Consider the following 70,613-nt stretch of genomic DNA (forward strand, 5'->3'; position numbering starts at 1 on the left):
CATTGATGGGTATTTGGCTATTAGGAATCAGGCTGTTAGAGCCATTTGTGTGCAAGCGTTTCTGTGGATGTAGGCTTTTATTCTGTTGAGCGAATAGATAAGAATGGGATCGCCGGCTAATACAGTAATTCTGGGTTTAACACTGAGGAGCTGCCAAGCTGGGTCCAAAGTGGCTGCTCCATTTTACATTCCCACCAGCTCTGCGTGAGGGTTAAAAGCTTTACTCTTGCAACTTTTTGTCATGTGCTAGATATCTTGGTTCTTAAAAAGAGTGATATAAGTGTCATGTCCTATAACATACATAAGACTGTTTTAAAATAACAATTTGTTACCATTAACAAGGGTGCTAAATGAGGTTCAGTCTGTCTTTGTAGCCCATTTTATCCAAAGAATGCACAGTTAAATACCGCATGTTAAGTCAGTTGGTAAAATGATTGTCTGTTGTAGTTTTGTTTCCAATTGTATAAATAAATGTATCTGTTGACATTCATTTTCAATGTTAGGGATTGCCCTCCCTCCTCTTTTAGATCATGTGAAATATTTACGTCATTCAAAGTAGAAAGTGTGTAGCGTCATTCAGACAAGCGTCCATCCCTCCTGCTATGTCCCTTCCCGCCCCCGGAGGGAACCTTTTTACAGTTCCTAGTTCATCCTCTCAGTGATTCTTTTGGAAATACAAGCAAACACACACACACACATACCTGACCTGACTCAACGCTAAGCTTTGTCAGGAAGCCTTTCTTCTGCCTCTAGCCCTGTGTTTCCTAGAGTTCAGCATGCCTTGGATCCTAACATGTTTCTCTCAGTTTTACCCCTTGTATTTTGTTGTTATACTAGCTTCTGGAATGAGCACCCTCTGGACCCTCCCCCTTGACTGCCGAGTGCCTTTCTCTCTTCCCTTTTCTCTCCTTCCCCTCTCATTCTCAGAATCTCTTTTCTCTGGTCCCTCTCTTTGTCTGAATCTTTGTTTTCTCACTTCTTGTGCTGATCAATTTGGGCTCCATTTCCAGCAGCTTCCCCTCGCAGTGAAGACCCGTCCTTGTAGAAGGGGCGGTTTGCCCATTATTTCTTAGACCCTCGTGTTCCTAGGTGACCACAGTGCTGTTAGGTCACTTAGCGACTTTGGGAATGTCTTTTTTAGTCACCTGCAACTCTGAGCCTGAGAGGCTCAGATTCCCCTCAGGAGGTGCTCTCCTGTTGGGGGTGACTTTGGAGATCGGCAGCATGTGGCCCCCGGTCCCCCGTCCCAGTTCTGCAGTTAGGTCACATCTGCCTGGATCCTGGCTTTGTGAGGAACCCTGTCACCTGGGTCCTTTTGTCTGTCTGTGGACATCTCTGGGCTTCTTCTTTTGCTATTCTGGTAGGCCTCTTTTGTTTTTATTGGGAGATTAAAAGACTACACTGTTCCCCTGATCTCATCCTACTCTCAGTGTTTAACAACAAAAGTAAGACTCAGCGAGAGAGATGAAGTGAATTGTTCACGGACATCCAGATGTTGAGAGAAGAAGCTCTACTGAGACAGACTGTTTTGTCCACAGCCCATTTCTCGTGTACGTCGCCTCCAGCAGGGTCGTTCCCTCCTTACCATCTGGCGTCATGTTCTTCTTGAGTGTCTGCTCGGAGTTGTTTAAATCTCTGGGTGGTTACTGCACTTTCGGGAATCCTGGGGGCCTGTGCAGAGTCTGGGCGGGGCGGGGGGCTGTGGTTGTGTGCTGGGTTCCCCACTTCCGTTTCCTCTCACTTGTGCCCCCCAAGCCGCACTGACCACAGTCCGCAGAGCCCCCAGTCCAGCCTGGGTGAGCGCGTTCACCTGCAAAGGAGACCGAGGTCGGGGCCCAGAGGAAAGGTGCTCGCAAAAATGAGCTTGCTCTTGGGTCTGCAGGTCCCACCTCTCCAGGAGCAAGAGAGCACATGCGATGGCATCAGAAAGCTCCAGGGGGAGGAATCCATCCTGGGTCAAGAGACCCCTGACCAGAGGCCTCTCCCTGGAGGACCCCGGCAGAGGCACAAGAGTCCCGGGACAGAGCAAGTCCTAGAGTGGCTGTTTATTTCCCAGGAGCAGCCGAAAGCTAAGAAGACCTGGGTGAGTTACTGGTTTGTTCATTTCCACTTCTTTTCTTTATTTCTTTTTCATTTTTTTGGTGGGGAGAGGGATGGAGGTCCTCAGGTGGGAGGGCGTATAAGGTCCCTGAGGTCCCTGTTTCCTGGTTTCCCCAGACTCAATTTTCAGCTCCTTTTCCACGCCCCCCCATTTTTTTAAAAATTTTTTTAATTTTTTTTATTTTTCTTAAACATCTTTATTGTCCCCCCATTTTTTTAAATGGATATTGTTCTGTTTAAATGTGTTTACAAACTGTGTATTGTTTCTGGTGTGAATGCATTTTTAATTTATGTTGGTGGCGTGTGCGCATGTGTGTCCTGCTGTATTGCTTATGTTTTTCGTTAAGCACCGTCCTCTTGTATGGCCGTCAGCGGTGTCTTGGTGTCCACTTGCCTCACGTTTTCTGCCAGCTCTTAATTACTGTTGTTCTTTTTATTTGAGCCATTCAGGTATGGTGGTGTCTCTGTATGGGCTTACTTTGCATTTCCTGCTAGCATGCTTTTTGGACATTTTGTTACCTTTTGTGGGTGTTTTCTGTCTGTTTCTTATTGACTGAAAGGAGTTATTTATTTTCTGGAAGCTTACCAGAAATGCTGTTTCAGGCCACACCTCAGTCCTGTTATATCAAGACTTTTAATCTTAACAAGATTCAGTGATTCATGCACATTGAAGTTTAAAGCAAACTTGATACCAAATCCATGTTTACCTGGGGTGCTTCTCTCACCTCCAATATTTTGTTATGACAGTTTTCAAACGCAGGGCAAAATCGAAAGGATTTTGCAGTGAACATCTGTATACTCATCACCTTGAATTTCCCTTTAACATTTTACTGTACTTGCTTTATCACATAATCCATCTTTCCGTCCCTCTGCATCTCTTACCCCATCTTATTTTTGCTGTATTTCTTAATGTATGTTAGACATCAGCATGCGTCTCCCTAAATACTTCAGTGTGCACAGCATTAACTGTTGTTCAGTGTTTGTTTACAAGCTGGGTTTTTTCCCCGTCTTGCCTTTTCATTCTGTTAATTAATGCTGCCTTTTGATGAACAGCTACTTCTAATTTTTACTTAATTTAGTTTCTAAATTTTTTCTTTTATTACTGGTGTTTTTTGTGTCCAATCTAAGAACTTTTTTTGTTATCCAGAGCTCATGAAGACAGTTTTCTTTGTTCACATTTACCTTTCACATGTAGATTCACAATACATCTAGAATTAATATTTATGTTTAGTGTTAGTAGGAGTCAAGCTTTATTTTTTTCATCAAGTTGCCTAATTGCCCCAGTGCCACTGAAGTGATTGACCTCTACCTATGGCTCTGCGGTGCCACCTTGTCATATATCAGGGGTCCATAAATATAGTTTGGTTTCACAACTCTTTATTCTGTTCCATTGGCCTACTTTTCCATCCTTATGCCAGTTTCACACTGTCTTGATTTATAATAAGTCTTGATATCTGGATGCTTCCAGTTTTTGGTGATTATGAATGCTGTCAACACTCACATGTGGGTTTTTGTGTGGACATGAGTTTTCATATCAGTTGGGTAAATACCTAGGAGCATGATTGCTGGATTGTACGGCGATTCTATGTTTAGCTTTGTAAGAGACTGTCTTCCAGAGTGCCTTGCAGTTTTGCATTCCCACTTGCAGTGAATGAACGTCCCTGTTCCTCATCCTGACCAGTTGTTGGTATTGTCAAGTTATTAAAAATTTTGCCATTCTAATAGATGTGAGGTGATATTTCACTGTAGTTTTAAGTTGCATTTCCCTAATGACTAGCTAGTGGTATTGAGTATATTTCTATGTGTTTTATTCTTTCTATATCTTTGGTGAAGTATCTGTTTTCTTGTTATTGATTTTTTTAAAATTTAATATTAAACAAAAATTTTATTGGCGTATAGTTGATTTACAATGTTGTGTTAGTTTCAGGTGTACAGCAAAGTGAATCAGTTATACATATATCTACTCTTTTTAATTTAATTTTTTTTAAGATTTTTTTTTTAAGTCTGTTGAATTTGTTACAATATTGCTTCTGTTTTATGTTTTGGTTTTTTTTTGGCCCTAGGCATGTGGGATCTTAGCTCCCCAACCGGGGATTGAATCCGCACCCCCTGCATTAGAAGGTGAAGTCTTAACCACTGGACCCCCAGGGAAGTCCCTCCATTCTTTTTTAGATTCTTTTCACATATGGGCCACTACAGAGTATTAAGTAGAGTTCCCTGTGCAGTAGGTTCTTATTAGTTATCTACTTTATATATACTAGTGTGTATATGTCAATCCCAGTCTCCCAGTTTATCCTTCTTCCCATCCCCTGGTACCATAACTTTGTTTTCTACATCTGTGACTCTGTCTCTGTTTTGTAGGTAAGTTCATTAGTACCATTTTTTAGATTCCACATATAAGCAATATCATATGATATTTGTCTTTCTTACTTCACTGAGTATGACAATCTCTGGGTCCATCCATGTTGCTTCAAATGGCATTATTTTGTTCTTCTTTATGGCTGAGTAATATTCCATTGTATATATGTACCGTATCATTAAAAAATTTTTTTTAAATTCTTTACCTTATTTATTTTGTCTTGAGAGGGCAGAAGCCAAACTTACTGAGTTTGATGGGCATGACATTAAGATATTACATACGGCTCTTCAGGATTTGGGGCTACAAAATCATGCTTTCTTATTCTTTTTTTTTAAATATCATTATTGAAGTATAATTGCTTTACAGTGGTGTGTTAGTTTCTGCTTTATAACAAAGTGAATCAGTTATACATATACATATGTTCCCATATCTCTTCCCTCTTGCGTCTCCCTCCCTCCCACCCTCCCTATCCCACCCCTCTAGCTGGTCACAAAGCACCGAGCTGATCTCCCTGTGCTATGCGGCTGCTTCCCACTAGCTCTCTGTTTTACTCTTGGTAGTGTATATATGTCCATGTCACTCTCTGACTTTGTCACAGCTTACCCTTCCCCCTCCCCATACCCTCAAGACCATTCTCTAGTAGGTCTGTGTCTTTATTCCTCTCTTACCCCTAGGTTCTTCATGACATTTTCTTTGTCTTAAATTCCATATATATATATATGTCAACATACAGTATCTGTCTTTCTGTTTCTGACTTACTTCACTCTGTATGACAGACTCTGGGTCCATCCACCTCATTACAAATCACTCAATTCCATTTCTTCTTATGGCTGAGTAATATTCCATTGTATCCATGTGCCACGTCATCTTTATGCATACATCCGATAATGGACACTTAGGTCGTTTCCATCTGCTGGCTATTGTAAGTAGAGCTGCAATGAACATTTTTGTACATGACTCTTTTTGAGTTATGGTTTCCTCAGGGTATATGCCCAGTAGTGGGATTGGTGGGTCATATGGTAGTTCTATTTGTGGTTTTTTAAGGAACCTCCCTACTGTTCTCCATAGTGGCTGTACCAATTCCCATTCCCACCAGCAGTGCAAGAGTGTTCCCTTCTCTCCACACCCTCTCCACCATTTATTGATTTTAGAGTTTTTGGTGATGGCCATTCTGACTGGTGTGAGATGGTGTCTCATTCAAGTTTTGATTTGCATTTCTCTAATGATTAATGACATTGAGCATTCTTTGGTGTGTTTGTTGGCAGTCCGTATATCTTCTTTGGAGAAATGTCTATTTAGGTCTTCTGCCCATTTTTGGATTGGGTTGTTTCTTCTTGTTGTTATTGAGCTGCATGAGCAGCTTGTAGATTTTGGAGATGAATCCTTTGTCAGTTACTTCATTTGCAAATATTTTCTCCCATTCTGAGGGTTGTCTTTTCGTCTTGTTTATGTTTTCGTTTGCTGTGCAAAAGCTTTGCAGTTTCATTAGATCCCATTTTTCTATTTTTTGTTTTTATTTCCATTTCTCTAGGAGGTGGGTCAAAAAGGATCTTGCTGTGATTTATGTCATAGAGATACCACATCTTTATCCATTCCTCTGTTGATGGACACATAGGTTGCTTCCACGTCCTGGCTATTGTAAATAGTGCTGCAGTGAACATTAGGGTGCATGTATCTTTTCAAATTGTGCTTTTCTGTGGGTATATGCCTAGGAGTGGGATTGCTGGGTCATATGGTAGTTCTATTTTTAGTTTTTTAAGGAATCTCCATAGTGGTTGTACCAATTTCCATTCCCACCAACAGTGTAGGAGGGTTCCCTTTTCTCCACATCTTCAGCATTTATTGTTTATAGATTTTTTGATGATGGCCATTCTGTGACTGGTGGGAGGTGATACCTCATTGCAGTTTTGATTTGTATTCTCTAGTAATTAGTGATGTTGAGCATCTTTTCATGTGCTTTTTGGCCATCTGTTGTCATGGATTTTTAAGAGTTCTTTGTTATTCTAGATTTAAATCCTTTATAAGAAAAATGATTTGAAAATATTTTCTCCCAGTCTCTGGTTTGTGTTTTCATTTCCATGACACCAACTTTCACAGAGCAAAATGTTTTAATTTTGATAAAGTTTATTTTCTGAATTTTAATTTTTTAAAATGGGTTTTGCTTTTGGTGTCATATCTAAAATTTCATTGCCCAAACAAAAGTGCACAAATTAAAAAAATTTTTTCTCTGGAATTTGTAAAGTTTTAGCTTTGACATTTAAGTCTGTGATCCATTTTTAGTTAATTTTTGTATAGCGTGTGGGGTATGTGTTGAGGTTCATTTTTTATGTGTATAGATGTGCAAGGGTTCCAGCACCCTTTGTTGAAAAAGGTGATCCTTTCTCCATTGAATTGCTTTTGTGTCTTTATGAAAAAAAAATTTTTTTTTCAAGAGACAGTGTTTATATGGGTCTATTTCTAGGCTCTCCTTTCTGTTCCATTGATTTTTCTGTCTAATCTTTTACCAGTATCATGCTTTCTTGCTTTTATAGGAAGTCTTAAAGTGGGCTAGTGGGAGTGCTGCACCTTTGTTCAGAATTGTTTTGGCTGTTCTAGTTTTTTGCCTTTCTGTATTAATTATAGAAGAGCTTGTGGATAGCTACAAAAAAACTTGTTAGGACTTTGATTGGAATTACAGTGAATCTATGAGTCAAATTAGGGAAAACTTACATCTTAACAATACTGAGTTTTCCAATCCATGAACACACTATAGCTTTCCATGTTTTAGATCTTTGATTTTTTTTTTTGTTTTTTTTTTTTTTTGGGGATTTTTTTTTTATTTATTTTTTTATTTTTTTATTTTTTTGGGTGTGTTGGGTCTTCGTTTCTGTGCGAGGGCTTTCTCTAGTTGCGGCGAGCGGGGGCCACTCTTCATCGCGGTGCGCGGGCCTCTCACTATCGCGGTCTCTCTTGTTGCAGAGCACAGGCTCCGGACGCGCAGGCTCAGGAATTGTGGCTCACGGGCCCAGTTGCTCCGTGGCATGTGGGATCTTCCCAGACCAGGGCTCGAACCCGTGTCCCCTGCATTGGCAGGCAGATTCTCAACCACTGCGCCACCAGGGAAGCCCGATCTTTGATTTTTTAAACCACTGTTTGTATTTTGGAGCATACGTATTTCTGCGCACATATTTTCTTTTATCATCTTAACCATTTTAAGTGACAATTCAGTGGTATTAAATACATTCATAACATTGGCAGTCATAACCACCATATCCGTCTCCACAGCACTCTTCCTCTTGAAAAACTGAAGCTCTAATCCATTAAACAATAGCTCCCAATTCCCCCCTCCCCATAACCCCTGGCAAGTGCCACTCTACTTTCTGTCTCTGATTCTGGCTACGCTAGTTACCTCATATAAGTGGAATCATACAGTAATTGTCTTTTTGTGACTGGCTTATCTCCCTTGACATAATGTTCACAAGGTTCATCCTTGTTATAGCATACTGCAGAACTTTCTTCCTTTTTAAAGCTGAATAATAATTTGTTGTATGTATATACCTCATTTTGCTTCTCCATTCATCCATCCATGGACACTTGGATTGCTTTCATGTTTTAGCTACTGTGAATATTAACGTTGCTATGAACATGGATGTAGAAATATCTCTTTAAGACCCTGCTTTCACTTCCTTTGGGGATATACCCAGAGATGAAATTGCTGGACCATATGGTAATAATACTTTTTAATCTTTTGAGGAGCCACCAAACTGTTTTCCATAGCAGCTGCACCATGTTGTATCCCCAACCAGCAGTGTTCCCATTATTCCACATCCTCGCCAACCTTTGTTATTTTTATGGTTTTTGATAGCCATCCTAATGAGTGTGAGCAGAAACTCATTATAGTTTTTTTTTTTAATTAATTAATTTATTTGGCTGTGTTGGGTCTTCGCTGCTGCATGGGCTTTCTCTAGTTGTGATGAGCGGGGGCCACTCCTCGTTGCAGTGCACGGGCTTCTCACTGCAGTGGCCTCTCTCGTTCAGAGCGTGGGCTCTAGGTGCACGGGCTTCAGTAATTGTGGCACATGGGCTCAGTAGTTGTGGTTCCTGGGCTCTAGAGCACAGGCTCAGTAGTTGTGGTGCCCAGACTTAGTTGCTCCGTGCCATGTGGGGTCTTCCTGGCCCAGGGCTTGAACCTGTGTCCCCTGCATTGGCAGGCAGATTCTTAACCACTGCGCTGCCGGGGAAGTCCCTCATTGTAATTTTGATTTGCATTTTTATTATGATTAGTGATGTTCAGCATCTTCATACGCTTATTGGCCATTTGTATATCTTCTTTGGGGAAATGTCTATTCAAGTCCTTTGATTACTTCTGAATAGGTTGTTTTTTGTTGAGTTTTATTTCTTTATATATTCTAGATATTAATCCCTTATAAGGTATATGACTTCCAGATATTTTCTCCCATTTTGGGAGTTGCCTTTTTACTATGTTGATGTTGTGTTTTGATGCAAAAATTTTTTAAATTTTCATGAAGTTCAATTGGTTGGTTTTTCTTTTGTTGCTTGTACCTTTTGTGTCATTTTCAAGAAATCATTGCCAAATCTAACATTGTGAAGCTTTTGCCCTATGTTTTCTTCTTATATAGTTTTAGGTTTTACATTTAGGTCTTTGATCCATTCTAATTTTTATATAGTGTTAGATGAGGGTCCAACTTCATTTTTTTTCATGTGGATATCCAGTTTTCCCAGTAGTATTTGTTGAAAGACTTTCCCATAAATGGTCTTGGAACCATTGCCAAAAATCATTTGACCTTATATGCAGGGGGTTATTTCTGGGCTCTGTTCTATTCCATTGTCACCTTTATGTCAGTACCACATTGTTTTGATTACTGTAGCTTTGTAGTAAGTTTTTTTTAATGTTTATTTATTTATTTGACTGCATTGGATCTTAGTTGCGGCATGCAGGATCTTCATTGTGACATGCAGGATCTTTTTGTTGTGGCATGCAGTCTTCTCCAGTTGCGGTGTATAGGCTTCTCTCTAGTTGTGGTGCGCAAGCTCCATAGTGTGCGGGCTCAGTAGTTGTGGTGTGCTGGCCTTGTTGCCCCACAGCATGTTGGATCTTAGTTCCCTGACCAGGGATCGAACCCACATCCCCTGCATTGGAAGAAGGATTCTTAACCACTGCACCACCAGGGAAATCCTGTGTAGTAAGTTTTAAAATCAGGAATTATGAGTCCTCCAGCTTTGTTCTTTTTTAAGATTGTTTTGGCTATTCAGGGTCCCTTGAGCTTCCATATGCATTTTAGGGTGGGTTTTTCTATTTTTGCAAAAAACATCGTCGGAATTTTATTAGGGATTGCATTGAATATGTAGATCACTTTGGGTAGTGTTAACATTTTAATATTAAGGAACATAGGGTATGTTTCTGTTTATTTATGTGTTCTTTAATTTCTTTCAGTAAGGTTTTCAGTTTTCATTCTACAAGTCATTTACCTCCTAGGTTCAGTTATTACTTTTTGATGATGCTATAAATGGAATCATTTTCATAATTTGCTTTTCAGATTGGTCATTGTTAGTGTATAGAAATGCACCTGATTTTGGTGTGTGACTTTGTATCCTGTTATTTGCTGAATTCATTTGTTCTAACTAGGTTGTGTGTGTGTGTGTGTGTGTGTGTGTGTGTGTGTGTAATCTTTAAGATTTTCTATATATAGGAAGACATTGTCCATGAACAGAGATAATTTTACTCCTTTTCTAATTTAGATGCCTTTTATTTCTTTTTCTTGCCCAATAGCTCTGGCAAGAACTTGAAGCACTATGTTGAATAGAAGTGGAGAAAGAAGGCGTTCCTTTTTTTTTTTTTTTTTTTTTTTTTTGTTGTACGCGGGCCTCTCACTGTTGTGGCCTCTCCCATTGCAGAGCACAGGCTCCGGACGCGCAGGCTCAGCGGCCATAGCTCACGGGCCCAGCCGCTCCGCGGCATGTGGGATCCTCCTGAACCGGGGCACGATCCCGTGTCCCCTGCATCGGCAGGTGGACGCTCAACCACTGCGCCACAAGGGAAGCCCGGCGTTCCTTTTTAAAAAAAAAAATTATTTATTTATTTGGCTGCATTGGGTCTTAGTTGAAGCACATGGGATCTTTCATTGTGGCGTGCAGCCTTCTGTCTAGTTGTGGTGTGTGGACGCTAGAGTGTGTGGGCTTAGTTACCCTGTGGCATGCAGGATCTTAGTTCCCTGAACAGGGATTGAACCCACGTCCCCTTCATTGGAAGGCAGATTCTTAACCACTGGACCACGAGGGAAGTCTTGAAACCAGGCATTCTTGCCTCATTCCTGATCTTAGAAGAAAAGCTTTTAGTCTTTCATAATTGAGTATGATGTTCACTGTGTGGTTTTAAGATGTGGGTTTTATTATGTTGAAGTACTTTCCTTCTATTTCTACTTTGTTGAGTGTTTTTATCATGAAAGAGTGTTGAATCTTGTCAGATCCTTCAATTGAGGTAATCTGCATCGAGATAATCATTTTTTTAACTTCATTCTGTTAGTGTGATGTATTGCATTGAGCAATTTTCAAATGTTGAACCATCCTTGCATTCCGAAAATAAATCCCATTGGTCATGGTGTATGATCTTTTTAATAAGCTGTTGAATTTGATTTGCTATTATTATGAAGATTTTTACATCTATGTTCATGAGGAATATTAGTTTGTAGTTTTCTTGCAGTGGCTTTGTCTGGATTTGGTATCAGATCCTTAGGAAGTGTTCCCTCCTCTAGGTTTTTGGAAAAGCTTGAGAAAGATTGATGTTATTACTTCTTTAAATATTTGTTAAAATTCACCAGTGAAGCCTGGGCTTTTCTTCTTTGGGGGAAGATTTTTGATTACAGACCCAATCTCCTTACTAGTTATAGATTTATTCAGATTTCCTATTTCTTTGTGATTTGATCTTGATAGAAACACAAATGGAATTCATTCCTTTCAACTAAGTTACCCAATTTGTTGTCATACAGTTGTTCATAGTACTTTCCAATAATCATTTTTATTTTTGTAGAATCAGTACTAATTTCCTCACTTTCATTCTTGATTTTAGTAATTCTAGTCTTCTCTCTTTTTTTTTTTTCCTCAGTCTAGCTACCTGAAGGTTTATCAAAATTTATCTTTTCAAAGAACTAAGCTCTGGTTTCATTGATTTTTTTTCCTATTGTTTTTCTAGTTTCTATTTTGTTTGTATTCTAATCTTATTTCCTTCTTTTTGCTACCTTTGTGTTTAATTTGTTCTTTTTCTGTTTCCTTAAGTTGTAAAGTTAGATTATTGATTTGAGATGTTTCTTGTTTTAAATGTGTTTGGTTTTTATTTTTTGAAGATGTTGGGGGTAGGAGTTTATTAATTTATTTATTTTTGCTGTGTTGGGTCTTCATTTCTGTGCGAGGGCTTTCTCTAGTTTGGCAAGCAGGGGCCACTCTTCATCGCGGTGCACGGGCCTCTCACTGTCACGGTCTCTCTTGTTGCAGAGCACAGGCTCCAGACGCGCAGGCTCAGTGGTTGTGGCTCACAGGCCTAGTTGCTCTGCGGCATGTGGGATCCTCCCAGATCAGGGCTCGAGCCCATGTTCCCTGCATTAGCAGGCAGATTCTCAACCACTGCACCACCAGGGAAGCCCCTAAATATGTGTTTTTAACTGTAAAATTTTCCCTTAACACTGCTTTTGCTGCATCCCAACAACCTTATGTTGTGTTTTGTTTTCATTCATGTCTAAATATTTACTAATTTCCCTTTTGGTTTGTTTGATCCATTGGTTGTTTAAGACCATGTTGTTTAATTCCCACAAATTTGTGAATTTTCCCTTTTTTTCTGCTGCTTTTAGTGATTTTTAACTTCATCCTATGTGGTCAGAGAAGATACTTTGTATGATATTTATCTTTTAAATCTATTGAGATTTAATTTGTGGTCTAACATATGGTCTGTCCTGGAAAATGTCTCATGTGTACTTGAGAAGAATGTATATTTTGTTCTTGGGTAGAATATTCTGTATATGTCTGTTAGAGGTAGTTTATTTAAATTCTGTTTCCTTATTTTCTTTCTGATTGTTCTATGCATTATCGGGAGTGGGATATTGAAGTTTCCGACTATTATTATAAAACTATTTCTCCCTTCAATTATGTCAGTTTTTGTTTCATGTATTTTGATGATTTGTTATTAGGTGTAACTGTTTATAATTGTCTATCTTCTAGCTGTACTGAAACTTTAATAATATGTAATTTCCTTCTTTGTCTCTTACAACCTTTTTGATTTGTCTGATGTTAGTATAGCCACCCCTGCTCTACTTCGGTTACTACTTGCATGGAATATCTTTACCCATCTTTTCACTTTTGGTCTGTTTGTGTCTTTGGATCTAAAGTGAGTTTCTTATAGACAGCATATTTGAGTCATGTTTCTTAATCCATTTTGCCAAACTTTGTCTTTTCACTGGAGAGTTTTACTGATTTACACTTATAGTAATTACTCATAAGGAGGGATTTATTTCTGTCATTTTGCTGTTTTCTTTATACCTTATAGCTTTTTGGTCCTTCAGTTCCTGCAATCACTGTCTTTTGTGATTAGTTGAATTTTTATAGTGAAATGTCTAAATTCCTTTCTCATTTGCTTTTTGTGTAAGTTTTATAACTATTTTCTTCGTGGTTGCCATGGGATTACATTTAACTTCCTAAAGTTATAGCATTCTGATTTGAATTTATACCAGCTTAACTTCAATAACATACAAACATTATGCTCTTTTACAGCTCTGTCCCACCCCTTTTGATTGCTGATGTCTCAGAGTTACATCTTTATACATTGTGTGCCCCGAAATGTAAACTAATAATCATTTCAAATGCATTTGTCTCTTATAATTATGTAGAGAATGAAATGTAGAGGCACAAATATACTACCATTATAATTACCCAGATATTTACCTTTATTCAGATCTTTATTTCTTCAAACAGCTTCAAAATATTGTCTAGTGTTCTTTTATTTCACATACATGACTCCCTTGAGCATCTCTTAACAAGCAGGTCTAGTGGTAGCAAACTACCTTTTGTTCTTCTGGGAATGTCTTCATTTCTACCTCACTTTTTACTTACTTAATTAATTAATTTTTGGCTGCGTTGGGTCTTCATTGATACATGTGGTCTTTCTCTAGTTCTGGCGAGTGGGGTCTACTCTTCATTGCAGTGCACATGCTTCTCATTACTGTGGCTTCTCTTGTTGCAGAGCATGGGTTCTAGAGTGCAGGCTCAGTAGTTGGGGCCCACGGGCTTAGTTGCTCCATGGCATGTGGGATCGTGGGATCTTCCTGGGCCAGGGCTCGATCCCGTGCCCCCTGCATTGGCAGGTGGATTCTTAACCACTGCGCCACCAGGGAAGCCCTCTACCTCACTTTTGAAGCACAGTTTTGTCAGATACAGGATTCTTGGCTGGTAGTTTATTTTTCTTTTAGCTCTTTGAATATATGGGTTTATTGCCTTTTGGTCTCCAAAGGTTCTGATGAGAAATCTATTTATAATCTTACTGAGGAGCCTTTGTAGGAAACAAGTCATTGCTTTCTTGATGCTTTCAGGGTTCTCTCTTTGTCTATTGAAAATTTGAGCATATGCGTTTCTTTGAGTTCATTGTTTTTGGAGTTTGTTTAGATTCTTGGATGTTTATATTCATGTCTTCATCAAATTTGGAATTTCATTTTCAAATTTGGTGTCCATTTTTGAAAATCTTAGCCATTCTAGATGTGTAATGGTGTCTCACTGTTTTAATTTGCAATTCCCTAATGATATATGATGTTTGAGCATCTTCTCATATGCTGATTTACCATCAGTGTATCTCATGTTCAGATTCTGTTGCCCCACACCATGGTTGCTACTTACAGCTGTTGCCTTTTTTATTTCACGAAATTTTAACGTCTTCTCTTCAGTGGTAGCTCCTGGTGCATTCCCCCTTTGTGCCCATGTTCTCTGCATGTTCTTTTGTCATAGCATCTTTGACTGCCTGTTACATTTTTATGGGTTTAATCTTTGCTGTTCTCTGCAATGCTGAACACTTCTGTCTTTCATCCATTTTATATTACTTGCACCTAGTTGAAAACCTGGCACATGGTATTCTTATATGTTGCATGAGAAGTTGACTGATTTAATGCATATTGATGGGATATTTTCAGTAAACGTTTGCTTTTCTCCCAAAGTAGAATGTAAATAATGGACACCCTTAGCAGCCTTTTGTTTACTACAAACTCAGTAAAATGATATGCAATTGAATGGGAATATTGCTGTTTCAGGGACCATTGTCATTCATGGATGTGTTTGTGGACTTTACCTGGGAGGAGTGGCAGCTGCTGGACCCAGCTCAGAAGCACCTGTACAGGAGTGTGATGTTAGAGAACTATAGTAACCTGGTGTCCCTGGGTAAGTACCACTTCCCTGAAAGGAGTGTGTGTCATCTCCAGGCTTCCCCTTCTTGGGTGCTGAAAGCTGGGGCACTTTCGTAAAATGCTTGGTGATTTGGGGCTTATATTTAGAGGCCACATTTTCTTATTCTCCCTTTGCCATCAGAATCTGCTGGTTGAATGATGTTCACTTTGCCAAAGTGCAAAAGGGCAGCTTGATCACGCCGCCTCTAAACCGAGTCTTCCCCATTCTGCTGAATCCCATGGTCCTAGGCAGTTTGGGGCCAGGTTGTCTGTAATTTTCTATTCACAGGGTATCAACACACCAAACCGAATATCATTTTCCAGTTGGAACAAGAAGAGCTGTGGATGATGCAAATTCCAAGTGAGAGCCATATGGGTGAGTCGTCAGGACATTTAGATCTTTTCCTCCTTAGAATTGGTGTGAGTTCTGACGTGATGTTCCCTTTGTGTTTGTACTTTCGGGTCATTTGTAACCATTGTCTCTTAGTTAATCTCCTCTGTGGCATTCTCAGCTTCCTTCTTACTTTCCCGTGGTGATAGATGCATTTCATTACGCATTTAAGCAAGCTTTTCCTCTTTACCTCTTTTCATGTGACTTTCACACCCCTTCTACTTTTTTTCTATTTTTCTAAAATTACTTACATTCATATTCAACACAGTTCCAATTTCCTTCCCCTTGAAACCTACGTGTTAGGAGATTCTACCCTTTCTGCTTCTCCTTCCTAATGGCTTTGTCATCACTGTTCTTTCTGAGTGTATTCCTGCATCATTTGATAATATCAGTTCTCTTGCCTGAAGCCTTTCCCCCACGCCTTACTCAAGTGAACCCCGTGGAACCCACTCTCACACTGCACGACGCAGTGCTTATTCTCCTCGTGCTTTTCTGCCCTCGCGTGCTCTTTCCTCTGAGTCCAAAGGGTCTTTCTTATATTCCCCACTTTCCTCGTATATTGTAAGTTTTAAAAGACTTCCACTCTGAAGATTTACGCTTTTTCTTTCTGTATTGGTGACTGACAGCTCCATCCTCTTTCATCTGCCCTTTGGTACTGGGTTTGATTGTTCCACAGGGCATCTTCCCTGCATGGGCCACTCCCTTGTCTCATTTTTCAGAAACTGGAATTGGAATGTCCCTTCTGCTGCCCCATAGCTGTATGATAATTTCTTCTCACCTTCCTGTTTGTTAGTTCTGCTATGCTCCTGGTTTTCTTCCTGGCACTGGGCGTGAGCCTAAATATTCTTTTTATGCAGTTATCTTCACTAGTCTTGCTATAATCTGTTAGTATCTTGGTCCTTCAAAATAAGTCTTTTTGGGCTTCCCTGGTGGCGCTGTGGTTGGGAGTCCGCCTGCCGATGCGGGGGACACGGGTTCGTGCCCCGGTCTGGGAGGATCCCACGTGCCGTGGGGCGGCTGGGCCCGTGGGCCATGGCCGCTGAGCCTGCGTGTCCGGAGCCGGTGCTCCGCAGCGGGAGAGGCCGCAGCTGTGAGAGGCCCGCATACCGCAAAAAAAAAAAAAAGTCTTTTAAGGCCTCCATCTTCTCAATTCCCACCTCCTTCTCATTGGGAATGAGATAATTCCCAATATTATCTTTTTTTCCTTTTCTTTTTTTTTTTTGGCTACACCACACAGCTTATGGAATCTTAGTTCCTGACCAGAGATTGAACCCGGGCCCTTGGCAGTAAAAGCATGGAGTCCTAACTACTGAACCTCCAGGGAATTCCATTATTTCATTTCTTGCTTATTCTACTTATTAGCCAAATTTATACCTTTTAGTCTTTTTATACTGTGAGTTCATCCTGATGTACTGTCAGATATATTTCCCTAAGCAACTACGTATTCTGTCATAAGTGTGGCAGGATAAACCAACAGATAATCTTTGTAGTATTAGGATTGTTTCAGCTGCAATTTTTGATTAGTCCTAAATCAAACTATTTAGGCAGAAGTGATTTATTACCACACATCACAAAATGTCCTGATGTGGGACTGCTTGACTTACTAAATCCCCAAACGTCTATCTCTGCCTCGCCATTCTAACTATGTCAGTATTTCTCAGATTTCCTCCCCTCATGGTCACCAGATGCCTCTTACAGTTCCAGCCAACACCTGCAGATATACCAGTGGGCGGTGGAATAAGAGAGACTGTTTCTTCCCACATGGCCCTTTTAATCAGGCATTAAAATCTATTTCAGGAAGCCCCAGCAGACTTACCATGTTGAGCAGGCTAGATTTTCATCACATATCCCTGTGTAAAGAAGACTCTGGTGAGGAAACGGGGCCATCACTGTCGGCTCAGCTATATCATGCTTCACTCTCGGCAGGGGTCTGGAAGTGGGTCCCATTTTCCTAACTGCAGCACACGGCCTTACAAATGGAAGTAGGAAATAAGATCAGGTTTCTGCCAGCCAGGAAAGGGCAGCAGAACGGCTGGGTAGGCAGCGCTGTCCACCTCCATCTACCTCTCTGGTTAGGTATCATCCAGTCACACCTCTCTTTCCATCCATTCATCTTCAAAAATATTCTATCACCCCCTTGTCATTCTTCTAGTATATTAATGCAAGTCTAGGATCCTTGTTTCTAATCAGACGTGGTGGTTCTTCGTGGTCCGGTGATCTATAATTAAAGATAAGTTATCCACGTACAACCAGCCAGACAGGTAGAGTGGCAGAGGGAAGTACAGGGTGGGTACAACAGGAACCTCGTTCTGGGAGAGCAGCAGGAGTGGCACAACAGAGAAGCATTGGAACCCGGGCTGGGCAGGCTGTGCCGGGGCTTCCTGCTGTGGCCGTGGCCTGGTGAGCCCGGGTTCTGCTGGCTTAGCATGATTTCCTCTTCCATTGTCTTCTGTGGCTAAACTCAAGATGGGCCACAGCCAGTAATCATGTTTAATACAGTCTTAAATCATGTTTAAATAATCTTTAATCTTGTGAATTCCTGTCTTCTACTCACTGGCTCTGGTATTCTGTTCTTATTTCTTGAATTCTTTGTGCTCTTCCTTGAGATACCAGCAATGATTAATTTCCCGCAATTATTGTTGTAAAGAAAATGCTCAACAGCAAATTCATTAGATTTCCTGGGAAATCAAATGAAGGAAACCAGAGATGTGGGAACCAAGGGAAAATAAGCAGGAGTGTGGTGCCAGCAACAGAAGGATTGGAAGGGTGAAGTACAGAAACTGACAGATTCAGTATCCACGAACTTTCAGAGTCTACAGGGACAACACTGACAGCCAAACATGAGCAAATATGATTTGAGGGCAAAGGTTAATTACTCACTGGCCTGTTTTCTTCTTGATGGAAACACTTCTGACTTTAAGACCATGTATTGGGTTGGCCAAAGGTTCATTCAGTTTTTTCCATAAGATGGCTCTGGTAGCACTTAGTTGTCTTTAACTTCATTCAAAACAGTTTTGTTAGATTGTATTGTGACAGCTGTCGTATCAGCATGCATTAAAAAAAACTTATCAAAATTGGTGAATTTTTGTGTAGCCATTTTAATATTGAAGATGGAAGAAAGCAACATTTTTGGCCTATTATACTGTATTATTTCAAGGAAGGCAAAACTGCAACTGAAATGCAGAAAGGGATTTGTGCAGTATATGGAGAAGGGGCTGTGACTGATCTAACATGTCAAAAGTGATTTGTGAAGTTTCATGCTGAAGATTTCTCTCTGGATGATGCTCCACGGTCAGGTAGACCAGTTGAAATTGATAGCAATCGAATTGAGACCTTAATTGAGGACAATTAACGTTATATCACAAGGGAGATAGCCGATATATGCAAAATCCAGATCCAAATTAAGGGTTGAAAATCATTTGCACAAGCTTGGTTATGTTAATTGCTTTGATGTTTGGGTTCCATGTAAGTTAAGCGAAGAAAACCTTCTTGATCATATTTTCAAATGCGATTCTCTACTTAAATGTAACGAAAACGTTCAGTTTTTAAGACGAATTGTGATGGGCGAATGAAAAGTGGATACTGTACAATAATGTGGAACGGAAGAGATCGTGGGGCAAGTGAAATGAACCACCACCAACCACACCAAAGGCTGGTCTTCATCCAAAGAAGATGATGTTGTATATATGGTGGGATTGGAAGGGAGTCCTCTATTATGAGCTTCTTCTGGAAAACCAAATGATTACTTCCAACAAGTACTGCTCCCAATTAGACCAACTCTAAGCAGCACTCGAGATAAAACATCCAGAATTACTCAACGGAAAACACATTATCTTCCATCAGGATAATGCAAGACCGTATGTTTTTTTGATGACGAGGCAAAAACCGTTACAGCTTGGCTGGGAAGTTCTGATTCATCTGCCATATTCACGAGACAATGCACCTTTGGATTTCCATTTATTTCAGTCTTTACAAAATTCTCTTAATGGAAAAAATTTTAATTCCCTGGAAGACTGTAAAAGGCACCTGGAAGAGTTCTTTGCTCAAAAAGATAAAACCTTTTGGTAAGATGGACTTATGAAGTTGCCTGAAATATGGCAGAAGGTAGTGGAACAAAATGGCGAGGGCTTCCCTGGTGTTGCAGTGGTTGAGAGTTCGCCTGCTGATGCAGGGGACATGGGTTCGTGCCCCGGTCCGGGAGGGTCCCACATGCCACGGAGCAGCTGGGCCCATGAGCCATGGCTGCTGGGCCTGCGCATCTGAGCCTGTGCTCCGTAATGGGAGAGGCCACAACAGTGAGAGGCCGCGTACCGCAAACAAAAAAACCCATAATGGCTAATATGTTGTTCAGTAAAGTTCTTGGTGAAAATGGAAAATGTATCTTTTATGTTTACTTAAAAACCAAAGGAACTTTTTGGCCAACCCAGTAATAGCCAGTAATGTTCCCTCCAAAGCCACTGTAATAGTCAAACATGCTCCTGTTCATTTCTCACTGCATGGGGGTGGGTACTGTCCCAGTTGGGAATTGATGTTTGGGAAAATATAATTTGGAGGTTGTGTACAAAATGAATAAGAGGGTTCAGGTTTAAGATGTAGGGAAACCTGAAATGGGGTGTTAAGATCCTGTGATATTGCTGTCTTCAAACCTGACCTGCTTCTGTGTTCTCTTAATACACTTTTTTGTCCATTGCCTTGGTCAGCAATAACTTTGGGACATCTAGGTCAACTCTACCCATTCTCTCTTCTGTTCAACCTCCAGGTATTTCTGATTATGACTGAGAACTTAGTCTTGTGTCTAGTTCCCTATCCACTTTGTATTTTTGGAATTTGGTTGGGGGGTGGGAGTTGGGTTGGGTTTATGTTTAAAAGCATTCTGGCCACCCTGCCCCGTCTGTTTTTCATTCCCCTCAGAGAAAACCAGTTTCATCTCTTTAGCTCTTTCTTATGGTATTTACGTCCGTGTTTTTCTAAATAACCAACTTATTCTCTTGCACCTTGATTTCCTCCTAATTACTTAGTGTGAAGGGTAAAGATTTAATTCTCTTTCATCCTCCTTCCCTCATATTCCCCATGATATACACACTGTCTCTTTCCATACCTCCATCATCCTAATCAAGCTGTTTCATACTTAGATCAGTCTTCAGTTTTTATATCTTTACGACCATGTAATTTCTGTTTACAGGTAAATCATGCAAGTTTACAATGGCTAGTTTTCGTTCATAAATCACTTTTTCTCTTGAGTTGTTTTACTTCCGTGCCCAGTTTTCTGTGTTATCATTAATGTATTTATAATTAATTTAACCCCAGACTCTTCTTCACATGTCTAAATATTCTTTTGGTACATTCAGCTAAATTAGTGATTCTGTCAATTTCATCTTCCTGGTGACATCACTCCCATGTCTTTTGACTTGCTCCAGTGTAAGCTGATTTTTCTCAAGACCTGGTTGTACAGTTTTTAACCTGGAATCTCCTTTCAGATTTTCTTTTCTATTTTTTTGTGTCATCTTTTTTCTTGGTTTGTTTTCATAGTAGTTTCCTGTGAAAGGAACACCTTTCATAGTAGCTTCCTGTGAAAGGGTGCATTTGATATAAAATTTGAGACATGTGCCACTGAAAATGTTTATACTTTACCCCTGAATGCTCTGTTTTTTCTCTCCTAGCGATGCTAATGAGTAGTCAGATCTACTCTAAATTTTGACCCATTATATGAAACTTTTTTGGTTTTTCTGGAAGCTTTATTAGCTGCTGCTTGTCAGCATTCTGAAACATCTTGATGATGTTTCTTGTGAGTTTATTTTCATCTATTTGGGTATTCAGTGGAACTTTATTCCCAAGAAGACTGTAAACCAATCTGCAGTGGTTCTGCTCTTTCTCCTGAGCTTGGCACAGTGTTTGGCACATAATAGATATTTAACGGTTATTCGTTGAATGAAGCTAATGCTCAGAGATCCTTTCCCACCTCTTTTTATATATATATATATATATATATATATATATATATTTAAAATAAATAAATAAATTTATTTATTTTTGGCTGCATTGCATCTTCATTTCTGCACACAGGCTTTCTCTAGTTGTGGCGAGCGGGGGCTACTCTTCCTTATGGTGCGCAGGCTTCTCATTGCAGTAGCTTCTCCTTTTGTGGAGCATGGGCTCTAGGTGCACGGGCTTCAGTAGTTGTGGCACATGGGCTTCAGTAGTTGTGGCTCACGGGCTCTAGACCGCAGGCTCAGTAGTTGTGGCACATGGGCTTAGTTGCTCTGCAGCATGTGGGATCTTCTTGGACTAGGGCTTGAACCCATGTCCCCTGCATTGGCAGGCGGATTCTTATCCACTGTGCCACCAGGGAAGGCCTCACCTCTTTCTGTTTTGCTCATTTCTCTTTTGCTTTCTAAAGAAGGCATTTTGCAAAATTTTGTAACTCAAGACTACCTTTATTTATTGTCAGTTCCCTTTGCCTCATACATATTTTGATTTGCTTTGTTTTCCTGAGTGCTCAGGAGTTTGGGTACATTTACACTTGAGATTTTAATTACATTCAGAACTGATATCTGAAACTAAGAAAAACCTCATGATATGGCATTTTTAAGGCAATTTTATGCTATACTAGGATCATGTTACTATTTATAACATGAGTATTTTCATTTCTAGACGAAGTCTGGGAAATTGATGGTCATATGGAATGGCATAAGGAAAATCAAGGCAAGCTAAGAAGTATGTCAAAAGGCTATCAGTGTACTGCATTTGGAAAACTCTGTCTTCTTAGTACAAATTATGTTTCTTCAAGACAAAAACTTCATAAATGTGTCACAAATGGAAAGAGTTTGAAATATAGTACAGATTTCGGTAATAATTATTCCAGAAAGAATCCTAATGGGTTTCATGCACATAGGGAATCGTCCTTCCATTCTAAACATGAGCAAGCTGTTATTGGGATAAAATACTGTGAAAGTAATAAATCTGGAAAAACTGCCAACAGAAAGTCACAGCTCATATGCAAGCAAATACGTATGGGAGGAAAGCCCTTTGAATGCAGTTACTGTGGGAAGGCCTTCAGCAGCAAGTCATACCTTGTGGTGCATCAGCAAACTCATGCAAAAGAAAAACCCTACAAATGTAATGGATGTGGGAAAGACTTCAGCAGCAAGTCCTACCTCATTGTTCATCAGAGAACTCACACAGGAGAGAAACTACATGAATGCAGTGTTTGTCAGAAAACTTTCAGTTTCAATTCACAACTTGTTATACATCAGAGAATTCACACGCGGGAGAATCCCTATGAATGCTGTGAATGTGGGAAAGTCTTCAGTAGGAAAGACCAGCTTGTTTCACACCAGAGAACTCATTCAGGACAGAAACCCTATGGGTGTCATGACTGTGGGAAAGCTTTTGGTTTGAAATCACAACTCATTATACATCAAAGAATTCACACAGGGGAGAAACCCTATGAATGCAGTGATTGTCGGAAAGCTTTTAATACAAAGTCTAACCTCATGGTACATCAGAGAACCCACACGGGGGAGAAACCCTATGGTTGTAGTGAATGTGGGAAAGCCTTTACTTTCAAGTCACAGCTCATTGTACATCAGGGAGCACACACTGGGGTAAAACCCTATGCATGTAATCAGTGTGGAAAAGCGTTCAGTTTGAAGTCACAACTCATTGTACATCAGAGAAGTCACACAGGAGTGAAACCCTATGGATGCATTGAATGTGGGAAAGCTTTTAGGAGCAAGTCCTACCTCATCATACATATGAGGACTCACACAGGAGAGAAACCACATGAGTGCAGTGAATGCGGGAAATCCTTCAGTTTCAATTCACAACTTATTGTACATCAGAGAATTCACACGGGGGAGAATCCCTATGAATGCAGTGAATGTGGGAAAGCCTTCAGTCGGAAATACCAGCTCATCTCACACCAGAGAACTCATGCAGGGGAGAAGCCCTATGAATGCAGTGACTGTGGGAAAACTTTTGGTTTGAAGTCACAGCTCGTGATACATCAGAGAACTCATACAGGAGAGAAACCCTTTGAATGCAGTGAATGTCAGAAAGCCTTTAACACAAAGTCGAATCTTATTGTTCATCAGAGAACCCACACAGGAGAGAAACCCTATGGTTGTAGTGAATGTGGGAAATCCTTTACTTTCAAGTCACAGCTTATTGTACATCAGGGAGCACACACTGGGGTGAAACCCTATGGGTGTAATCAGTGTGGAAAAGCCTTCAGTTTGAAGTCACAGCTCATTGTACATCAGAGAAGTCACACAGGGTTGAAACCCTATGGATGCATTGAATGTGGGAAAGCTTTTAGGAGCAAGTCCTACCTCATCATACATATGAGGACTCACACAGGAGAGAAACCACATGAATGCAGTGAATGCGGGAAATCCTTCAGTTTCAATTCACAACTTATTGTACATCAGAGAATTCACACGGGGGAGAATCCGTATGAATGCAGTGAATGTGGGAAAGCCTTCAATAGAAAAGATCAGCTCATCTCACATCAGCGAACTCATGCTGGGGAAAAACCTTATGGGTGCAGTGAGTGTGGGAAAGCCTTTAGTAGCAAGTCATACCTCATTATACACATGAGAACTCATTCTGGAGAGAAACCATATGAATGCCACAAATGCGGGAAAACCTTCATTTGGAAGTCGCTACTCATTGTACACGAGCGCACTCATGCAGGGGAAAACCCTTATAAATGCAGTCAATGTGAGAAGTCCTTCAGTGGAAAATTACGGCTCATTGTACATCAGAGAATGCACACAAGAGAGAAGCCCTATGAATGCAACGAATGTGAAAAAGCCTTCATTAGGAAGTCTCAGCTCATTGTACATCAGAGGACTCATTCAGGGGAGAAACCCTATGGATGCAGTGAATGTGGAAAAACCTTCTCTCAGAAATCAATTCTCAGTGCACATCAAAGAACTCATACAGGAGAGAAACCCTGTAAGTGCAGTGAATGTGGGAAGGCCTTTTGTTGGAAGTCACAGCTCATTATGCATCAGAGAACTCACACAGATGAGAAACATATTGGTGAAGTAAATGTAAGAAACTTTCTCTCAAAAGTGAAGTCACAGGAATTCCCAGAAAATTTGTACAGAAGAGAAACTCTGTAAATGGAATCATCTCATTGTACACCATGTATATGTGGCATGTGGAACTCTGTTTTTTATACACACAAAAAAATCAGTACATGTGCACAAGGGACTCTGAATTCAGTGAACCCTATGAAAGTTCTTAGCAGGAAGTCTTGTAAGTTTGTGCAGGTGAGGAACATTATGAATGAAATGAATGTCAGAAAGCCATTTTTTGATATGCTAACATCCACAAAGAGGAAATTCCATAATGCAAATGAATATAGAATACAGTCCTTTGAAATTCATAGTTTACTAAGAATTAGGATTTTAATGAGAGAAAACATAAATGAATGAATTGCAGGTATCATAAGCTCATACCTTGGAGAAACCATGCTATAAGTTAGGGAAATTCTTTGTCTAGAAGGACAAACTTCTAGTAAAAAAAAAAAAGAAAAAATTTGAATGAATGAAGATCTATGAATATTTCAGATGGGGTAAAGCCTCAGCAGGAAGGTTTATTTACTATTATTTTGATTCATTTGGAAAAAAATAATTTCCTTTACAAATTAAGGGAAATTATGTTCCAAATGTTCCAAACTTTTAGGAAACAATTGGAGAAAGTATTCAACTATCAATGATAGGTATGTTCATAGTACAACATAAAGATTTTTTAATCTGTGTAAATAAATGTAACAGGATAACAATAAGGATGACATCATAAGACCTGCAGGGATATTTAGGTGTTATCTTCGTTTCTGTACTATAAAATATGTTTTGTGTAGTTTTGCATATTCTTGTGAATGCCGCATTTGATAGATAAATTAGCTAGATAACAATACCATTTTCCAGGGGTTTCTACTCTGCATAGAGACATTCTTATTTAAAAATACAACTTCTTACTAGAATAATATGGCATTAAAATGCATTTCCATACTTTAAACCTTTTATTTTGTACCCTTTGTAAATGGTCCTGAAAGCTACCTCTTTAGTTATATAATCAATATAGTGCAATATAGTTTCATGTGATTGTGTATCTGCAATCTGTTCTACCTTCTCTGGTTAGAACACCTTGATTTCCTTTAAGAGAATTCACAGTGTATGCAGTCATGATGGGATCATCATTCAAGGTACCCTGCCAGGATTTGGCTGAGATAGTTCAGAATATAAATTTTTAATGGACTCCTTAGTACAGTAAATCAAACTTAGGTTTTGTTCTCAGGTAGCATCTTACTGCTAGTATTAATTAGTTCCTTCTATATAGATTACACAGAATAGCTTTAGTTATTGTCCCTTTTTAATCCGAGTTCACTTCTCTGTTAATTTGAACTATCTTGTATCCTCTCAGTACATTTAAGTGATACCTTTAAGTGATGCTGCTGAAATGTGTATGTATAGCTATAGATTCAGGACGGTGAAAAGTCATTCTACCAGTTGCTTACTTACAAAGTCAGTTTTTTTCACAGCCTCACCAATTACCTTATGTGAATGAGCATTAATCTGAAAATTAGGTTAGGCTATCTTGGAGGAATATGAGGATTCAAAACTGCAAATATTTCTGAAACACCCACTACTTTGTGCTCTTTACTTCAGTGGGGAATCCCATCTCTTACCCAAAGAAACTGCATCTTCCTTGAAGGACGTAGTCAATGATTTCTGAATCCCAAGTCCTTATGTGTTCAGTTCATTATTATTATCCAATGTTAATAGACCTGGGGTGAAGAATGATGATTTACAGAAGGGAAGAGAAGGCTTGCATAAGGAAAGAATTTCAGATATCTGCTACAGTCTGTCCCTTAAACCTGGAAAATCTGAATATGTATTTTGTCATTGATGTTCCAAGGAAGATATATGCACAAAATAAAGAATAAACACATATTCTGTTTCCTACCATCCAGGGTCAATTAGATTTTAAAGCTTCTGTATTGTGTGATGCAAATCCACATTCAGCCTCTCCCAGTAGAAGCCAGAGATGTCAGCATAATGTTGAAGGCATAAATCAAATACTGTGTGAAAGGATAATGATGGATTGGGTCTGATTTTAAATGAAATGGAAAATTTTCCAGATAAATGAAACTTAACAAAAATCAGTAGATCAGCAACCAGTAAAAAACAATAGGAAAGTTAAAAATTGAATTTCTGGCTTGAAAATCTACCTAGCTCCTCTAACTCTGCCCCAGCCCCAGAAAAGAAAGAGGTTCCAGAGACTTTCAGTAATAGTTGATAATTTTCAGGAAAGTTAAAGGAAAGATAATTCTAACATTTTACAATATTTCACAGGAAGTAGACATTTTGGGGGGAAATGACAAAGTCATTTGTGAACATAGATTTAAAAATTCTAAATGGAATTATAGCAAAAATGCATCTAGTAATGTAGAGTTTTTATTTTTTTAAGTCATGACATTATTAAGTGTAGTAGACTGTTAGTAGTGAATCCAATATTTCTTCATTACCAGCAGTATCATTGTATTTTTCATAATGGTGATGTGCTCAGCTAAAAAGCTGCATTTCTCCATTCTTTTTGTAGCTAAGTGTGATCCTGCTGCTAATTCTGAGTAATGAAATGGACATAGAAGTTACTGAGAGGGATAATGGGAAGGTTTTTCAAAAGGAAAACAAGTGGGGAAAGCCCCCTAGTGTGCTTTCATCTTTTCTTTTTAATATGCAACATGCTGGATGTTTGGAGACTCAGCAGCCATCTTAGAACCTGAATTCCTCTTGAGGGTGGAAGCTGTCTGCTTGAGTGCAGTAGAAAGATAAGAGTGATGTGGCTCTCTGGTAATGATGGAGCTGCTGTGCCAGCCCTTAGACCACCAAGTCTGGGCATATTTTTACACAAAAGAGAGATGAACTGTCTTGTTCATGGCATCTTTTCTTTTTTCGTTGGGAGGAGAGTTGGTTCTGTTATGTGCACCTGAACCTGATCCTAATTAAAACTCATTAGGGTGTTTGGAAGATTTAATATTAGAAATTCTTTTTGTAAAATTAACCACACTACCAGAAAGAAGCCATATGAATATCTCAGTATGTGTAGATAAATCATTTGATGGGCTATAATACCCATAGATTATTTTAAAATGTTATTAAATTAGAGATAGAAGTTAACTCCTTTAACTTTGCAAGGAGTATGTTCCAAAAACTGACAAATGTCATATTTAATGATAAAACAGTAAATGTATACCTTTAAATTAAGAAAAAGAATGCCCATCAATTTTATTGAGCAATATAATGACAGTTCTAGCCAATATGTGAGAACAGAAAGTTGTAAGGAATTGGGGTTTGGGGCAGAAACAAAAATCGTATTGTTTGCACATGTGATTGTCTATTTAGAAAAACCAAAATAAACTACAAGCAAATATTTAAACTACAGGCTGTAAGGCAAGGAGTTGTTTCGCACAGCTCTGAGAGCTGGCAGCTTGGCTGTGAGCACAAGCAAATCTCTACAACGTCTCCATGCTCAGATTCCAGGCCCTGCTGAGGGAAACATTCTGATTTGCCCTCAAAATATCTGAAGGCAGTTTTGCACTAACTCAACCAAAAGCTTCAACCAAGCTCGGTCAGTTGAAATACAGATCAGATTGATTCAGCCCCACCTTATCTCCCAGCCTAAGAGCTGTCATTAGAAAATATGTACCCTTTTCTGGAAGTAAATATATATTCAAAGAGCAAAGAAAATTATCAGGAATATATAGGTACCTTATATAATGAAAAGCATCATTTTGCCAAAAAGACAATCCTAAATGTGCATGCACTTAACAAGAAAGCTTCAAAATCATGCAAAAACAGGGTGAAATGAGAAATATACTCTACCATTTTAGTTGGACACTTCAACAGTTATTTCTCAGTAACATAAGTTGGAGACCAAAAATCAGCAAGGCTATAGAAGCACTGAATAATGCCATCAATAAAGTAGACCTGGTAGACATGTCTAGAATATCCAACAGCAGAGTATGTATTCTTTTCAACTACATGTGAAGCATTCATCAACACAGGTCATGTCCTAAGTCATTAATCTTAACATTTTTTAAATAATTGAAACCTTTCAAAATTTTTTCCATCTATAGTGCAGTTTAACAAGAAACCAATTGCAACAAGAACAGAAAAATCGACAAACACTTGGAAATTAAGCAGCACAATTCTAAGTAATTCATGGCTCCAAGAAATTTCAAGAAAAATATGGGAAATATTTTGAATTATTATATACAACATGTACAAATTAAAATACAACATATCAAATTTTTTGAGATGCAGAAAAAGCAGCGTGTAGAGGGAAATTAATGGCACTAAATACCTACATTAGAAAAGAATAAAGGTCTCACATCAATAATCTAAAGTCCTACCTTAAGGAACTAGGAAAAGAAGAGTAAAGCCCAGTGTAAATAGGAATGAAATAGTAAGGATAAGACCAGAAACCAGCGAAACTAAAACAGTGGAAGGGGTAAGCAACACAAAACAAATTTGACAACTTTGATGGACTAAATTCTTGAAAGACACAAACCACCAAAGCTTAATATGAAATGGGTAACCTGAATAGTGCTACATTTATTAAAGAAATTAAATTCATAGTTAAAATTCTCCCAAGAAAGAAAAATCCAAGCTCAGATCATTTCACTGGTGATTTCTATCAAACATTTAAGAAAGAAGTAATAGCCATTCTATACTAACTCTTCAAGAAAATAGATGACAAATACTTCTTAACCGATTTTATGAAATCAGTGTCACACTGATTAAAAGAAAAAACTACAATTTCTTAAAAAACTACAAATGTTCTTCATGAACATAGATGTAAAAAGCCTCAATATTAGTTAATTAAATCCAATAATATATAAAAGGGTAATACATGAAGGCAAATTTGAGTTTATCTTGGGAATACAAAGCTGAGGCTGACTCAATATTCAAAATCCAATCACTAATTCATACCTGACCAACTAAAAAATAAAAATCATATGGTCACATCAACAGGTGTAGTAAAAGCATTTGTTCAAATTCCACAGCACTCATGATAAAAAAAAAAAAAACCTGAGAAAACTGGGAATAGGAAGTAGCTTCCTCAAACTAATAAAGCACATCTGAAAAGTGTCTACAGCAGGGATCCCCAACCCCCAGGGGGCACCACAGTACTAGTACTGGTCTGCGGCATGTTAGGAACTGGGCCACACAACAAGAGGTGAGTAGTAGGCGAGTGAGCGTGGCTTCATCTGCTGCTCCCCATCACTCCCCATCAATTGCATTACCTCCTGAAGCATCCCCCCCGCCCCCTGGTCCATGGAACAGTTGTCATCCGTGGAACTGGTCCCTGTTGCCAAAAAGGTTGGGGACCGCTGGTCTACAATTAATGTCATAATGGTGAAAGAGTGAATAGCTTCCCTTAAGATTGAGGACAAGTCAATTATATCCACTCTCACCACTCTATTTCAGCATTGTACTGGAAGACTTAGCTGACTGCATAAGGCAAGAAAAAGAAATTAAAAAGATACAGATTGGAAAGGAAGAACGACAACTATTCAGAGACAGCATGACTGCCTTCACTCAAACTCCACTTAAAACTTTACACACACTAGAAAAGCCACCATAACAAGTCAATTTAGCAAGACAGCAAAATGTAAAATCAATATTCAAAAATCAGTTCTATTTTTACATACTTGCAATATAAAATGGAAAATTAGGGTTAAAATGCACAGCTAGTTATGATAGCACCAAAAACCATGGAATAGTTAAATGTGAGTGACATGAAATGTATGCTGAGAACAACAATGAAGAAGGGAATAATAATGACCTGGACAATGGGAGGAGATGCCCTGTTAATGGATTGGAAGATTCAATGTCGTTAAAGTGTCAGTGTTCTCCACACGGATTTTTAGACTCAATCCCATTCCAATAAAATTCCCAGGAAGATTTTCTGTGAAAACTGACAAACTGCTTCTAAAATTTATGTGGAATAGCAAAGGAACTAGAATACTCGCAATTTTGAAAAGGAAAAACAAAGTTGCAAGACATATACTCTTTGATTTCCAGGCCTGTCATTAAGCTACAACAGCTATGACAATGTGGTATTGTGAAAGGACAGACATACAGATTAGTGAAACAGAAGAGACTCCTGAATAAAACTACACACTACATAGTGAACCGATTTTTGTCAAAATTACAAAATCAATTCATTAGAAAGAGAATAGTCTTTACAAAGAAAAAGGTGCTGAAACACTTGCACATCTGTTTGAGAAAAATATGTGTCTTGGTCTATACTTACACCATATACAAAAATTAATTTTTTGAGGAATATACTAGAGGTTGAGCTTCCAGCTAAAGGGCTGATGGTGAGCATTTAATATATTTAATTTTACATCTAAGACTAAAATGAGGGTTGAGCAAAGATGGAAGAATACTATATAAAGATATTTTCTGGTAAAGTAAGAATATGAAGTGAGCATAAGAAGAAAGAGGGTTGGGGGAAGTAAGATACTGCCATTGATATTAGGAGGAAAGCAAAGGATACCACTTTAACTCTTAGGCTGATAATAACAGATGGAGAAAAGTGGGATTCAGGGCACTATAAGAAGATATAAAAGTAATAACTGGAACAATATGAAGCCTAAATTACAAAAGAAATTATTTGAAAGAACAAAGAACCACACAGAAGAAAAAAGTAAATATAAATAGGTTACACTGAAATGATGGAGGGGACGGAGAAAAACCATTTATGGTGGGTGAATTCCAACTGATAAATGTAGAAGAAATGATGAAATTAGAAAATTGTCATTAGGCAGCCACTATAGTAAAGATTGTTTCAGGCAGGAATTAGTACTAAAACTTGTAAGCAAAAGTATTATGAGGAACAAATATTAGTCTCAAAGTATTTTCCTTTCAGATACTTCTTAATTACAAAAATAGTAATGTTAGATTGAGAAATTTCAGAAATTAGGAAATATTTTTACATAAATGATGGTAAAATACAATGGTAAAAAGTGAAGGAAAATGTATAGCCTTAATGTAATAAGAAAAAGGTTGAAAACCAATTATCTAGTCTTCTATTTCAGGAAGCCACAAAAGAAAAGCAAATTAAACTCAGAGAAAGTAGCAGGAAGGCAATAATGAAGAGCAGAAATTGATTAAACAGGAACCAAATGTACAAAAGAGAAATTGCCACTGAAAGTTGATTCTTTGATTAATAAAATTCACTTCTGATCAAGACAAAGCAAGACAGGAAAGCAGCCGCATAGCACAGGGAGATCAGCTCGGTGTTTTGTGACCACCTAGAGGGGTGGGATAGGGAGGATGGGAGGGAGATGCAAGAGGGCGATATGGGGATATATATATATGTATAGCTGATGCACTTTGATATAAAGCAGAAACTAACACACCATTGTAAGGCAATTTTACTCCAATAAAGATGTTAAAATAAAATACTGGAAAGAAAAAGCAAGAAAGAGGAAAAAAAATACATTGCCAGTATCCAATATGAAATGGGATATCACAACAGATTTTACATGAAAGTAAATAAAGTAAACGTAAAAGAAGGTTATGCAATAGGCAAACACATTTGACAGTTTAGATAGTAAGGACAAATTCCTTAGAAATCACAACTTAAATTCGATATAAGAAGAAATAAAAAACAAATCAGTCCTAAATCTATTGAAGAAATTGAATCCAAAATTAAAAACCTTTCCACAAAGAAAGCTTGAAGTCTAGATGCCTTCCCCAGTGAATTGTTCCGAAATTTAAAGAAGAAATAATTCCAATTCTATAAAATTTTCCAGGGAATAGAAAAAGTGAGAGAATGCTTCCCAATACTTTTTTTGAGACCTGCATAACTTTGGTGCCAAAATTCAACAAACACACTAGAAAAAAAGAAAATGTAGACATTTATTTCTCATGAACAGAGATGCAAAAATCCTAAACAATGAATTAACAGATGGAATCTAGTGATATATACAAATTATTTCATGATCAAGTATGGTTTATTGTATCCATGCAAGGATGGTTTAATGTTACAAAAACAAACCCCAAAAACGGGATTTCCCTGGTGGTCCAGTGGTTAAGACTCCACACTTCCAGTGCAGGGGGCACGGGTTTGATCCCTGATCAGGGAACTAAGATCCCACATGCCCCATGGTGCAGCTAAAACAAACAAACAAACAACCCACACACACTGAGATCTATCACAGTTACAGAATAAGGGAGAAAAACCAACCCGAGACACAGAATAAAAGTAAGTGATGAAATTAAACAGGTATTTATAGCAAAAGCTCTTAAATCTAGTAATAGAGAGGAACTTCCTTAATCTGATAAAGCATATTTACAAAAGAAATCTATCACAGACACTTCATGTTGCAGACACATCATGATTTCATTTCAGGTGAAATAATGCTCTCTCCTTGCATATAAGAATAGAAAAAATGACACTATTACCTCTAATTCACCATTGGAAAGAAAGAAAGAAAACTTATCCATTCCTATACAATATGTTTATGTACTTAGAATACCAAAAAAAAAAAACCCCTGAAGATAAACTGTTAGAATTAAGTGAATTTAGCAGACTTGCTAGGTAGAATGTCAGTATACAAAAGTCAACTGTATTTCTGTATATTACAAAACAATTAGATAATTGAACTAAAAATACCATTGACAATAGCATCAAAAATATTGAATGATTAGAAATAAGTCTAAAGAAAGGTGTGAAAAGCCTCTGTACAGAAAACTGCAAAATATTGCTTGAAATTTTATAAATGAGATCTATTTTGTATTTGTGGATTGGGAGACTCAATATTGTTCTCAAACATTTCCCAGGGACTTCCCAGTGCAGTGGTTGAGAATCTGCCTGCCAATGCAGGGGACATGGGTTCGAGCCCTGATCTGGGGAGATCCCACATGCTGCAGAGCAACTAAGCCCATGCACCACAATTACTGAGCCTGCGCTCTACAGCCCACGAGCCACAACTACTGAGCACGTGTGCCACAACTACTGAAGCCCACGTGTCTAGAACCTGTGCTCCACAAGAGAAACACCACAATGAGAAGCCTGCAGAGCACAACGAAGAGTAGCTCACACTCGCTGCAACTAGAGAAAGCCCGCGCACAACGAAGAACCAAGGCAGCCAAAACTAACTAACTAACTAAATTTATATTAAAAAAATTCCCAAATTGATCTATAAATTCAGTGCAATCTCAAAGTCCTAGTATATGCATTTTTGTCAAAATTAACGAGCCAATTCTGAAATTCCTGTGAAGATGCAAAGGGTGAAGCATAGCAAAGACAAAGAGGAGGAAAATTGAAGGATACACACTGAATATCGACTTATCCCATGATTAAAATAGTATGGTTTTATGTAAAGCTAGACAAACAGAACAATGGAACAACAGATCAGAGAGCCCAGAGGCAGACCCACACATGTACCATCATCTGATTTAAGACAAAAAGTGCCACTGTAGTGCAATGGTGAAGACTCTTCAATAAATCAGGTGAATTGGATGTCCTACAGGGTGTGTGGGGGGTTGACACACTCATACCTCGTACCATAAGTTAAAATTATTTCCAGATTAATTGTACACCTAAATGTAAAGGGGGAAAAAATAGACCTTCTAGAAGGTTTCATGGGGGAAATTTTGTAGCATTTGAGAAGGCAGATCAAGTGCAAAAAAGGCAAAGCTAACATTTGGTGACTTAAGTCCAGCGTGGTCACCGTGGGGGGATAGTGACTGGAAACCAGCATGAGAGAGCCTTGAAGCATGCTGGAAACGGTGAGGACACAGTATCTGCATGTATGGGAAAATCAGAGGTAAACCCTAAAGATCTGTGCACTTTATGTAACAAGGAGAGAAAATCAAATTCATCAAGAACTTACACAACGTGCTTTCATTTTCTTGGACTTGTATGTTTGTTCAAGTTTTCACATGTAATATTATGTTAATTTAAAATGCTTTTGGTTAAGTATCTATTTAGGCTTGTTTCAATGACAAAATAGATCGATTTTTTCCAGCTCTTCACAGAGTAGGCAATCAACAGGTCCTGAGAAGATGGATTCCTCAAATGGAGGGACACTCACTCATCTGTGATGTCAGTGTGCAGCCTGGGCCTGGAGTGTAACAAGCATGGTTACTGAGTAACGATAATGTAGTGCGCAGCGAGACCTCCCTCCTCTCCCACCCTCCGAGTCAGTGTGCTGCTGGGTGACGTGAAAACCAACACTTGGGGGCCAGATGGGAGCGGGCTACCCTCAAACCCACCCTCTACCAGTTCTGTGACTAGACCAGTGACTTAACCTCTCTGATGGGCATCTTGTCATATGGGAATGATGGCAAAATACCCACTTCACAGAGTCCTGTATGCTCAGTAAATAGACCCTGGGCTCTGAGTCCCTGTCCCCCTCCCTGCACCTGACCTACCACCAGAGGCAACGAAGGTTTGTAGCAGGTGAAGTGGGTCTTCTTTGGGCCCAGCACCACTGCCCAGCCACCTTTGAGCCTGAAGCAGAAGGAAAAATCGGTAATACTCATCTCATCTTTAAAAATTTTTTTTTTAATATTTTCTGTAGAAAAAAAAAAAAAGCATTCCTAGTGCCTCTGGGTCAGTATGTTGGGAGGGTTTTCCTGTTCCCTGCCCCACCTGCATCTGCCATCTTCCAAGAAAGGAAGGACAGCTGAGTCACTCTTTCAAGCTCTTGTTTACGTTCCCTCTGTCCTTCTCATCACTGTACCCAAGACGTCACACATCCTCTCTCTTTTTCTGTCAGGCACCGGTTTCCCAAGGGTGTTCCCCAGACGGCCTGCTCCCCGTAGTTCTGTGAACCCACGAACGGCCCAAAGGACTGGTCTCCCATGGCTACAAGCACCCCAATATACAGACAGATTGGGCTTCGAGAAGGCTTCCTGGGGCAGTGCAGGTGGGCGAGCAACTCCCTCAGGGGGACCTCTGGGAACGAAGGTAATTCCCTGGAGGGAAGAGGGGTTCAGGGTGAAGCAGAGGTTCTTAGGAGGCTGTATCTAGATGGGCTTGCAGCCTTCCGTGGATCAGGGATTTTAAAAAATGTGTTCAGCTACTCATTATGGGGGAAAGTACATGAGTGGCCAGGACATTTCTGAAAAGGAGAAGTCCTAAGGCGGAAGTTCCCTTAGGACTAAGGCGGAAGTTCCCAAATTTGAATGTGTTAAAAGTGAACAATGCTGGTAAGAAACAAAATGGTAAAGAAGATAGCGCGTGCAGAGTACTGACTCATTTAATGATCTCAAACCAAAGAGGAAAGAGGGCCTGTTATTATTACAAATCATAAACTTTACCAAGAGGAGAGAAGGTACAGGATCAGTACCTTGTCCAAAGTCACACAGCTATTAAGCAATTAAACTGGGAGTCCGCCCCAGGTAGCCTGGGTCCAGAGAGAATAGAAAATCCGGAAACAGCAGGTAAGTATGCCTTAGGGTGCTTTATGTGGTAATGATTGCATTTCAGACTAGTGAGCATGGAAGAGAGAGGCAGCCTCTATTTACATTGGGTGTTGGATAATCACCTTTTGGCCTACCTTTTGTTGGAAGATCAGACCTCTATTAAAAATGAAGCTTATGGGGCTTACCTGGTGGTGCAGTGGTTGAGAGTCTAGTCTGCCTGCCGATTCAGGGGACACGGGTTCGTGCCCAGGTCTGGGAAGATCCCACATGCCGCGGAGCTTCTGGGCCCGTGGGCCATGGCTGCTGGGCCTGCGTGTTCGGAGCCTGTGCTCCACGACGGGAGGGGCTGTGGCGGTGAGAGGCCCGCATACTGAAAAAAAAAAAAAAAAAAAAAAATGAAGCTTATGAAGAATTTGCCCTGATTTAGAATATTTGGAATTATTATGTGCTTACATTAAGAATGTATGCTTTTGTGTCTGACAGTTAAAGGAGGCCACTTATTGGTTGGAAGTGTTTTAAATGCACTTGGACCTATTTCCTTTTTAGTAACAAGGGAACATAACTCGCTCAGAGGTGGCTTGGGAGGCTCAAATAAGACAATGTGTGTAAACAGTAACTTCTCACCTGGCAGCCAAAAAAAGTAACTGATTTTATAACAATGAACTAGAAACATAAAATTTGTTGAATTACATTTAAATTTAATAACGTAGGTACTTGGACATTTTGGTTTCCATTGAGGTTTTAACTTCATTGATGCTTCATGGGTGGAGTGCAACCAGGAATATTCTCACTGAGCACCAGCCGGTCCTGGAGAAAGGGCCTGTGATCACATTCCCACAACAGGAGGGTTTCCTGCAGCAAATCTCCAATTTCCTCTCTGTTCACCCATATCCGCCTTAGTATACTTGGACGGTGGGGATTGCTTCCCCCAACCCTGTTGTCAATGTTTTTTCTCTCACTTCTTGAAAAGAACCTTAAAACGAGAAAAACAGAAGATTATCTTTTTATAAAAATTGGGAAACATGGATAAGCAAAAGAAGAAAGTTTAAAAGCCAAATAAAAGTAATAAAACAATAATTTTGTCACCCGGTGGCAACCAGGGTTTAACGATGTGGCATACATCATTTTGTGTCTGTACTTTTCAAATGGGCTCGTCTCACCCACACTGCTTTGTAACAGCCGTTTTTATTGTACAATGTATCACTAGTCCGGTCAGGAAGCATTCTTTCTCCCGGCAACTACTAATTACCCTCCAGGAGCCCATCCTGTTTCTGAAGTGTGATGTGTTTAGCAATATTCCACCAGACTCTTGGGTCGTTTCCAGATTTTCAAGTGAACAAACGCTGAAATGTTTCTCTTTCTGCCTAAGTCTTTTGCATACGTTCAGGCATGAGCTTTGACGTCAGAGAATTTTTGCCCTGACCACCCTTTCAAAAGCAACTCGAAACCCTCCTGGTCTCCTCTCTAGAGCGCCTTCCGGTTCGCTGTGTGCAACATCTCTCCGACTAAAAACTGCACAGGGGAGAGGCCAGACCGTGTCCGAGCCAGGACGGTGGCACTTCAGAGGCTTCCCCTGCGTGGCTGACCGGGGTCACCGAGAACTCGGGTCCCCAGGCCTCCACCGTCGCGAAGGCCTCTCCGCGGCGCGCAGCTGCGCCCCAGGGTCAGGCGGGGGTGGGATCACCGGGGGCCTCCGGCTGGAGCTGCGGGGGCACGGGAAGGGCGGGGGTGTCTGCCCCCTGGGCTACGACCCCAGCCGGGCTTTGTCTCCGCAGAGCTCCAGGGCGGTGGCGTGGGGTTAATCCAGGGTCACAGCTTCCTCCTGCTTCAGGGGCGGGGGTCGTGGCGCCCTCTCCTCCACCCCAGCCCAGGACCCCCAGGACCCCAGCTCTGCTCCTTCTGGGGCCTGAGGACGCGCAGAACCAGGCTGCATGGCGCCTCCGACGCCCCGCCCTCGCCCCCCAACCTGTCGGCTCCCGTGCAGCCCCCCGAATGCCATGGACCCCCGAGAACCTCTCGGCTCCCCAAGAACCACCGGAATGCCCCGAACCCAGGTGGGCGGAACCGCAGGCCCCGGGACTTAGGGGGCGCAGGGCACGGCCGGGGGTCATCGGGCGGGGCCCTTGCAGGGATTGGCGGAGGCCTGGATACTCTGTATCAACCGCGCCTTCCCGCCACCTCCCCGGACGTGCGGGCGGAGCACGTGCGCGCCGAACGTGGAAGCGGCCCCGGGCGCCTGGCTGGGGTGTGTTGGTGGCGTGCGGATGAAGGTGAGTGAACGAGGGGGTCGTCCGGGCGACGGTGACTGAGTCCGGCGTCCGGGGCCGGCCGCCGGGGAGGCTTCTCGGGCCCCGCGGGGAGAAGGGCGCCGGGAGAGGTCCGGCGGCGCAGGGCCACGGCCAGACGGAGGTGTACGGGCAGGACGCAGGGCATAGCCGCCTGCCCCCCGCCCCCTCTGTCCCCGCCGGGCCGGGTCCCCTCAGTGTTCGGGGTGCCCCCCGAACCCACTTCCTTCCCGAACTCCAGGACCCTCTCCATGAGCTCGGCCCTTGGCCTCCTTCCCGCCCTTCCTGGAGCAGCGTGGGGCGGGGCTGTCGGCGCTGGGCACACCCGGGTCGCTCGAAGGGTGCGGGGTCGGGGGCCTCCTGCCAGTCGCGACGGGAAGAAACGTGGGGCCCCGAGGCAGGAGCCCGTGACAAGGCGCTGAGGCTCGGAAGCGGCGGCGAGAGCGCGTCCCCTGGCGGGCGCCCGGGAAGCCCTGCCGGGAGGAAAGAGCTAGAAGCAGGCCAGACCCTCCGCCGGGAGCGCGGCAGTTCTCCGCAGGTTGTCTCAACCTTTGCGGACAGCGGTTTGGCAGCATCGACTGAAAACGCGCCCTTACCCTCGCCTCCAGGAGCCTGTTCCACAGAAGTGAGGTAGTTGTGGACACAGGTCTGCACGTGCTGTTTGAAAAAGCGATCGCCAGCCGCCTCGGCGGCCGCGGCTGGCAAGCTGCCGGCGCCCGTTATGGCCGCGCCTCGCACGGGTGCTTTGTAGGACCCGGCGCAGACCGGGAGTCATGCCTGCGGTGCTGGCCCGACTGAGTATCGCCATAAAAAAACCTCTCTCTGCTGTTAAAACTTGGTGTCTGTTTGCATAGTTAGACGGTCATTTTTTAGAACACTGCAAAGCCTTCGGTCCAGCTTGCCGTGGCTCACCTGTTTGTGTCGGGGTGGGAGGGCGGCAGAGCGGGCTTTTGGGGTGCAACGGGCCGCACGGAAGCCAGTCTGGCCAGGCCCCCGCCCTCGGGCCTTTGCAGGTTACCTCAGCTCTCAGCCTGTGCCCTCACCGGGAAGAGCGGGAAGCTTGGTGCCCGAGGCGGTGTGAGGGCAGGGAGCCCAAACTCCAGCAGGACTGTGCCGGAGGCCGGCACGTGTTCATTTCTTTGTCTCGGTGCCTTCCCTCCCTCCCTCCTTTTCTCTTTCTCTGTTTCCTTGTCTTCGTCCCTCCTTCTTTCCTTCTTCCCTTCCCTTTCTAATTTTATTAATTTTTCGGACTAGAGCAACCCTTAAATGTTTGTGGTTTTCAAATATAAAGGTTTTTTTCCCCCAAAATTAAAATAGTTAAAAGCGAATTTTGCTGGTCCCGCCTCAGCGGTCCTCTGACTCCCCTCCGAAGGAGCGCCTAGGGCGTCTGCGCAACCCCTGGCCCGTGGCTCTGCCCACCCGCTCCGAGGCCTTGCTCTCCGTCTGGCAGATGCTGGGGGGATCTGATGACCCCAGCGCAGGTGGGCCTGTCCCCCATAGACCCCGGAGAAGGAAGGAGGAAATGCAGTGACAAGCGGTGTGAGAAGTGGGGGAAACAGAGAGGTGGTGCGGCGGGTGAGGGGCACGAGGGCACCAGATAGAGGTTCCAGGCCGGCGGAGTGAGAAGTCTGGCAGCGAGAGCAGCGAGCTGGGCCTTGGTGCACCGCCAGGGTCTACGCTGTTGTGGCGACTACAAGGAAAGTCTGGCGGGCCCTGACGCGCCACCCTCTCTCACTGCTGCCGCGATACAAGTACCTGTGGCGGGAGAGTCCTCGCATTGTTGGTCTGAGGATTGATGTGCAGTCAGCCCATCAGCGCTGGTGGTAGTCCTGACTTTCGTCTTGTTTGCAGAGGAGTCCAACCCGACTCGGGATGCAGAGCTTCCTGCAGCTGCTGAGGGGAAGCGGAGGTGCTGGCCTGCCCTTGGCGGACCTGGTGACCCTCGCAGGCAGGCTGTGCCGGGAGGTCCAGGACGACCCCGCCCAGGTGCAGACCTTGGTCACGGCCGTGCTGGACAGCCAGCTCCGCCTGTACCTCTTGGACAACGCGGACGTGGCCCTGGTGTGCGCCAGCGTGCTGGCCCAGCAGGAGCAGAACCGGGCTGCCTGCCAGCTGCTAGAGGTAGGACCGGGCTGGGGCGGGGAGAGGGGCAGCATCCCACAGCAGCCTGAAGACGACAGAAGTGCCCAGGAGTCAGCAGGAGCCTGGGGAGAGCTGCTATAAGCCGAGCCAGGGCCGTCCACTCTCACTGTACTAGGTTCTAACTTGCCTGCTAACCCGAGACAGAACTGACCATCTGTTGGATCCCTCTGGTCCTGGACCAGTGGTCCTGGCTTGGAAAGTTGGCACTCCAGTTAGTGAGGCAAGCAATCAAACAGACCCAGGACCGCAGTCCCTTAGCTGCGGGTCTGCATCCGGGAACTCTGAGACCACAAGTATCTTTGTCACTCCTCCGGTGGTACTTTGAACCTCAACTCAGTTGGCATCAAACCTGAGATGCATTGATGGGAAACTATTTTTGTCTTTATTTATTCACTTAATGTTACTGCCATACGTTTTGCTACCCAAATCCTGGTGTGTTTGCTTGCAGGATGCTTCCTGCCCTAGATCGTACTGGGATAGTGCAAATTATGTAGTATATACCTGTGTTACTTCCTAAAGTGTGAGGAATTCTGAATTCCAAAATACATCTGGATCAAAAGGTTTTAATAAGAGATTTGGGGGCCTGTGTTTCCCTTTTTCACTCCATAATACAGTCCATGCATAACTCATGCTGAGTTTACCTTCAAGATACTAAACTCTGCCCAGTTCTTTGTTTTTGCTCCCTCTCCCCCAAGCCCTGCAGCACCCTCCTGGCGCTCACGCCCCACCACCGTGTCCTCTCCTGCCCCCTCTATTAGTCTTCACGTAGCAGCCAGAGGCAGTTTTAAAACTGCAGATGGGACCACGGTACGCACCGAGGTGCGGGTCCAGAGCCTGCCATCCCGTCCTGGCTCCCGCACGGTGGCTGTGCTGGCTGCTTGCCGTTCTCCTGGAACTCCCGAGATCTTTGTCTTTTGACCTTTGTGCATGCCGTTCCCTCTGCCAGAGGCTGGACACCACTCTGTGTGTCTGGTGCCTTCCTACCTGTCTGGTTTCTGCTTTAAACGTCACCCCGTCGAGCTAGGACTTAAGGGAGCCCTCATCCCCCTCTGTGGCTCCTTCCTCAGCTCACGGTTAGAAACCTGTCTATTTCTCGATCTGTGATCCGTCTCCCCTCCTGCACTGCAGGCCCCAGGAGCAGGGGCGTGTTAGTTCTGCCCATTAAAGGATCCCCAACACCCAGCATAACACCTGGAACATAAGAGGGCTCAGCCTTCCAAATGTCAGAATAAATGGGGGTGAACACACAGAGTTGAAGTAGCTGCCGTGAAGGCAATCAGTGATGGAATGTGAGCGTGACATCAGTGATGGAAAACTCCCAGGATGGGAATAACTCAGGATGGTCCAGAAATGTCTCTGAGGAAGCGATGTGTTCTGAGACCTGAGAGAAAGGATGGGGCTACCACATCAAGAAAGGGCATTTCCCGCCAAGGGCCACTCCCGCAGGTGGGGAGGCTCCAAGTGGGTTCCCTGTCTGACAGTTGTGCTGACGTCTGCATCCTAGCAGGAGACTGCAGGCCTCAGCCCAGCAAAATGGGCTTTTTCTGATGCTGTTGAGAGGAAGCTAAATGATTCTCAGCACCTCCCTCACCAAGATGGGCCTGAGAACACTGGGGTTAGAGGCACGAACCACATACCACAGGGGCTGTGTCCAGGGGAGGCCCACACTCAGCGTCCTTGGCCAGCTCTAAAGTCTGGTTACATGACCAAGCCACACTGGGTTGGGGAGCTGTCACTGGCACAGACCGGGACCCCTTCATCCCCCTCAGCTCAGATTGAACTCACTGAGCCCTAGGGGCCCGCCCTGCTGGTGGGAGAGAAAGGCCTTTCACGCAGGACGGGGATCAAGCCTCAGGCCCCTCAGACCTGACCATGTGGTTCTCAGCACGGCTCGGCCTCTTGGGTGCTATGGCCACAGCCCAGAGTTGGCCTTCCCCTTGCCTGGCCCTCACCTGGGAGGCGAGGGAGAGCTGTGCCCGCCTCCCATTCGTGGGAGGGCCTGCTGGGGGCAGGAGCCCGGCCATGGGGCTCATGCCCTCGCCGCGGGGCACCAGCGAGCGGATGTTCTTAGCGGTCAGTCTGGGTCTACGGCGGGGCTCCGGGGCAGGCGAGCGTGCTGGGTCTCAGCAGGCTCTTGTCCACAGGGATGCCGGGTGCCGGGTGGCAGCCTGAAGCTGGTGCAGCTCTGGAATGACATCCACTACCGTCTGGTCATGAAGAGGCTCGGCGTGGACACGCTGACCCCGGTGCAGAAGTTCCGGTGCAGGAAGAGGTATGCACCAGCCTTTATTGGCGCTTATTCCCCGGGGCTCCCAAGGGATTTGCCCTCCAAGACCACAGAAGGACTTAGGTGAAGTAGAGGCAGGGAGATAAGAGGAAGCAGTGATAGACAGAGGGTAATAAGCTCCACAGCAGCAGGTGCCCTCCTCTCCACTGCTCGGCTGGCTGTGGGGACGCTTTCCGACCTGTGCCCACAGGGCGAGGACAGGGAGCTGTTCCCAGGACCCAGGCTGAAAGTTGTAGCTGCAGCAGGAGCCACTGCCTGTCAGTGAGGGCCCTGCAGTGAGGGAGGCGGCAGGTGGGCACCCTGACCTTGCTCGCTTCCTGCAGGATGGGTGCCCCTCAGCTCAGCTAATGCCCATGGTCAGGCTCTGCAGGTGCCTGGCCCGGATCCCAGCACGGCCCCTCAGGGCTGCAGGACCTTTAAGAGAGAGAGAAAGGTGAGGGTCTGCAAGCACCACATGAGATACACGTAGTGCTTAGAAGGCCGTCTGGTACACGGTGGCTGCTGGATGGATGTTGATAACAATTACCACCATGACCATTATCAGCACTAAGTACGCATTACGACTACTAGTTATCATCATTACCATCATCACCGTTCGTGGATGAGGACACCAAAGCACAGAAAAGTTAGTCACTTGCCTGGTTACACACTACAGAGATGCAAAGGCAGGATTCCAGCGTAGACATCGAGACTGGAGAGCCTTTGTTCTTGACCTTGGGTGTCCCCCACTGGCCAGGAGGAGCTGCAGGTCTTGCTCTGAGCTCCTGAAAGCCCAAGTGACAGGAGTTTCTGAGCCATGGGCCTGGTTGATGGAAGAAGAGATGGATTCCTTTTGGATCAGACGGAATTTTTCTCATGGTGCGCACCAGATATGCCCTCAAAGCCCAGCAGTTAGTCAGCCTTGAGGTCTTCAGGGATGCGGTCAGGTCCCTCCATATAGGCTCTGACAGCCTGCCAGAGGGTGGCTCAGCAAAGTAAATGCCTTGGGGACCAGCATGCAGTGTTTGTGAAGAGGCCCCTGGTTGCTGCGCGTTACTAGAGGTGCTGGGGCCCTGCTGTCCTGGAGCTGCCCGCGGGTGTGGATGATGGACAGCAGACCAGGAAACAAAGCAGATCCCATAATTTAGAGCGAGGAATGCTAGACGGAACTCGTTCAGTAGAGGGCTGTGACTCACTGGCCCTCTGCTTGTGGTCGGGCTGCAGCACAGGGCTGAGCCTGGGGGAGCCTGAGCACAGGGAAGGCGTGCTCTGGGCATAAGGAGGGGGACACTGGAGCCACAGCAGATGGTTAATGCAGGAGCAGAGGTGGGAGGTTCTTGGAGTTTCTGGGAGTGGCCATGGCTGGGGAAAGGGTTGTGTCAGGATTGACTCTAGAGGATTTAATGATAGGTTGAATGTACTGGAGAAGGTAAAGAGAAAAAACCTGGCTGCAGGGCTCTTGGCCTGATTGGCAGGGACGTGGTGGTCTCTCCCTGGGATGCGCAGGATGGGCTGGGGGACGGTGTGGGGAGCGGGAGATTGAGCTCCACTGGGATGTGTGGGGTGTGTTTTCGATGTTCATGGGGGTTTGTTCAATTGGCATTTGGCTAGCATATCTTGTATGGACCGGTGCTGTTTGCTTATATGTCACTTTTTTTCTTTTGGAAAAATTCCAGTATACACTCAGTAAAGAGGGTAGCATAACCAACCTCACTACCCTCATCCCCCAGCTTTAACAGTCATGGCCACTGGTCAGTGAGTGGTACTGGAAACCCTGGTGAAAGTGTGGGGTGTGGGCCCAGGCAACACGAGACCCCACCCTTGTTCAGGGGATGGACCCGGGGACTGCAGCACACAGTCCTGCAGGGGAGGGGGGTGGCCAGTGAAAGGACAGGAAGTCCAGGGGAGCACAGCAGGTACAACAGAAGAAGCTGGGGGTCTCACTGTTCTCATCCAGGAACCCACCGCCTGCCTCCCTCTGCCCTGACGGCCTCAAGAGCCGGAACTTCCCCAGAGAAGTTCGCCAGAAGCTGCAGGAGTTTGCTTCGGGTGTGAGCACCAACCCCAGTAAGGCCGAGCGGGTAAGAGCAGATGAGAGCGAGGCCCGGCAACCCTCCCCTTAGCCTACCCTCCCCGGTCCTTAGGGGACTCCCACCCTTAGGTGACATCACCACCCTTAGGGGATTGACCCGCATCCTCAGCCGCACCTCCCCGCCTCCCCAGTGGCCTATCTGCCAGGGCGCTGGCGCTCTCCGCCTGCCCTGAACTGCCCTGGGGACGGCACTCTTTGGCTGGCAGCCGCCTGCACACGTGGCGGGGTTAGTTTCATCACGGGAGTCTTAATACCCCGTCATCCAGTGTGGCTTCAGCAGGTGCTCACTGAGCACTCACCGCGGCCGGGACTCCAGCAGGAGGGATGCACGGGTGAGCTCTCGGGAGCAGGTGGAGGGGGCAGCAGTAAGAGCCTTGCCGCTCATAAAGCTGGCGTGCTCCCTTCTCTCCCGGTCCAATCAGCGGGGCTCTCCCAGTGATCGCCCCGCCCCTTCTCTCCGGGTCCAATCAGCGGGGCCCTCCTGGAGCTCCGTGCTGTGGCCCGTGGTGGTTTGGATCTGGCTCCTGAGGAAGGACAGGTGCTTGATCACAGGGTCGGTCGAGGCCGACGCGCTCTCGCACCGGCCCGGCGGGCGGGCGGTCAGTGGTTTGGTGGCGCCTCGGGAGGGTCCGGTTTGCAAGCCCTGCCGAGCCCTCCTGGCTGCGAGTGGCCGTCGGCCGGGCGGCGGCTTGAGGAGGAACAAGGCCAGAGGCCACGGCGCCGGCCCGCATGATGCCCCGGCCGCCCTGTGTCCCGGCCCGCTGGTGTCCCGGCCCCGCATCTCAGGAGCGGGCTGGGCAAGCGGCGTGTTGTTTCGGCGCAGGAGGACCTGGCCTCGGAGACGCGCTTGACCACGGAGCAGATCTACAACTGGTTCGCCAATTACCGGCGGCGCCAGAGGGCCCTTGTGCAGCGTGCGGCGCCAGCCCGGGACTCGGCGGAGGACCGCACCGCGAGGGAGGCCGACCCGATCCCCCCGCAGCCCACAGGCCAGCCCCACCTTGGCTCTGGGTGCGTGGACAGGCCTCAGTGGTCGGGTGAGTGGCCCCTCTCCCAAAACCTGTGTCTAGGGCCAGGCCGAGGTAGGGTCACTGGTTACAGGACAGGGTCCTCTCCACCAGCCCCTGCCTGCACGTTCGGTACTTCACCCTGTGGGAAGCAAGATCGCTGAAGCTGAGGGTCAGGTTGGACTTAGGATGGGCCCAGGTGGGGCTGCAGCAGCGTTTTGCGTTGAGAGGTTACTTTGCGGCCAGGGCCAGGAGTCAGTGGGAAGGGAGCCAAGCACTAGAATTTAGGGTGCTCCGGGTTCCTAATTATGGGTGTTGATTCAGACCAAAGACAGATCAGGGGACAAACAAAGAATACTGGGCAGCCAGCATGGCTGTTCTTAACCTGCTGGGAAGGAAGCTGGGACCCTGAGGATCACCCAGCTTCCCCTTCTGTCTGATCGGCTTTTAGCAGGACCTGAGGAAAGTGGGTCTGTACAGACCCAGGAGACCACCCAAGGGCCGTGGGAGCCACTGGTCCTGGCCCCAGACTTCTCTGGAGACGAGACCATGCCAAAGTCACTGGCTCCCAGGTACTGCCACCCACGTGGGCCCATGGGACCATTCCCTGTTCAATTCCCCATCTTCAGTGGGAGACCAGGCCTGGAGTGGGCGTAGGAATGCCTGCCGGGCACTGGGACCTGCTCAGTGATGGCGGAGGGCAGATTCAGCTGAGACCCCAGGTACAGGGGAGCCACTGGCAAGGAGCCCACGTCATGGACTCCAAACTTGTTCCCTGGAGCCGGACTCACAGCCTGACTTCATGTAAATTTTGGTGAATGGGGAAAACAGAAAGAAAAACATGCAGACCTATCTCCTAAAGGCAAACCCACTGTCCTCATGGTCTGCTTCTCTCTAGCATTTGGTATGGTTGGTATATCATTAGGTTAGTAACAGCCAACATTTCTTGAGTTCCTGCTACAGACCAGGCCCTGCCTAACCTCTTTCCCTCACCCTGTTGCCCCTGTGGTGCCACACAAACTGCTGTGAGGAAAGTGCCGGCCGCAGCGGGACTGAGTCTGAGTGTGGGACCAGGTCCACGTCTGCGTAAACATCAAGCTGTGCCCACTTTTTCCATTTACACTTGTGTTTTAAGCATCTCTCATGACACTACCTGGGCTGGCACCTCACGTCCAGGCTGGCACTACCCAGGTGTGTGGCCTTAGGCAGGTTCCCGTGACCTCTCAGTGTCTGCTTTTTCTCACCTGTGAAATGGGGATAGTGATGGACCCTGCCACGCATGTCATTACACAGATTACAGGGGCGGGGGGTTGTTAACAGAAGCCCAGGAGCACCATCTGAGACACAGGGAGCATTTGGGGAATATTTTAATTCTTTAAATTGTTAACTGCTGCCTAGCACTCCTTTAAGATCCACCTTCATTTAATCTTTCACCTATTAGGTTCTTGCTAATCATTTTCAGCCTTCAATATTGTGGAGCAATGTTCCATTGAAGGCCCTTGTAAATAAACTGCTAACGTATCTTAGGTTTCCAGGGCTAGTATTTTTTGTGTCTCTGGAACCCTTGCAGCCCCAGGGAGAACTGTGGAGGCAGCGTGATTGGGGTGGACCCCACAGCCATCTGTGGCTGCGTTGAGTCCGGAGCCCAGATTCCCAAACTGGGCTGGAATCTCCTCCCAGGCCCCACTACCCCAGCCTGAGGGATGGTGTTCACTTTGCTCCCCAGGTCTCTGCAGGGTGGTGAGATGTACCAGGAGGGGCCTAGCCACGATCCTGCCACTCTTCCTCCTGTCTTCCCTGGCTCTGGTTTCTGCCCTCTGGCTGCTGGCAGCGACATGCTGGACCCCTCTCTGGGTGCCCCCGAGTCGTGGCTGACGTCTCTTGCACTGGAATCCTCCAAGGAAGTTTCCTTCCAGACTAGGCCACTGATCCACAGTCACGGGCTGGACCTCACGATGCGCCCTGCAGATGCTCCTCTGGCTGTGTCCATCACCGCCCTTGGTGAGGCCAGCCGCACAGGTGGGTCTACGCTAGACAGACCATGTGTTTCTACATCAGATGCCTCAGCTGCTTGTATGTTACTTGACGGGGAAGAATTTTGAGGGGCCAGGACTTTCTGCTTGAATCTCTCATATTTGATTAGACCCCAAACCAGTGCAGTTGGAACAGGCTCTTCCCACCAACAGCCTGGATAGTTTTCATTTTATTTTTGTTTTCAAAATAAAATGTGCACGTGACTAAAAAAATAAGATGGTGAGGAAAGAGTTGAAATGAAATGAAATGACTGCCACCCCTGTACTCCAGTCCCTGTAACTAACCAGTCAGCAGCTGCTACAACGGAGGAGGGCTGAGCTGTTCAGACCTCTAGCTCTCTCTTCCTAGTTTCTTCCTTAGTTGTAACTGTCGCTATAAATACCTTTAAAGAATACGTATTCAGGTATATATTTCGTGCACCAAACACGATAGCATCTTGTGACATCCCAGCTTCCAAGGAGGATGTTGGCACTGAACTCAGCCTGTCACCTGAATTTCTTAGTCTTCTGTGGTTCCATACAGGTCGTCTTGTAGTTTGTCATTGCCTCCCTTTTTTCTTACATTGTCTGCTTTATCACATCCCTAACTTTTTGCAGTGTCTTAAGCATCCCCTTTGAAGACTTGTTGCCAGGGCCTCCTTCCTGCTCCCAGTCTGGTGTGGAGCCGTCATCCCAGGAGCACCTTTAACTGCTTCCCTGGGTTTGCTTCAGCGTTTCCTTAATTGCAAGTCTTGTTCTTTCTTTCTTGACTCTTGTTATGTTAGAGAATGTCTTTAATTAACTCTGTAAGAAAGGGTGCCTTCAAGGTAGTGTCTGTTTCCTTGCATCTTCTGAAATTGTCTTTAATCCGCCCTCAAGTTTGATTAACGACTTGTCAGGGACAGAATTCTGAGTTTAAAATACTTTTTACCTTAGAAATTTGAAAGCAACATAGCATCCAATTATAGCATCCAATGTTGTCATTTTAAGTTAGATGTCATTCTGATGTTCACGTATTTTTCCTTTATTGGAGCTTTTTATTTTTGAAGTCTTGGTGTTCTGAAATTTCACAGTGATGGTCCTAGGTGTGAGTCTTTTGAATTCACTTTGTTGTTAAGCTTTTCAATTTAAAGAACCAGAGAACAAGGTATTCTTTAAGCTCTGGGCACTTTTTGTGATTTTCTTTGATAGTTTCCTCCTTCCAGTTCTCTCTTTAGAGCACAAATGTTATTTGGATGTTGGAAATCCTGGACCAATCTCCCAAAATGCTTACCTTTTTAAAAAAATTTCTTTTTTATTGTATGTGCTTTTGTCTTAAACTTTGTCTTCTGGTATTTTGACAGTTATACATTTTAAGAGAACTCCAACCTCTCTTTTCTTTTTTTAAAAAATTTATTTATTTATTTATTTGGCTGTGCCGTGTCTTAGTTGTGGCACGTGGGGTCTCTAGTTGTCGCGTACAGGCTCTTAGTTGAGGCATGAGGGATCTAGTTCCCTGACCAGGGATTGAACCTGGGCCCCCTGTATTGGGAGCATGGAGTCTTAATCACTGGACCACCAGGGAAGTTCCCCAAGCTCTCTTTTCTTATTTCTGATTTTCCTTTCTTCATAGATCACGTTACTTGTTTTTTTAATAAGTTTTTAAAAATAAATTTATTTATTTAGTTTTGGCTGTGTTGGGTCTTCGTTGCTGCACACGGGCTTTATCTAGTTGTGGCAAGCGGGGGCTACTCTTCGTTGTGGTGTGCAGGCTTCTCATTGAGGTTGCAGAGCATCTGCTCTCGGTGCGTGGGCTTCAGTAGTTGTGGCTCGCAGGCTCTAGAGCACAGGCTCAGTAGTTGTGGCGCACGGGCTTAGTTGCTCTGCGGCATGTGGGATCTTCCGGGACCAGGGCTCGAACCTGTGTCCCCTGCATTGGCAGGTGGATTCTTTTTTTTTTTTTTTTTTTTTTTTTTTTTTTTTTTTTTTGTGGTACGCGGGCCTCTCACTGTTGTGGCCTCTCCCGTTGCTGAGCACAGGCTCCGGACGCGCAGGCTCAGTGGCCATGGCTCATGGGCCCAGCCGCTCCGCGGCATGTGGGATCTTCCCGGAGCGGGGCACGAACCCGTGTCCCCTGCATCGGCAGGCGGACTCTCAACCACTGCGCCACCAGGGAAGCCCCTGGCAGGTGGATTCTTAACCACTGCACCACCAGGGAAGCCCCGATTGTATTACTTTTTATAGATGCAGTATCTTATATTTCTCAGAGTATCCTAGTTAGTAGTTTCAGAAAATGTGCTTTCTTGCCTGAAGGGGGGAATGTTGTGGTTGTGGATTCAGGCCCTTCCTTGAACAGAAGAGGAAGAGGTGCCCCAAAGAGGAAGAGCCTGGAGACTCATTTCTCCGAGGCAGCTTTTCCATCTGATCGAATTGGTCTTTGATTTCAGAGACCTTTTCCTGTCCATGTTTACTAACAAGGCTGGAGTTGGGATGGGCAGTGGCCAGCCTCATACTGGGAGGAGGGAAGCTGGTCTTTACACCGTGTCCAGCCTATGTGAGGGGTGTGTTCTCTGGGAATTGGAGAGCTCCCTGCTGGTTGCCTGAGCACCTTGCTTTCCCTCCCTCCCTGCAAACCTCTCAGGGTCCTTGGCCCCTGCTTATGCCCCAGCTTCCCTTCAGACAGCCCCCACCATGGGATCAGACCTGTGCCCTGCATCTGCAGAACATGGACATCTCTCACCTGCCAATTACCCTTCCCGTGACACTCCCTTTGTTCTAGGCTTCGGGCTTTTTATTTCTGTTTTTCTTGGAGGAAGAAGATAAAACACACTGATCTATTCTGTGTAAACTGGAAATGTTCAAATTAGCAGTTAACCATATTTCCTGGACCTCAGACTATCTGTAAAGTTCTGCAGGAAAGGGGAAACAGCAGAAGGCGGAGGGGGAGTCATGCACCAAATGGTTAGGAAGGTCTCGGCTCTGGCAGACAGGAGGGAGGACTGTTGTTTGGGGTCTGAGATCGGGGATGCATGCTAGTTTCACCACCCGGATAGACTTAGGGCAGCAATGGACCTTCCTTCTTAGCTCACTTTGCTCCTAAACGTCTGTCGACCCAGAATTGATCACGTCCACAGGGGCTTGCCTTTTAGGGTGAAAGACAGACACGCTGAGAGATTTTCTACAATATTTTAAGTAGAGAGAAAAGGCAAGGTAAGGTAGTAACACCTGGCACTGCAGTGAAATCATGGTGAAACCCAAGGTGAAAGGGGAGGGCAATGGCCGTGGGCTGGGCCAGCCTGTGGTGAACGGGGGACACCGCGGGGTCTCTCCTCAGACAGCCGTGGTGGGCGTAGGGCGGACTGGGGTGCTGAGTCTCTTTGTTTGGCACTGGGGCTGGCATGAGATCTAGAATGACAAAGAGAAATTTGACGTCAGCAAAACTTGACCTTGTTTTGGTCTTTGGGAGCCTGCAGAGGCCACTGAGGTCAGCAGTGGTGGCTGTTCTTCCCTCAGCGCGGGAGCCGAGGCTGGGGGCTGCCTCTCCACGGAGGCCTGTGTTGTGCTGCACGTAGACTGTGCTCCCTTCCCCCAGCACTGGGTTGTGGGATTGCTTCCCGTGCAGGATTCGCTGACCCTCCCAGCAGCAACGCCCGGAGCACATACCTGGAGGAGGGTCCAGGTACCAGCGGTGGCCAAGCGGAGCCACAGGCGAGCGGCTTCCTGGTGCCCCGGCTTCCACTGCAGGGTCCTGAGTTCACCCTCACCCAGAGGTAAGCTGCAGAGCCACAGGGCTCAGGTGACGCTTCCTACGGGCCGTGGGCAGGGTGCCTGGTGCACAGACTCACCATCTCCAATGGTGCAGAGTGCGTCCTTTCCTTGTGGATTTCTGGAAACCTCAACAGTCCCCCATCCTACATCTACCGAAAGAAGGCGGTAGTCTCTCCCTCAGACAAGCATTGGAGCAGATACGGGCGTCCGTTCTGTGGGTGGTGCTTAGGCCTTCACACGTCCCCAGAGCTCTCCCTGGGCCCCAGCAGCCTCTTTCAGGCATTTTCTTTTCCCCAAAGACTTTTAGCTTCTGGACAGCATCAAGATCCTGATTGTATATTCCAAATTGGAGTTTTAAAGGGGCTTGGGACAGCCGTGGCAGCGTCCAGAGGCTTCACAGGAGGCGATGTCGGGCCAGGGGTCCTCCGGTGGAGAGGGAATCTACGATGGGGACCGCAGGACAGGGTCCCCAGGGTTCGGGGTCTCCCAAGTTGGGAGCAGAAGGCCAGGTGCCCAGCGAGGGAAGAATTACTGGGGGACATGGGAGAGAAGGGGAGGAGCCTCCCAAGTCAGAGGCTCTGCTTGTGGAAACAGCCAGATGGTGGGAAAATCCAGACCATGCTGATGGACTCACTTTTCCATTTATGACCGGGAGCCACACAGAGCAGCCACAGGGCCCCTCATGGCCTGCTGGGCCTCCCCACTGGCTGTATCACCCTTGGACTCCAGTGCCCCAGCTCATCCTTGCTCTGATCTGGTGACCTTGATTCCTTGTTTAAAAACTGCTTCATTGGAGTAAACCAACATGTTTAGACGGTGCACAGGACAGTTTTCCGAGCGTGACTTACGTATCTCCTGCAAACCATAGCTGTGCTGCTAGTCATGGGTCGCAGGGCTGCTCCCACCCCTGCCACCCCAGGACGAGGGCCTGCTTTCTTTAGCTGCGTTTTCTAGCGTCCGTATAAGTGAACTCATACAGCGTGGACTCTTTTTCGGGGTATGGCTTCTTCCACTCAGCCTGACTCCTTTGAGACCTGCCCCTGCTGCCGTGTGTGTCCGCACCCCTTCCTCTTCATGGCTGAGGCCGAGCCCTTGGTGTGGATTGTCGCCATCTGTTGGCGGGCCTCTGGGAGCTCCTGGTTTGGGGCTGCTGTGCACATTCCCGACGCGTGGTGGCCTGCGTGTTTGCCCTCGTGGCTCTGGGGGGAGTGCACGTGGCAGTGGGCTGAGCAGATCGCAGGGTGAGTGTGGTCTGACTTTGAGGGACCGCGTGATATTGTCCCGAGCGGCTGCATCCGCGTCCCCTGCCGCCACCCCGGATTTGGTCCTGAGGACCTCTGGGCTCCGTCACACCTCAGGCCTGTTCCTTTTCTCCCTTCACGCCTCTGCTTACCACCCCGTCCGCTGTGAGCCTGTGCTGATGTGCTCTCTGACTACCTGAGCCACCTGCGCAAGGTGTCACACAGGCCCCTCCAGCACCCTGCACACCTGAGGGCCCTGCAGGAGGAGGCCGTTCCCAAAAGAGAGTCCGGCACCAGGAAGGGCTTCTGATGGGCAGAAAGCTCTCAGGGTGTGGCGCTCACAGTAAACAGCGTGAGCCTCAGACAGGGCCTGGAAAAGGGCCTGTCCTGATACTGTCCCTTTTCCAGCCCCCCGGAGCTGGCCCCGGCCCCGCCTGCCTTCCCTGGCCCCGTGCCGGCCATGGACCTGGGCCAGCCTATGCCCTCCAGCCAGGTGAGGCCTTCCTATGAGGTACCGTGGGTTTCCCTCCTAACTCCTGGGTCCTCAGCTTGGGACTTTGGAGTGAATAAAATGGACAGAGTTGAACATGGGGCAGGGATTCCTCGAGGCTGGACTTCGGTGGAATGAGAACTGGAGGCAGGTGTCATGGGGCGGAGTCCAGAGGGGCAGGTCCCAGGGTCAGGGTGACCCGGATGGGAAGGCAGAGCCCACAGAGGGCACCTCCATGTGTGATGCTGTGTTGGCATTCCAGGTGCAGTGGCCCGATGGCCAGACCTCCAGCGACGCCTTCTGGGGAGCCAGGATGCTCCTTGAGCTTTCAGGGGGCAGCCTGGGCTGAGCTGCCCCTCGGGAGCCTGGCCAGCGCTCCAGGGGAGCAAGTGTGGACAGCTGGTAACACAAAGAAGGAGGTCCCCAGAGTTCCCTGGGGGTTCTGCTGAGAAGCACTGAGGGCTGCCATGTTTGAATAGTTTGGTTGGCAACTCCCTATACTGCAAGAAGCATCTGAGAAACATTTGTGAAGTCAGAAGTCCGAGGTGGGTCTGTTCTACTCAGGCAGCAGCAGCGTGCAGTCAAGCTCCTGGGCAGGCAGGCCCCTCTCCAGAGAGGAGGGTGTGGCACTGCAGCTACCCTCCTGCCCAGCCCCGTGGTGAGTGCGGCCCACAGGCAGGAGAGTGCTGGGTGGGGCACGGCGCCTTCCCCTCGCCGTTGTGATCCGTTGTGTTTGCCGACCAAGTGTTCTGTTCAATTAAAGTTTAATGTTCTGATGCGCCCCTCCCCCATTCACTTAACTGTCCCGGACACCTGCCCCGCCAGGCCTGTCCCCCATTGCACAGCGCGAGGGCACTACTCCACGCATTAGGACCTGGTGAGGGATATTCGGACCCTTTCCACCAGCTCCGTGTTACAAGCAGCGTCCCGTGGGCATCTCTGCGCTCTGCCCCTTGCCTGGTCATTTTGCCCCGGGAACGAGGAATTGCCCCCAAGGTGGAAGCGGTGTGCTGAGCGCACAGGCCAGGGGCTGAGCTTTGGCGCCCGGGACTGTCCTCCCCGGGGATGGGCCCTTGACCCTCACCTCCCCATCCTGTTGGTCAACAGAAGTGGTACAGCGGGGAGCAAAGGCAGGTTTGTGCCCTCGGGGCTCACAGGAGAGTGGGGAGGGGCAGAGGACCACGGGGGCACTTCCAGGTGCTTGCTGGGGGGTGGGATGAAGTGGGAGCAGCTGAGAGCCTGGGACGACTGAGCGGACACTGGGAGCTCCCCGGGAGCGGTGTCTCAGCTGAGACCACCAGCACTCCTGCATCCCGTCACGTCCCACCTTCCTTGCCGGAAGCACAGGCAGGGCCGAGCATCACGAGTGACAGGGGTGCCACGTGGACGGCCACTCACATTCCAGGTTCCCGGAAACTCGGGCCTTTCAGTTTGAGAACATTTTCTTACTTTGAAACAATTGAAAACTGGCCAAAGGTTGAAAATGGGGTACAGAGATCTTTTTTCCCTTGAGCCATTTGAGAACAAGTTACTGACCTGCTGCTCCATCATATTCCCCTAATACTTTTATGTGTTTCCTTCAGATAAGGAATTCTACACGTGCACAGCACCTCCATGGAAATCAGGGAATCAGTCCTGGTGCTTTACTGCCACCTAATTTGCCAGACCCCATGAGAGTTCAGGTCGTCGTCCCAGTAATGCCCTGGATGTGAGAGAATCCAAATCTGCCCCATAGCACTGGCTGCCTCTACTCAACAGGGCTTTCAGTGCCCTTCAGCCTGGGACAGTCCCTGGGTTTTCCTGGCCTTCCATGACCTCGGCTTGAGTATTGCAAGCTGGTTACTCTGCAGAACGTGCCCCAAAGTGGCCATGTCTGACGTTCCTTGTGATTTGGGGTTGCATTTGGACGGAAGATCCCAGAAGTGACGCTTGGTCCTTACTGCGTCTTCTGGGCGGCGTGTGTCCTTGTCACTCACCCCACCGCTGATGGTGCGCATCTCCATCACCTGGTTAGGGTGTTGCCGACCAAGCTTCTCCACTGTAAAGTTCCTCTTTTTCTCTTTGTGTAAGTATTTTAGGGGGTGGTTCTTTGAAGCTATGTAAATAGCCTGTTTCTCATCAAATTTTCTATTAACTAATTCATTAGTTTCCCTAATGTGCTTACCTAATTCTCAGAATTCGTGAACACTTTACTCTCCCTTTTACCCCAGGTCTGGGATCTCAGACGTCACCGACGTTCCCCGCACATGCACACAGCGTACACCTCGCCACCAAGAGTCACTCTTCAACTTTATGACTTAGCCTTCACCCAAACGGTGATTGATGTAAATAACTGAGTTCCACAATGCATTTTACCCACTCTTTACCCACACAACCTGTCCCCGCATGAAGCACGCTCTCCAGGCTCACTCACCCTCATTCAAATTCTGCACATGTCAGCACAATTAGTGAACGTGCCTTAGGGTTAGGGGTTAGGGGTTATAACGCCCTGGGCTGCCATAGTGTGTGCCACCCCTCGACCTTCCCAGGAAACATGTAGAGCTCTGGGCCTGTCCTGGTGTCCTGTGGCCAGCAGACCCTGGTTTCCCTGGGTGGGGACTGGTCACAGTCAGAGGCGGGACTCTGGTGAACAGGTCTCATGAGGACCCCCAGGGCATTTTCCTCCCTCCTACCCTTGGCAGACACTGGGCTCCATCCTGAAAGTCCCAGAGCCCTGACTCAGCCAGCTGCATCAGGTCTGCTTTGGAGGAAATGGACTAAAGTCTCTGGAGCTGACCCTTGACAGAGCGGACCTCCTGCGGAGGGCCACCCATGCCGCATCAGATGTAGGGAAGGAGGCAAGAGGCTTGCCCCTCCTCCACAGAGCACCTGGAGGGAGGGGGCTCTGCCCTCTGCATCCTGCCAATCAGGCCTCCTGCCCACCACTTCCCTCCCTGCTTCCTGGCTTGACCCCAGGCCCTTCTGAGAAGAGGGTGTTGGCCCAGTCTGTCCTGCTTGCCCTTTCTGAAAGGGCCAGCCTAAGCCAGGGGACATTGGTGAGATGCAGTGACCAGGCAAGAGTGCCTCTGTGTCTCCCCTACTGAGATGAAGATGCAGATAGCGGCCATTCCAACCTGCTGATGGCTGGGGGAGGGGCCCAGAGGATGGTGAGGGGTGGTGTCTGGCTACTCCTGGGCTTTCTGGGCACCAGGAACGGGGTGGGGGGGCGCGACCAGCTCCAGGGAGTCCCCTTATCCTCCCATGGCCCCCGGAGGCTGAGAGCTGTGTCCAGAGCTCCCAGTCAGGGCCAGAGTGACCAGCCAGTGGTGGCCTTGGTCTGTCTGTGAAGGGCCCTGCCTCTACCCTCACCCACCATGGTCTGGAGAGAAGGGGACAGAGCAGAGGGTGCCTGTATCCGTCCCTTAGGGCTGCTGTAACAAGGTACCACAAGGGACTTCCTCGCGGTCCAGTGCTTAGGACTCCACACTCTGACTGCTGAGGGTGCGTGTTCAATCCCTGGTCGGGGAACTAAGATCCCACAAGCCGTGCGGTGCAGCCACAAAACAAAACAACGAGGTGCCACAAACCAGGTGGCTCAGAACAACAGAAATCTGTCGTCTCATGGTCCTGGAGACTGGAAGTGTGACATCTAGGTGTTGGCAAGGCCTTGAGGGCACCAGGGGGAGCATCTGATTCAGGGCTCCCTCCAGCTTCTGGTAGCTCTTGTCTTGGGACAGCATAGCTGCAGTCCTCACTCACAAGGCATTTTCTGTGTGTGTGTGTGTTTGTGTGCGCGAGTGTAGTGTGGATCCGCTTCTGGAGCCGACCCCTGGGGAGCCCGGGCCTGTGTGTCAGTAACAGCATCCGCGGGGCTCGTGTGGCTTGACCTGGGCCCCTGCGGGATTACACAGCTGGGAGCCCTTCTGTGTGGCCGGACCGTGTTCATCTGAGTCACGCACTTGGTGCTGGTGGTGCCTGAGCGCCACGCCACTCCAAGGCTGTGTCGTTGTGGGTAAGCCATGCCTGCCCTCACTCGTGGTCCCGACGACACCGCAGTGTCCTTCCCCTGAGCAAGATGCCACCCTCTGGTGGCCTGCGGAGCCCGTGCTGTCCCCAGCCGGGACTCGGGGGACAGGGGGCGGGAAGGCAGAGTGCGGGCGTTGGTCTTGGGCACGGGCACGGAATCTCGTCCTCGGGGCTTTGCCCCAGGGTTTCTCTTTATTTTCTCACTAGAATTTCATCAGGGCTCCAGTCGACCCTTGAGCCAGCGGGGCTGGGGTGCCGACCCTCTGCCGTCAGAATGGAGTATGACTGACGGTCGCCCTCCATCACCCTGGTTTCACGTTGGTGGATCCGGTCTGCAGCATTTTCTATTTAAAAAAATCCACACGTGAGTAGATCCGAGTGGTTCAAACCCGAGTTGTTCAAGGTTCAACGGTATTTTACGAAAGCATCCCCGCATTAAGGCACTGTCACTCAGGGCACACAGCATCTTTCGTACAGAAGAGGGTCATAGTGGTACTTCCGAAGGGCGGCGCGTGCTCCAGGGACCGGCCGGCCCCACCAGCCACCCTAGGGCCAGCGCCCCTGTGTTCTTGCCCTCGTGAGGGTTCTGGCCCCTTTCTTGTGACAGTGTTGGTGCCGTTGAACACGTTGATCGACACGTTGAAAAGGAGGTGTGTTAAAACTCACAACATTAAGCTTAAATACAGTCTTTACACCAAAACGAGAATATATGAAAATTTTTCCTTTCTGGCTTTAATGGAAGTAAGCTCATTGACAACTTTTTCCTTTTGTTGAGAAAGTCAGTTTAATAGGCAGCATATTTGTAATATTACATAAAGTATGTCTGTTCTGTAAACAGTGACATCCTACACTAAATGAAATACGTAAGCATATGACTTTGTTATTAAAATCAGAATTTGTTAAAGGTCACTCAACACTCAGCTATTAACTGTGAACCCAAATGGTCCGGGGTCTTTTCTTTTTTTTTTTTTTTTTTGCGGTACACAGGCCTCTCACTGCTGTGGCCTCTCCCGCTTGCGGAGCACAGGCTCCAGACGCGCAGGCCCAGCGGCCATGGCCCACGGGCCCAGCCGCTCCGCGGCACGCGGGATCCTCCCAGACCGGGGCACGAACCCGAGTCCCCTGCATCGGCAGGCGGACTCTCAACCACTGCGCCACCAGGGAAGCCCCGGGGTCTTTTCTAGTGGGAGATTTCTAAGCACCATTCCTAGCTTTTCTATGCTAATTGGTCTGTTTACATTGTTCTTATTTTTGGGTCCATTTTGTTACTGTGTATTTTTACTAGGAAATCACCAATTTCTTTTAGGTTTCCAATCTGAAGCAACATTTCTTTTATTTGACTTTAATTTTCCCTCTCTTTCTAGTTTTCTACAGAATTGTCACAATTAATGAGCACTACTGAAACATTATTATTAACTGCAATCCATATTTTATTCTATTCAAGTTCCCTTCCTTCTACCTTTTTCTGTTCCAGAATCCCATCCAGGCACCACATGACATGTGATCATCATGTCTGTTTAGGCTCTTCTGGGCTTGGACAGGTTCTGAGACCCTCCTTGTTTCGATGACTGTGACAGGGTGGAGGAGGGCTGGGCAGGTACTCTGTAGGCTGTCCCGCACTGGGATTTACTTAGTGTTTTTCTCATGGTTAGACAGGGGTTATGGGTTTTGTGGAAGCAGATCACAGAGGTTCGGGGCTTTCCCATCACTTTATATCAAGGCAGTAGGCTCTCGAGACACTTATCACTGTTACTGTTAACCTTGGTCACCTGGCTGAGGTAGTTTGTCAGGTTCCCGCTGCGTTTTGGAGCCTTTCCTGACAGCTCCAGCCAATCCTGACGACTCCCCTCTCTGAGTTTCTGTAGCTCTGATCTTCCAAGTCACATGTTGCTGGTCTGCTTCCTTCCTGTAGTATCTGTTATCTAGGAATCCCATGGCTGGGAGTCTCCAGAAAGTTGACAGTTTTCAGGAGGAGAGAATATTCTGCTGTACCCTACTGTCCCTAGCTCGGTACTGGACTCATGGTAGGAAGGTGATGTATTTAGATCAAGCTTCTGATACCAAGTTACCCTGCTGAGTTTATGATTAACCTTTCTTTACAAAAGTGTATCCCTTTTCTTGTCCTGCCCCTGTTCCCCTCAGGATTGAGGAGTGTCAAAAAAAAGGGGCGGGGGGCGGGAACTGGTCAGGACCCTGCAGAGCCCTTCTGGGTTCAAAAGACCCTCCATGTCCCCCATTTCTTGTTTGCAGAGAAAGGCTTTAGTCTCCTAGGCCTTTCCTGAGTTCCGAAGAGCGGACACATGTAGTTACTAATTAGGGAAGATAGGGAATGCAGAAACGAAGGAAAAGCAGGCCCAGATGGTGTCAGAGCAAACACCAGGGGCCAACCAGGAATTAAAATTGTTAACCCATCACATAGGCTCTAAGTAAATAATAAAATGCCTCAACCGTGGCCTTTGTTCCCTCCTAGAAACAGGTTAAAGGATGACAAGACCATGATTTTCTAGTTTGCTTTTCAGCGACATGAAGATCAATCGTAATCACCAATGACACATCGAGTCATAGGATGGCGCCGGGAAGCCTGCAACTGAGGTCTCATCAGGAAGCTGAAATCACCAAGACCCCCTCTCATTTACCCTTTTTGCCTTTAAAGACCTTGCATCTGGCTAGCCAGCAAGATGGACCTGAGACAAACCTGCATCCCCCATCTTCTGGACTGGTGCACAGCCCAGGTCTGGCCGCTTGTCAATATTCCAGAGGCAAGTGCCGGTCGGAACAGAAAAGTTGCTTTAATAAGAAAGCCGGCAGTCTAGGGAGAAGGCAAACTCACATCCAAAACCAACTCCAAAGAGTTTGCTCAGCCACAAAAAAGGTGAAGTGGTCTCAGTTAATCACTGAGGTAGGGGGTCTGAGTCATCCCACGCCCCACTGTGCGCAGGCGTGTGGACTCCTTGTGACCTTTCTTTAGATGCTATCCTGCTCAGTTTGCTCGTGAGGTTACTGAAGGCCAAGCTGGGGAAAAGGTCCAGTCATCTGTTAATTACTTATTTATTTACATTTCTTTAATCTAAAGAAAGAACCAACAGGTTAGGCAAAGTATTATGTGATCAAAACATTTGGAAGATGTGCTTGGCTTCGTTAAAATATAGCTTTGCTGCAGTGGTAGGACAGGGTGGCCGCTGCAGAGAGCTCTTTCCTGACAGAAGCTGCTTAAGGTTAATAGAACTCTCTCTGCTCCAAACGCGGGTGTTTCCGTTTGTTTGGCCTCATTGTGCGTCAGGCACACGAAGTTGGGTTCAACACTTCTGGGTCAGTGGCTTTTGACTAGGAGATGGCACGCTTTTCTCATGTCATAATCCGAGGGCATGGAGCACGTCTGATAGGCCAGAGACCAAGAGGACAGATTGGGCAGTTCCCTTTGGCAGATGTCGTGCTTTGCTTTCTTTTAAGCAGAGTCTCTTCCTGACCCTTAGCACCTTTACCCCACTTCGCTCACTCTGCCCGCAAAGGATCTGCCCGGTGAAATCTTTGATCAATTGTTTGGGGACAGAAGGGCGAGAACCTTCTCTTGGTGCACACGACCCCCCAAACGCTGATAATCCCAGAGCAGCTGTCTTTGAAGCAAGGGCATGAGGAAGGCCAGCCACAGAGGACTTTGTTTTGTTGAGTGGAGTTGACGTGACCCAGCAGTGGGCTCATACGTCTGTGGCACAGAAAGCCCAACTCCTGCAGCGGGAGTTTGCAGCAAAGTAAGGGCTTATGGCACCAAGCAAGAGAGTGGGCGACAAGCCTCGGATCCACTCCAACTTGACCGTTTTTAAAGGGGAAGAACAAAGATGTTGGGGTTATCATCTTGTGACATATTTTTTTAAAAATATTTTTTATTTAGCTGCACTGGATCTTAGTTGCAGCACACGGGATCTTCGTTGCGGCCTGCGGGATCCTTAGTTGCGGCCTGCGGGCTCTAGTTCCCTAACCAAGGATCGAACCTGAGCCCCCTGCACTGGGAGCGTGGAGTCTTAACCACTGGACTACCAAGGAAGTCCCCTTGTGACAGTTCTTAGTCGTAGTTTCAGGGCTCAGGATGTCTCTGGTTTGCCATTCTCTGGAGATCCATGGCTTGGCCGTCCGTGAGCTCATCTTGCCCTGGAGAAAAACAACCACGAATTTGTATGTTGATGATGAGACCTCATCTGGCTCTGGGGGGTGAGTGCTCAGTGAGCAAAGGATTAGGTCAGAGGGAACAAGAAAGGGAGTAAAGTTTTGGACAGAGAGGCTTATCATCAGCATGGCAGGGGAGCTCGGTTTTAGGGGGACTTGGTTTCACGGAGAGCTGCTTGTGAGAACAGAGACGAAGGGGGACTGCAGGGGAAGACAGAGGGAGACCCAGGGTTCTGGTAGTGGGAGAAGAACTTTTGCAGGTAAGACCTTGGAGAACTAAGGAGGAGAATCTGAAAGCTTCGCTGATGTTGTGGAGGGAGGAATTTCCCTCTACGCTTCTAGGTTCTTCTGGCTGGTCTAAGATTTAAACTGACATGAGACAGATTAACAGGAGAAAGTCACACAAAAGTTTAATAAAACGTATGCTTGGGAGAGACCCAAGAAAACTGAGTAACTCTCCAAAATGCTGGAAACCATCACCTTTTTTTTCCCCCAGAAATAATGTATTTATAAACACAGAAATGGTTACAACAAAAATGGCCGTGACGAGTGGGTATGTATATATTTATATATATTTATATATAAATCCTTGTCCAGCAACTGACTGTGGCACCTAAGGAGGTAAGTCCAGTCCTTGCATTTGCCCCGAACCCTCCCTTCTCTGCAGCCCCCCCGGTTGTGGGGTTTCACAAAGAACCCACAGCTCCTCAGGCTGGGGACGGGGACACTTAGCACCGGGCCTCGGCTGGCAGAGAAGGGGAGGAGCTCCAAGGAGAACCGTCACCCACACTTCTAAGCCACCTTTGACCAATTTGGGGATCTCCAGCCCTTGGGGACCACATCTCAGCCCTTGCCCCTCTAAGAATAAAGGACTGGACTGAGGTCTGACTGCCCCCATATCCTTCCAGCATTAGGTAGGAAGTGACTGGAGATCATGAGGGGAAGAACGCAGCTCCCAGGGACGGGCACAGCAAGAACAGAACAGGAGGCTGCTTGCATTTAGGGCTCCCTCCTCTCTGACGTCTGGGAGTGCCAGCCTCTAGTCCTCCATCAGCCCGAGCTTGGAGGATTACGAGGGTGAGGAGAGAGAAAATGCCCACGCTGGAAGAGTCTCTATGAGGTCACAGCAAACCCCTCCCCTGAGCACCAACCCCAATGTTAAAAGCTATGCTTGGGCGGGGAGGCTGCCGGATTTCCCTACCAGCTCAGTACTCCACAGCCATTCAGGAGGGCTGATGTTCCTTCTGAGAGAGGCTGAGAATAAGGATGGATTCCTGTGGGGGAAGGCCGTGCCTGAGGCCAAGGAGATGGAGCCGTGGCCTGTCAAGGAAGAAGAGGACTTTTCCCACCGAGAGGAGCTGCAGAAAGAGGGGACCAGAACGGCTTTCCCCTCTACCTGGCGGACGCAGCACAGGTCTCCACGAGCTGGCCAGGTGCTCCAGCTGGACGGTGCTGCTGGTGACAGTGAGGCAGAGGTCCTCGTGATGCTCCGCCGTCTTCAGAGGGTTGGGTCAATGGAACACTGTGGGGAGGGCTGGGGGGCTGCCCCCGGGGACCGGAAGTGTGGTGGCTGCGGCGCTGCGAAGCCTGGGGGGCCTGGGCCTCAGGGCAGGGCGAGAACGGATGTGCATCAACAAGGGCGGGGTCAGCTGTCCCCGGAGAAGGGCTGAGGGCTGGCAGCGCCCCCTGCCCCACCTCGCTGGCTGTGCGGCCTCGGCGCGCCTGCCCTCGGGCATCAGCGTGGACAGAGTCCAAGTCAGAGCAGCTGACCCCACAGAGCCAGGCGTCCGTTACCCAGAATATCACGGTGGTACCCGTGCCGTGGACAGGACTGCGGACTGCTGGAGTCTTCTGTTCTCAGAGGTGGAGGAGAGAAGGGGGTCAATCAAGGGCTCCCGGTTTGGTCATCACGTCCCTCTCAGGATCCCTGCGACAAAAGCCTCGTCAGCTCAGACCTCCCGAGCTTCAGCTCCCGTGAGTGTCTCAGCTCTTGCCCCGCTCACAAGCCCTGCAGGTGGTCCCTGACCTCTCCGAGAAGACAGCATTGACCCTCACAGAGGAAGGAGGTGGTGGTGGGTATTGAGGTGGCACCGTGGCCACTAAGAACCCCTGGGGCCGAGAAAAGAAGCGGATGCTGGAACCAGGGCTCCCTCTGTTCTCTCCCCTGACGATGACGACGACCGTCAGAGACAGCCGGATGTGCTCCCCGACGTTCTACTCGAAGGCAGAGATGCGGGTGCACTCCAAGTCACACACCGAGACCAAGCCCCACAAGTGCCCATGCTGTTGCAGCCCTTCGCCAGGAGCTGCTACCTGGCCCAGCACACGTGTATCCACTCGGGGACCAAGCCCAGGGGTGTAAATTCCGTGAGAAGTCCTTCCCGCAGCCCTCTCACTCCAGCCGCACGCCCGCATCCACACCGGGACACCCAGGTGTGCACTGTCAGGATGTGAAAACACCTCCACACAGCTCGAACCTGCAGTCCCACGGGCCGCGACGCAACAAAGGTAAACCCTGCCAGGGCCGCAGCTGTCACCGGGCGCGCTCGGACAGCCTCGCTGGAGACGCCCCCGTCCACGCACACCGTGAAGCAAGGTGTACACCTGCGCAGTCTGCAGCCGGGCCTACACGCTGGAACCACACCTGACGCAACACATGATGCGCAAACACATCCCTCCTGATTTCCTCCAGCGGTGGCCCAGGCCCAGGCCCTCACCCTAAATACCACCCTCGGCTAAAGACCAGAGAGCCCGTGGGAGAGGGTGATTCGCGACCTCAAAAGGGAGGAAGGCAATTCACACGGAGATAGAAAAGCAAACGCTTTGTAAACAAACCGCTGGGCTGCACTCCGCAGGCCTGCAAGCCCTGGGCCTGCCCAGCCTCAAGACCAAAGAGCGAGCCTGGAGTCAGCGACCGCCGCGGAGACCTCAGTGGTTTACTGGCTGGGGGATCTCACACGTGCAAAGCAAAGTCCGGGAGCTACACCCCTCCGTGTGCAGCAGGCGGCGGGCGGGACAGGCACTAAGCTTCCCGCTCTTCCCGGTGAAGGCACAGGCTGAGAGCTGAGGTAACCTGCAAAGGCCCGAGGGCGGGGGCCTGGCCAGACTGGCTTCCGTGCGGCCCGTTGCACCCCAAAAGCCCGCTCTGCCGCCCTCCCACCCCGACACAAACAGGTGAGCCACGGCAAGCTGGACCGAAGGCTTTGCAGTGTTCTAAAAAATGACCGTCTAACTATGCAAACAGACACCAAGTTTTAACAGCAGAGAGAGGTTTTTTTATGGCGATACTCAGTCGGGCCAGCACCGCAGGCATGACTCCCGGTCTGCGCCGGGTCCTACAAAGCACCCGTGCGAGGCGCGGCCATAACGGGCGCCGGCAGCTTGCCAGCCGCGGCCGCCGAGGCGGCTGGCGATCGCTTTTTCAAACAGCACGTGCAGACCTGTGTCCACAACTACCTCACTTCTGTGGAACAGGCTCCTGGAGGCGAGGGTAAGGGCGCGTTTTCAGTCGATGCTGCCAAACCGCTGTCCGCAAAGGTTGAGACAACCTGCGGAGAACTGCCGCGCTCCCGGCGGAGGGTCTGGCCTGCTTCTAGCTCTTTCCTCCCGGCAGGGCTTCCCGGGCGCCCGCCAGGGGACGCGCTCTCGCCGCCGCTTCCGAGCCTCAGCGCCTTGTCACGGGCTCCTGCCTCGGGGCCCCACGTTTCTTCCCGTCGCGACTGGCAGGAGGCCCCCGACCCCGCACCCTTCGAGCGACCCGGGTGTGCCCAGCGCCGACAGCCCCGCCCCACGCTGCTCCAGGAAGGGCGGGAAGGAGGCCAAGGGCCGAGCTCATGGAGAGGGTCCTGGAGTTCGGGAAGGAAGTGGGTTCGGGGGGCACCCCGAACACTGAGGGGACCCGGCCCGGCGGGGACAGAGGGGGCGGGGGGCAGGCGGCTATGCCCTGCGTCCTGCCCGTACACCTCCGTCTGGCCGTGGCCCTGCGCCGCCGGACCTCTCCCGGCGCCCTTCTCCCCGCGGGGCCCGAGAAGCCTCCCCGGCGGCCGGCCCCGGACGCCGGACTCAGTCACCGTCGCCCGGACGACCCCCTCGTTCACTCACCTTCATCCGCACGCCACCAACACACCCCAGCCAGGCGCCCGGGGCCGCTTCCACGTTCGGCGCGCACGTGCTCCGCCCGCACGTCCGGGGAGGTGGCGGGAAGGCGCGGTTGATACAGAGTATCCAGGCCTCCGCCAATCCCTGCAAGGGCCCCGCCCGATGACCCCCGGCCGTGCCCTGCGCCCCCTAAGTCCCGGGGCCTGCGGTTCCGCCCACCTGGGTTCGGGGCATTCCGGTGGTTCTTGGGGAGCCGAGAGGTTCTCGGGGGTCCATGGCATTCGGGGGGCTGCACGGGAGCCGACAGGTTGGGGGGCGAGGGCGGGGCGTCGGAGGCGCCATGCAGCCTGGTTCTGCGCGTCCTCAGGCCCCAGAAGGAGCAGAGCTGGGGTCCTGGGGGTCCTGGGCTGGGGTGGAGGAGAGGGCGCCACGACCCCCGCCCCTGAAGCAGGAGGAAGCTGTGACCCTGGATTAACCCCACGCCACCGCCCTGGAGCTCTGCGGAGACAAAGCCCGGCTGGGGTCGTAGCCCAGGGGGCAGACACCCCCGCCCTTCCCGTGCCCCCGCAGCTCCAGCCGGAGGCCCCCGGTGATCCCACCCCCGCCTGACCCTGGGGCGCAGCTGCGCGCCGCGGAGAGGCCTTCGCGACGGTGGAGGCCTGGGGACCCGAGTTCTCGGTGACCCCGGTCAGCCACGCAGGGGAAGCCTCTGAAGTGCCACCGTCCTGGCTCGGACACGGTCTGGCCTCTCCCCTGTGCAGTTTTTAGTCGGAGAGATGTTGCACACAGCGAACCGGAAGGCGCTCTAGAGAGGAGACCAGGAGGGTTTCGAGTTGCTTTTGAAAGGGTGGTCAGGGCAAAAATTCTCTGACGTCAAAGCTCATGCCTGAACGTATGCAAAAGACTTAGGCAGAAAGAGAAACATTTCAGCGTTTGTTCACTTGAAAATCTGGAAACGACCCAAGAGTCTGGTGGAATATTGCTAAACACATCACACTTCAGAAACAGGATGGGCTCCTGGAGGGTAATTAGTAGTTGCCGGGAGAAAGAATGCTTCCTGACCGGACTAGTGATACATTGTACAATAAAAACGGCTGTTACAAAGCAGTGTGGGTGAGACGAGCCCATTTGAAAAGTACAGACACAAAATGATGTATGCCACATCGTTAAACCCTGGTTGCCACCGGGTGACAAAATTATTGTTTTATTACTTTTATTTGGCTTTTAAACTTTCTTCTTTTGCTTATCCATGTTTCCCAATTTTTATAAAAAGATAATCTTCTGTTTTTCTCGTTTTAAGGTTCTTTTCAAGAAGTGAGAGAAAAAACATTGACAACAGGGTTGGGGGAAGCAATCCCCACCGTCCAAGTATACTAAGGCGGATATGGGTGAACAGAGAGGAAATTGGAGATTTGCTGCAGGAAACCCTCCTGTTGTGGGAATGTGATCACAGGCCCTTTCTCCAGGACCGGCTGGTGCTCAGTGAGAATATTCCTGGTTGCACTCCACCCATGAAGCATCAATGAAGTTAAAACCTCAATGGAAACCAAAATGTCCAAGTACCTACGTTATTAAATTTAAATGTAATTCAACAAATTTTATGTTTCTAGTTCATTGTTATAAAATCAGTTACTTTTTTTGGCTGCCAGGTGAGAAGTTACTGTTTACACACATTGTCTTATTTGAGCCTCCCAAGCCACCTCTGAGCGAGTTATGTTCCCTTGTTACTAAAAAGGAAATAGGTCCAAGTGCATTTAAAACACTTCCAACCAATAAGTGGCCTCCTTTAACTGTCAGACACAAAAGCATACATTCTTAATGTAAGCACATAATAATTCCAAATATTCTAAATCAGGGCAAATTCTTCATAAGCTTCATTTTTTTTTTTTTTTTTTTTTTTTTGCAGTATGCGGGCCTCTCACCGCCACAGCCCCTCCCGTCGTGGAGCACAGGCTCCGAACACGCAGGCCCAGCAGCCATGGCCCACGGGCCCAGAAGCTCCGCGGCATGTGGGATCTTCCCAGACCTGGGCACGAACCCGTGTCCCCTGAATCGGCAGGCAGACTAGACTCTCAACCACTGCACCACCAGGTAAGCCCCATAAGCTTCATTTTTAATAGAGGTCTGATCTTCCAACAAAAGGTAGGCCAAAAGGTGATTATCCAACACCCAATGTAAATAGAGGCTGCCTCTCTCTTCCATGCTCACTAGTCTGAAATGCAATCATTACCACATAAAGCACCCTAAGGCATACTTACCTGCTGTTTCCGGATTTTCTATTCTCTCTGGACCCAGGCTACCTGGGGCGGACTCCCAGTTTAATTGCTTAATAGCTGTGTGACTTTGGACAAGGTACTGATCCTGTACCTTCTCTCCTCTTGGTAAAGTTTATGATTTGTAATAATAACAGGCCCTCTTTCCTCTTTGGTTTGAGATCATTAAATGAGTCAGTACTCTGCACGCGCTATCTTCTTTACCATTTTGTTTCTTACCAGCATTGTTCACTTTTAACACATTCAAATTTGGGAACTTCCGCCTTAGTCCTAAGGGAACTTCCGCCTTAGGACTTCTCCTTTTCAGAAATGTCCTGGCCACTCATGTACTTTCCCCCATAATGAGTAGCTGAACACATTTTTTAAAATCCCTGATCCACGGAAGGCTGCAAGCCCATCTAGATACAGCCTCCTAAGAACCTCTGCTTCACCCTGAACCCCTCTTCCCTCCAGGGAATTACCTTCGTTCCCAGAGGTCCCCCTGAGGGAGTTGCTCGCCCACCTGCACTGCCCCAGGAAGCCTTCTCGAAGCCCAATCTGTCTGTATATTGGGGTGCTTGTAGCCATGGGAGACCAGTCCTTTGGGCCGTTCGTGGGTTCACAGAACTACGGGGAGCAGGCCGTCTGGGGAACACCCTTGGGAAACCGATGCCTGACAGAAAAAGAGAGGGGATGTGTGACGTCTTGGGTAGAGTGGTGAGAAGGACAGAGGGAACGTAAACAAGAGCTTGAAAGAGTGACTCAGCTGTCCTTCCTTTCTTGGAAGATGGCAGATGCAGGTGGGGCAGGGAACAGGAAAACCCTCCCAACATACTGACCCAGAGGCACTAGGAATGCTTTTTTTTTTTTTTTACTAGAGAAAATATTAAAAAAAAATTTTTAAAGATGAGATGAGTATTATCGAGTTTTCCTTCTGCTTCAGGCTCAAAGGTGGCTGGGCAGTGGTGCTGGGCCCAAAGAAGACCCACTTCACCTGCTACAAACCTTCGTTCCCTCTGGTAGTAGGTCAGGTGCAGGGGGGGACAGGGACTCAGAGCCCAGGGTCTACTTACTGAGCATACGGGACTCTGTGAAGTGGGTATTTTGCCATCATTCCCATATGACAAGATGCCCATCAGAGAGGTTAAGTCACTGGTCTAGTCACAGAACTGGTAGAGAGTGGGTTTGAGGTTAGCCCGCTCCCATCTGGCCCCCAAGTGTTGGTTTTCACGTCACCCAGCAGCACACTGACTCAGAGGGTGAGAGAGAAGGAGGGAGGTCTCGCTGCGCACTACATTATCGTTACTCAGTAACCATGCTTGTTACACTCCAGGTCCAGGCTGGACGCTGACATCACAGATGAGTGAGTGTCCCTCCGTTTGAGGGATCCATCCTCTCAGGACCTGTTGATTGCCTACTCTGTGCAGAGCAGGAAAAATCTCAATCTATTTATCTATTTTTGTCATTGAAGAAAACCTAAATAGATATTTAACCAAAAGCATTTTAAATTAACATAATATTACATGTGAAAACTTGAGCAGACATACAAGTCCAAGAAAATGAAAGCACATTGTGAAAGTTCTTGATGATTTTGATTTTCTATCCTTGTAAGTTACATAAAGTGCACAGATCTTTAGGGTTTACCTCTGATTTTCCCATACATGCAGATACTGTGTCCTCACGTTTCCAGCATGCTTCAAGGCTCTCTCATGCTGGTTTCCAGTCACTATCCCCCCACGGTGACCACCCTGGACTTGTCACCAAATGTTAGCTTTGCCTGTTTTGGCACTTGATCTGCCTTCTCAAATGCTACAAAATTTCCCCCATGTAACCCTAGAAGGTCTGTTTTTTCCCCCTTTACATTTAGGTGTACAATTAATCTGGAAATAATTTTAACTTATGGTACAAGGTATGGGTGTGTCAAACCCCGCCCCCCGTAGGACATCCAATTCACCTGATTTATTGAAGAGTCTTCACCATTGCATTGCAGTGCCACTTTTTGTCTTAAATCAGATGATGGTACATGTGTGGGTCTGCTTCTGGGCTCTCTGATCTGTTGTTCCATTGGTCTGTTTGTCCAACTTTACACAAAACCATAGTATTTTAATCATGGGATAAGTTGATATTCAGTGTGTATCCTTCAGTTTTCCTCCTCTTTGTCTTTGGTATGCTTCACCCTTTGCACTTTTACATGAATTTCAGAATCAGCTGGTTAATTTTGACAAGAGTGCATCTACTAGGACTCTGAGATGGCACTGAATTTATACATCAACTTGGGAAATGTTTGAGAACAATATTGAGTCTCCCAATTCTCAAATATAAAATAGATCTCATTTATTTAATATCAAGCAGTATTTTGTAGTTTTCTGTATAGAGACTTTTCTTTAGTCTTATTTCTGATATTTATGATGCTATTGTCAATAATACTTTAATTCCATTATCTAATTTTTTTGTAATATATGGAAATACCATTGACTTTTGTATATTGACATTTTATCAATATCTAGCAACTCTGCTAAATTCACATAATTCTAACAGGTTCTGTAGATTTTTTTGGGTTTTCTAGGTACATAAACATATTGTGTAGGAATGACAAGTTTTCTTTCATTCTTTCTAATCTTCACACTTTAAAAAAAACTTATTGCACTGGTTAGGACCACCAATATTCAGTGTTGAATTAAAGAGGTAATAGTTGGGACTTCCCTGGTGGTCCAGTGGTTAAGACTCCACGCTCCCAATGCAGGGGGCCCAGGTTTGATCCCTGGTCAGGGAACTAGATCCTGTATGCTGCGACTAAGACCTAGTGCAGCCAAATAAATAAATATTTTTTAAAAAAGTAACACTATTAGTTAAAAATTGTATTTTGCTATCTTGCTAAATTGACTTGTTAAGTGGCTTTAAAAATTCTTTTTATTGGAGCACAGTTGATTTACAGTGTTGTGTTAGTTTCTGCTGTACAGCAAAGTGAATCAGTTATACATATATCCACTCTTTTTTAGAGTCTTTTGCCATATAGGTCATTACACAGTATTGAGTAGAGTTCCCTGTGCTATACAGTAGGTCCTTATTAGTTACCTATTTTATACATAGT

The 70,613-nt window shown here is 46.7% G+C and overlaps 2 protein-coding genes and 1 pseudogene across 4 annotated transcripts; all 3 read left to right on the forward strand.

Annotated features, from left to right (window-relative positions):
• On the forward strand, nucleotides 1-24,824 carry LOC116748303 (zinc finger protein 268-like). 2 transcript variants are annotated; one of them, XM_032621059.1, is made up of 5 exons: nucleotides 73-1,550; nucleotides 1,883-2,083; nucleotides 14,740-14,866; nucleotides 15,161-15,247; nucleotides 21,914-24,789. In XM_032621059.1, exons 3-5 carry the CDS (start codon nucleotides 14,755-14,757, stop codon nucleotides 24,388-24,390), a joined length of 2,676 nt encoding a protein of 891 aa, XP_032476950.1. In that variant the 5' UTR covers nucleotides 73-1,550; nucleotides 1,883-2,083; nucleotides 14,740-14,754; the 3' UTR covers nucleotides 24,391-24,789. The 2 variants fall into 2 exon arrangements, with proteins under 2 accessions (XP_032476949.1, XP_032476950.1); XM_032621058.1 differs by having other exon boundaries at nucleotides 1-2,083; nucleotides 21,914-24,824.
• A 15,057-nt stretch (nucleotides 24,825-39,881) lies between these two features.
• LOC116748304 (anomalous homeobox protein-like) lies at nucleotides 39,882-53,355 on the forward strand. Of its 2 annotated transcripts, XM_032621060.1 has the most exons (9): nucleotides 39,882-40,130; nucleotides 42,296-42,423; nucleotides 44,375-44,498; nucleotides 45,333-45,546; nucleotides 45,968-46,088; nucleotides 47,243-47,535; nucleotides 51,130-51,277; nucleotides 52,925-53,009; nucleotides 53,269-53,355. In XM_032621060.1, exons 1-9 carry the CDS (start codon nucleotides 39,882-39,884, stop codon nucleotides 53,353-53,355), a joined length of 1,449 nt encoding a protein of 482 aa, XP_032476951.1. The 2 variants fall into 2 exon arrangements, with proteins under 2 accessions (XP_032476951.1, XP_032476952.1); XM_032621061.1 differs by lacking the exon at nucleotides 47,243-47,535 and having other exon boundaries at nucleotides 51,149-51,277.
• Nucleotides 53,356-62,795: 9,440 nt separating this feature from the next.
• LOC116748301 lies at nucleotides 62,796-63,894 on the forward strand (annotated as a pseudogene).
• The last annotated feature ends 6,719 nt before the right edge of the window (nucleotides 63,895-70,613 follow it).

The sequence above is a fragment of the Phocoena sinus genome, unplaced genomic scaffold, assembly GCF_008692025.1.
Source record: "Phocoena sinus isolate mPhoSin1 unplaced genomic scaffold, mPhoSin1.pri scaffold_35_arrow_ctg1, whole genome shotgun sequence".
NCBI lineage: Eukaryota > Metazoa > Chordata > Mammalia > Artiodactyla > Phocoenidae > Phocoena > Phocoena sinus.

Coding starts and splice junctions, on each gene's coding strand:
- LOC116748303 (XM_032621058.1), top strand. CDS start 1,859: ATGAGCTTGCTCTTGGGTCTGCAGGTCCCACCTCTCCAGGAGCAAGAG. Junction 14,867..15,160: donor TAGTAACCTGGTGTCCCTGG/GTAAGTACCACT, acceptor TTCTATTCACAG/GGTATCAACACACCAAACCG. Junction 15,248..21,913: donor TCCAAGTGAGAGCCATATGG/GTGAGTCGTCAG, acceptor TTTCATTTCTAG/ACGAAGTCTGGGAAATTGAT.
- LOC116748304 (XM_032621060.1), top strand. CDS start 39,882: ATGCAGAGCTTCCTGCAGCTGCTGAGGGGAAGCGGAGGTGCTGGCCTG. Junction 40,131..42,295: donor CTGCCTGCCAGCTGCTAGAG/GTAGGACCGGGC, acceptor TCTTGTCCACAG/GGATGCCGGGTGCCGGGTGG. Junction 53,010..53,268: donor AGCCTATGCCCTCCAGCCAG/GTGAGGCCTTCC, acceptor TTGGCATTCCAG/GTGCAGTGGCCCGATGGCCA.